The 60948-nt window shown below is 43.5% G+C and overlaps 1 protein-coding gene across 5 annotated transcripts; it reads right to left on the bottom strand.

Annotated features, from left to right (window-relative positions):
- Positions 1–650: 650 nt before the first annotated feature.
- LOC131259591 (acetylcholine receptor subunit alpha-like 2) lies at positions 651–42613 on the bottom strand. 5 transcript variants are annotated; one of them, XM_058261121.1, is made up of 9 exons: positions 42389–42613; positions 39214–39258; positions 36703–36812; positions 28263–28443; positions 7144–7303; positions 6160–6563; positions 4661–4842; positions 2570–2771; positions 651–888 (listed from the first exon to the last, which is right to left on the bottom strand). In XM_058261121.1, exons 1-9 carry the CDS (start codon positions 42611–42613, stop codon positions 688–690), a joined length of 1710 nt encoding a protein of 569 aa, XP_058117104.1. In that variant the 3' UTR covers positions 651–687. The 5 variants fall into 5 exon arrangements, with proteins under 5 accessions (XP_058117104.1, XP_058117106.1, XP_058117108.1 ...); XM_058261123.1 differs by having other exon boundaries at positions 4661–4801; positions 6128–6563; positions 42389–42568; XM_058261125.1 differs by having other exon boundaries at positions 4661–4781; positions 6141–6563; positions 42389–42568.
- Between the last annotated feature and the right edge of the window lie 18335 nt (positions 42614–60948).

The raw sequence follows: 60948 nt of genomic DNA, 5'->3' as shown, positions 1-60948 counted from the left end.
AACCTCTGATGTCTTTTCGTAAGACTCTGCTCGGCTTTCGCTTGAATTACACTTGATAGTTGTTTTTCTTTTTTCGAACAAAAGCCAACCATTTGGCATGCGGTTTTGAAAGGGTCTGTTTCTTGTCTTCAAGAACTACCCCGGCGCTTTGTGAATGTGTTGGTGCGTGTGCATCCTAGCCTACGTAAACCCTTAATGTGTAATCCGTGCGTGACGCGTACCGGGCCATGTTTCGGCCGACTGTCCGCGCACTAAAATGCAACTACCGTTAAATTATACCACCAAAACCACTGAAATGAGCTTCCCTTCCCCGTTGACTCCGCCGTGTCTGTGGTCGCCACCGGTCCGTGCGAGGAAAAAGCGACCCATTTTCCTCGGCCCACCTCGCGGCCAATTGCACTTTTCGGGCCGAGAGTTTTGTGACGCTCTCCTCCCCCCCCCCCCCTCTCCTTGGCTGGTTTGGGGTCGATTTTATGGCGGTAACTAAGCATTAAGGGAGCGAAAGAAGAATAAACACAGATAATGAAGAGATCCGCGAACCGGTGTCATTCGGTGGCCGGTACGGTACCATAACCCAACCACCGTCGTCATGGGGGGGCCTGGGATGGTTTCTATCGCCGTGGCACACTGGGTGTTTTGTTGGGTGGAAAAATTAAAACCAATCGTCCGCTAACCAAACGTCGGCCTTTAGGAGCGCGTATCCTTGACGGTAAGATTGAACAGCTTCTGGGCGATAATGGAGTACTCGATGTCAATCGGTTTGGTGTCGTCGTAGAGCGATGGGGCCTCGCACAGGATCGCAAATGTGCCGAATAACGATGCCAGCGTGAATAACCATAAAAACAAACGATCCAAAACCATCGCCACGAAGCCCCAGTCTTGATCTTCCTGCAGTTTTCCGGTTTTTTGGTATGCGGTTATGGGGCCCGGTTTTGATGTTTGTCGGAAGGGGGCCCAGTTTTTCCCAGTGCCATCGTCGTCGGGAAGTAGTTGGGAAAGGTTTTGTATTTTTTTTTCGTTCCATTCGTTAATGCGTTGGTTTTGCATTGTGTTGAGGGAAGATTGTTGGTTTTCGAACAGTGTTGTTTGTTGTCGTTTTTTTTTTTGGTTTAGTTTCGTTCGTTACAATACCGTCGTTCGAGACGGTGCGTGTGGGTGGTGTTGTGGTTAATGTCGGAGACGACAGTTTATGTTATTCACCACCCCACGACAACCCGCGTGACGGTGAGTTCCGGGTGCGGTTGGGTTTTATTTTATTTTCGGTGGTTTGTCGTTAGTTTTTTTTTTTGTTCGAGACCAACCGGCGCCGACCAACCGATTTCGGCGGCGGGACGATTTTCAATTCAAAAATTCCACATTTCCCGCACCGATCGAACGACAAGTTGGCGTGGGAGTTGCGTGCAAGGGAATAAATTTAATGGCCAAGAAAGCCGATAAGAATAGGCAGCGCGCGTGGACACAGAAGAAGGCATGGAAAGAAAAGAAAAACAATCATCATTAGCATCGGCTGGTGGCGTTCGTGCGCGGACATGAATCGGGTTGTTTGGGGTTCTGGTGCGGAAAACCAGGAAAATTTCTTTCATTGAGGGAGAGTGTGTGTGTGTGTGTGCGTGCGGGAACGCAACGCTGGAGTACCACCAAGGGATCGGAAACGGGCAGTGGAAAATTCAATGACAGTAACGATGGAGGCAGTAAATGAATGGGTGGATATAAATTTCCACGATAATGGACCTTTCCGAGGCCGTATCCGAAGGACGCTGTCCGGCCATACTACGTAGTGTTATTGGTCGCTTTTCGGATGAAAACAAACAGAGAAAAAAAATGAAGAAAACATCCAAGGGCTAAACCAGTTCGGAGGAGGGACGGCCAGGGAAAGGTGGGAGCTAAGGAGGGGAAAAACCGAATATCGAAATTGCGCAGACCATCGATAGGATCGGAAAGCTCGGATTAGCCGACTTAAACCGTGCACGGACATCAGTTCGAGGAGCCAGAAAACAAAAAAAGAAGGAAGGAAAAACGAATCGGTGAACCCCCCAAAACGAGTAAGGATTACTTTGCCCGAGAGTCCCGGTCTCGATGGATACGCTAACGGACAGCGGATGTGGAAGGGCTTTAGTCTTGCGGATGGTTTCCAGTGGGTTCGGGGCGACACTGCGGATTTGTCCGCATTCGTTCGGTATTTGGTGGTTTTTTTGTGTTCTCAATCACTCCGATGCTTGCCGGATACTGATTTTTTCGCAATTTATAACCACAATATGCTACTGTAATACTGGTGAATGATTTTCATTTCAACGTATCTTTACGGGTTTGAAGTATCGGACGGTTATTTAACTAGGGAGAAAAGGTTTAATAAAAGGATGGAACAGATAGCGGGTGTTGTTTTGATTTTAATTTTCTGAAACGATATTTTTCAACGAAACAGAATTTTAAAATTGACAATTGTGTGTTAAACGTGTTAAGCATTGTAGAAATTTGATAAACATTGAATGTCTAAATAATGATTGAAGTAAAAGTAACCAAATTCATGTGATATGGGTTAGATGGGGTTTAGGAAAACATGGGTACGTACCGCGTTGAATTCATCCTGCCGCTGCATGTGATGCTGTATGAACATCACATTGTGGATGGCTTTCTCCAGCTCGAACGGGTACTTCTTGCGCGTCCCCACGTCGCTGAGCGACTCGTCTAGGCCCGACATGACCGACGGCAGCCCATTGTAGCCGCCGAGCCCACTTAAGCCTCCGCCTAGGGCGCCCACCAGCCCGCTGAACCTGCAGCAGCGAAATAGAACGTGTTCCGCAGCGAACGCACGGAAGATTGAGATTGACTAATTAAAGGAAGCGAACTCGTGACGGTAGCGATTGAGCGACATGCGCCTTCGTTCCACGCTCGGTCGATCATAATCTCTTCATTTTCGCACGAGCAAGAAGAAAAGCCCCGACCCGATCCGGCAACCGTGGGACGGGGATCTTAAGCATCCGGCTCACGTGACCGGTTGTCTCGCGGGATAAAAAGAGTAATTGCATCCTACGTAGCGTGCTCGGTTCGACTAAGTCTTCGCCCCCCCCGCCGTGCAGTAACGGTTCGCATCCGTTCCCGCGCCAGGGATCACACATGTGCAGGCAATATCTCAATTTGATGCCTCGCCTCGCACGCCTCGCTCGGAATGGGAATGGGAAAATGATGGCAAGGATTAATTATCCCGTTCGGGGCAACCGTGCCGATACGTCGGTTGGTTTCGGAGTGTTCGTTGTCGTTGCGCTCTTTCGCCAGATGAACCGGAAAAAAGGCACTGAGTGTTTCTTGCATCGATCGAAGGCAGTGAAAAGGGCATCATATGTTTGCCCTGTCTGCCCTCACAATGGGCAGACGACAAACTGTCGTCCGCTATAGCACAAAACCAGTACAGAAGATAATCGATTGAAGTAAATTTTATGTTAAACTTCCATCAGTTTAGTACTTAGTAAAAATATTCCAATGGCCAGTCGGTAGTTAGCTTACACATAATATGCTGTTTGGCATGGTTTTCAGTTGTTGTGTGGCTTTCAAGTTCACCTGCTGATCCGTTTGGGATTAAAAAATTTTGTAGGAAGATGTAACTACTAGGAATAGATAATTGAGAGACAATCGGGGGTTATCAGGGTTCTGTTTACTGATGATATTTAATCGGTTCATCACCTCCAACGATCTTTGGGCATGATACTGTGGTCAGTATCAGTTCCGGAAGGCATTTCGTCGCTATCCATACGTCGGAAGACTAGAAATAAAGAACAGTAACATTGGAATTCCTTTCCCGCTGATTTCAAGTCACAATGTTACCTTCTAGGGGAAGTTAGGGTACCAAAAGGATTTATACATGTTGTTGCATTCTTCAAAAGGTGCATGGAGTAATAGTGTTTTGTCCCAGTCGTTGCCATTAAGCTTCAAATAAGTTACAACATACATGATGGTGATTCGAAAAGATGTTTTACCTTCCTCGATAAGCGACAGAATACTAATATATCCTTGCTAGCACAGTTTAGTGGACATGAAGTGTTTTACATCAAACATATTCACTCAACAATATGGAAGAGCGAACAAACCATAAGGTAAACCGTAGGTTTACTGTTTTGGCCATAAGGGGGCTTAAATGATAACGGTGTCAAACTTGTTCTGAACACAAAATAAATGCTACTCTTGATGATGTTTTCATACGAAAGTTGCTAGCGTTTTTCGTTTTTACATGAAAAATCGTTAAAACTTGCAATCTTTTTTAAATGCATACGTAATGTGCCCGTAAAAGCAATGTTTGTCTTACAAGTGGAATGTTTGTTTTAAAAGTGATAATAGAGGCAAAATTAGTTCATTCATGAATAAGATCAAACATACTTAAACGACTCTGAAATATGAACAGAACAATTCCACTTAGTCTTTTATAACGTAGCTGTAGAAGGAGAGAAAACTGCATTCTGCCAGCATTTGTATGAAGTGGCCTTTTTTCCATCTCTGCAAAGCTTCAGAGTTAAAATAACCGTAAGCAAGGCTAGCGCATCTAAAGCAATAATCCTATAGAAAAAAAGAAAAACAAACTGTTTCCAGCTGGCGCATTAGGCGGCACTGCAATCCTCTTTGCATTTACTCAACCGACGGTTGTACGGCAAAAGCCGTAAGGTATACGTACCGATTAGTGGCCGTCGTCGAGTGCAACCCGTTGCATCCGCCCGGGCGTCCCTGCATGTGCCGAATGGAGTCCGGGCTGGAGCCGCCCGAGTTCGGTTGCATCTGCGAGTGGGCGGCCAGGGCTGCACCGAACTTACTCTTGCTGATTTTTATCCCGTAGTTAATCTTGTTCGCTGCCAGCTCCTGGAGGGGTTGCAGAAAGAAGAACATCGTGAGGGTGGAATTACGTTGTGCGAGCATAAGATTAGCGGGCGCATATTAAATTTAAATATGCAACAAACATAGTGGAACAGGGAACATGTTTTCAATGGGGAACCACAGAACTGTGTACAAAGAGTGCTTCCCATTACTGTGGAACTATTTGTGTCGGAATATTAAGAAAAAAAAAACTTAGGTATTATGCCAAAGAAAACTCAGAAGAGAAATGAAATAGCATAAAGATAGTCATTATAAATCCCTATAATTATTCTTGAACTTTTTAACATCACATGGTAGTGTAAGATGATAATCCTATGAAAAACTACTATTGTGAACCCTTACATTTAGAGATAATGGAGAATCTTCTATTATTGGAAAACTAAATGTATCGCACATTGTGTATTTTCAGTATACCCTTCTTGTTCGGGAAGGAATATGTCATACAAAAAAATACAAACTTTCCATTTTCTTCTCTTTCTACAATGTCTGAAATCTTGTTTGTCACGGAAAATTATAGAACAAGTAATTGTGGAAACTATCAACCATTTACAACGCTTCACTCGTTACGCTTTAAGTACAAATTGAACTAGAATTATCAATAAAACATAACTAATATTTGGGGTTTTGTGATTGGTTGACTTCCGTGATTCAATAAATCTTTTAGGCTTTTGTAAGAGTTGAAAATTGATGAATAAATTTAAGATAAGCATGGAACGGAATCAAAATACGTAAGATTAAATACAAAACGTTATCCAAGCGAATGTATAACTGTTTTTCTCATCTACACCATTGCGTCAATAACCCAAAATTGTTCTCTAAGTTGATAAATAAGGTTAACAAAACTAAAGATTTGAACTACAATAACTCAAGAAAAATACCTGTGAAAAAAATCAAACAAAACTGAAAATATCACAAAATGTTCATCGTTGAAACTAAAATTAAATTTTTAATCGGAATTTTTAGGAATATTTTTTCACTGATTGTTTTTGTTCTGTATGATGAAAAATATACATACTCAAATGGTTGTTAAATATGGATGAAAAGAAACTATTTGTCGCTTCTAGAAGAAATTTTATACGAATTACAATAACGAACGAGACACGTTTTGTATGCTACCGACAAAATGATTGAATTCAACGTCGACATCAGAATATTTTAAAGGTGAAACATAAAGGAGAACTTGATGGAAAACGTGAATTATCATTAGCGACCATTCACGATCGCCATGCGCCAGGACATTGGTGGGCGGGGTGTGTCGGAAAGTAATTACGAGTGTAAGCGACCGGCTCGTCCCGGACCTACCTTCAGCAGGTCGTTCGGGACCCGCATCAGTAGCAGCTTGGGCAGGCGCAGTATGAAGAACTTCCGCACCCACGGCGCCATCTTGTGAGTGCTCGGCTTCCGGTAGTGTATGTTGAGGATGATGATGGTGATCACGACGCTCAGCCCGACCAGTATCATCGTGAAGAGCAGATACTTGCCGAGCAGGGGCAGCGCCAGCGAGGTCGACGGGATGATTTCCGATATCAGCAGGAAGAACATGGTCTGCGACAGCAGAATGCTGATGCATAATGCAATCTTCTCGCCCGAGTCGGCCGGCAGATAGAACACCAGCACCGACAGGTACGAGATGCCGACGCACGGAATGATCAGGTTCACTGTGTAGAACAGCGTCTTGCGCCGTAGGGTGATGTTGAAGAAAATATCTATAAAAAGGGTAAAAGAAGAAAAAGAGCTTGAGGAAAATGCGGACGGAAAATGAAGTGCCAAATGGATAGCAAAGGAATGGGGACCAGCCGATGGACAACGTTTATGTTGAAAGCGAACGACGGGGACACTGCTGCACAGCAGTTTCCCAGCAGGAACGGGACGGGGTTGAATGGAACGCTGGGGTGTTACTGGGCGGGGGTTGGGGATTTCACAATCGATGGTTATTGGATGCTACAGCGGAAGCACCGGCAGACAAAAGGAAAGAAAAAATGCAATGTGCAGCTGAATGCATTCGGTCGAGCGCAACAACGCTTTGGTGAAGAAAAGTGCACTCGAAAGGAAGCCCGGGCATATCCCAACAAAGGCGAAAAGGCTAATGGACAGCGGGGCAGGGGTTAAGAACAGACTGGCAGGTGCCAATGGACGTGGAACGAAGCCAAGAATGAACTGGCCACGGTCCGCTGGGAAGTACACTCATCCACGACTAACGCTCGCCCGGGTGTGTCCGCTAGCAGGTTGTTTCCTCGACGCCGTTTTCCTTCCTTTTGCCTTAAGGTCTGGCTCCATTCCACTCACCTGGATACGGTTCCGCGCAGCAGGGATAGTACTTCTCGTGGCGCTCTGCCGGCACCCCGAGGATGTCCCACTCCACGCTGGGATAGTACTCGCGCAAATCGATTCCAATCTTCACCATGTTGTCGGTGTTGTTCAGTTGATTTTTGTGCTTCAGGTCAATCTGGGGGCGGGCAGGTAAGAAAAAACAAGCAAAAAACCCGGGATAAAAGGGGAGCCGAATGATCACACGACTGATTTATGTTTGCAATTGCAAGTATGTCGCAAACCACCATCGTTCGCTCGTACGGTGGGAGGTGCTGAAAAATGCAATGACAGTTTCGATTCTTTTCCAATCACCTGAACGTCCGGCCAGAACAACCGGACGGTGCGAATCTGTCGAGGGTAGCTTATAATTTGCGGTAATGTACGATGGTCAAGCAACAAAAAAGCCACGTTAGCTGCAATAGTTCTTTGGTCAACACTTTTGAACTCGCTGGAAAAAGTTGAATATCTACGTCAGTGTTGACTCATTTGTTTACGACTCTATCATGAAAGCATTACGGTCAATTTCATCTATGATACATGAATACCCCATGTGTAAAAATAAACTATCAACTGGAACTTTTATATTTATATCGGATAATAACAATTCCAGCATCCAGATTATGAATGAATTGATTTTTTATCTACGAGGCTTTACATTTACCCATAAAGCAAATCATACAATCTGAAATGATATTTTACACTTTTGATGTTAAAGTACATTTCAAAATCATTAACTTGTTTGCTAAATTTATCTTCTGATGGTGTGGGATCGAAATCTCGAGTCCGGTATCTTCAGTATTATGAACGGCTGACCACCCTCATACGAGGGTACCGTAACTAACCGTCTTTCGTTTATAGTAATTCTCTTCGGAGGGAAGCCTAGTCTGAATTGGGGATGTTGGGCAAATTAAAAAAGAAATGTAAACGCTATTTGACAAGATAGAATTTTCTAACAAGCTTTGTTGTATAGTAGCTCTTTTAAACTCCTATTACAATGTGAAACAATGCAACATTTCACGTAGCCGAAATAATTTGAGTTTACAAACGCTTAACTAAATCGGATTCAAGGGCTATTACCATCAATCTTAACCAATTTTTTTTATTTCTAGCTTTACAGTGCGTGCCGTATTGTAGACCAATATATTTTCCTAATCCAATGTCTATTGTAAGTGATTTACAAATATTTGTCAACTTCAAAACTATGCTGTGGTTATAGAAAGGATGATAACATATTTACACAGAATATAATATTTTTTACACCGTGTAAAAAAGTGTGCCCGCATTCTATTCAAAACAAAAAACAGTAAAAATTAGTTTTTTAATCGTTTGCTATTTTCTGTAATCTTACCCGCTTATTGAATGCATTGAAATTCTTCTTTTTACAACAATGATTTTCGTACCAATTTCAAACCTAAACAAAATACTACCACAAATTTAAACGCTTCCAATACATTTTTAAATTTCTTGAGATACAAATATTGTCAACAATTAAATTAACTCTAATCTTTTTATGGCGTCTAAGAAACATATACCTCATATAAAGTGAACTTGAACGGTATAAACAGGTTCGAAGGTATCAAAGTTCGAAGAATTTCGAAGACGAGTAACGTGAGTTGATTGACGCATCATAAGATTGATTTATGATGAAACCAATCCAGCAAGTTGTCAATTAGAAAGAAATATATAGTGTCATTTTTCAGCAATCGATTTGGAAATTGAAAAATATCCCAAAACAGCATAAAACTCATGAAGTATTTATTATTCACTTCTCGTTGCATCAGCTAGCACGATGTAATTCCAATGACGTTGACAGAACTGCTCACGACGATGATGTGCAACGAAGACAAATAGCTGATGGATGGAAAGTAAATAAGCTGCCTCAAACACGGCGGTGCAGTTTACTGCAGTCGCCGCTGATTGGCCATCAGTTCCCCTGCCCCCCTCCCCACATCGGCGAAAGCTTCCCACGGGTCTCCTTCGCTGGCACTATTGACGTGCCACCGGATAACGGCAGAAGATAAACATTCGATGGCAAACGATTGCACTCAATCAGCTGCCGATGCTGCGGAACGTTAGCGCAGGTTAGTGAGCGGTATTAACCTTCATCCACCTCTCCGCCCGGGCACCGGCGCGTGGGATCAATAATGCCGACGTGGCGTGGATTCCGGACGAGTGAAATGGAGTGAAAGCAATCACTACAACCCGCCGATCCCGAAAGGTGATTGATCGATGAAAAACTAACCGTGGGAAGTGGGACGGTGGCCTCCTTGTACCAAGAGCTTTTGGTCGGAGATTTTGCTACTTTCGTGCCCCCTGCCCTCGGTAACATTTGGTCCGGAGGTGATTGTGTTTTCGAATTTCTTCCAGTCAAGTCGTCCACTTGGCTCCTTCGACGGGGACGACCAGTTTTCCTGGGGCCGCACGAAACCCGAAACGTTGTGTTCTTTAGAAAGGATCATCCAAAGGGATATCTTGAGCTGCAATTTATTTTACCCTCTTCCCGTCCAGCCTTCCTCGGCCGGCGCCTTTCGGAGCCTTCTCGGAGGCCATTTGCCACCTTCAGATCGTGTACAGTTAGCTTCGAATTTATATTCAATTTACCGAGTGTCGTAAATTTTTATGTTCCATTTCATCTTCACTTTTATTTGTTTTACATGGTCCAATCTGTGAAGCTTGGCGCAGGCGACTCGGAATATTTTTCTCTCACTCTCTTTCGCCCTCGTCGCTTTTCATCCCAGTCCTTCCGGACCGAATGTGGGCCGAAAAGTGGGCAAAGGCTGGGTTCAATCTCTTCCTCCGGGAGTGAACCCGGGAGGGTAAGTTGTCTCTAGCAGTCCCCTGGTTGCGTAGTGACCGACGGGAGGGGCACAAAAGAGCAAAAGGAAGTCCTGGGGCCACATTGGAAGACAGTAACCCACGAATAAACGCAACATAAAGAAAGTGAAACGACGAACCGGGACGAAGGGATGGGATCAGTGGGCCGTATCTTTCACCATAAGTTCCCCGTCCCAGAATGGCGTCCGTCGTTCCTTAACTGACTGCCAAACGGAGACTCTTGGCTGTTTCTAGGAGCCGGGTGTCGGCAAGCAGGACACTTTTGCTGGAAACAAGGCTAGCGGGCTCGAGTAAAGGAAAAGGAGAAAACAAATGGAATAAAAAAGCAGTTAAAAAAAAACCCCACCCTGAAGGATTTCTGTCCATTTTAAAGTGAAATAAAATGATGCATGAAGGAGAAGCTCTCGAAATCGGTGAAGAAGCTTTCGAAAGGTCTCCCTTTTTTAACCTCGCTCCCTCCCGGGTCCTTTAAACACATTATACCCACTCGGACCATTCGGCTCCGGACAAAGGGTCCACTCCAATTCACACTAAACAGTTTTACACTGTTGCAGTGTTTCAGCTCCTGGCAACTCCTTAACGGCCAGCCGGGATAGTGTGTTATCCTTTCGGTTGGCTTCTTTTCTTTTTACCCTGTAACAGGGCATCATTTTTCTTCCCGCCTTCCATTATTCTCGGACAACCTCCCCGAGGGGTTGAGCAAAAAATAAAGGATCAAAGGGGATAACTTGAAATCTTTAGAAAATAGGTTAAAAATGGAGCAGATTTTCGCCGAAGTCGAAACGAAAAACGACTTACACGCATGTTCCCTAAGGGATTGCCCTAAAATTATGCGTTTCGAGACCTCTTCCGGCTATGGTTCGTTACGATTTAGGGACAGTATCGGTGCGTTTGCACATGTATCCGTGTTTGTGTACGTGTGGGGCTGTCCAGTGTGAGGAGTTGGCTGACTTTTTTGGTATTTTTTTGCTTATCTCGCCAAGCAGCACGACAAGGGTCATCTTTACCGTGCGGGTTGTCTATGTTGTCGCACCCTAGCGTGATGTTTGTGTTTGCAAAGAAAAATCTATCGCCTTTTTTTTGCCACCCGTCCCGGGCGTTTCACAGCGTTGCCGTTATCATTTTCCAATCCGGAAGCATGTTTTCGGCGCACTTTTTCCCGTCACTTGATGGATGGCCGAGAGATATTTTATCGTTTTTAAGCCGTCCAGATTAGGGGGCTTTCGATGTCGCAAATCTCCTCCACTGCTCGTCCCATCAACTCTAGCCCCGCTGTCTTGTCCGGTACTATATTTTTTTCTTCCCGGTTTTTACTGTTGTTGTTTAGCCAGAGGCCATGCGTGCGATGTGGGTGGATTGTGTTAAAAAAATAAACTTTTCCAATTTCAATTTTCTAGACCAGGCTATGGTTATGTCAATACCATTTGTGTTACCTTTTTGGTAATTTTTATCTATCTCCAGCTGCCAGAACGATTGATAGGAATGATGTTGACATGATTTTTCCCAGCACGCCTACCACTCGTTCTGGCTGGTTCGAAGCAAAGAAAGAGTTACTCGTATTCATTTTTCCATTTTTGAATAATATTTTGCTGCGTTGTAGTAAGGAAATCCATACCGATTTCCCAAGCATGAGCATGTTTTTAGTTTCGTTTACTTAGGATAGAGATTCTCAACCAGAGTACTGGGAGATAGTCAATCTTTGTCATTAAAATTTACTAATTAATTCTTTCTCACTTGAATTTACTTGTCATACATGCGAGCTAAAGTTAATCGAGTAAAAGAATTTTACTGGAAAAAAGCGCAAAACTTTGCACTTGTTGAAACAGTTCAATAGTTTCCGAACATGAATGTAAATACAATATTATTGAATATAAATTAGATTTATATGGTTAAATGAGATTAGCCTACAATAAACAGATGGAGCTTAATGAGTGAAGTTCGTTTTTTCTAAAAATATTATGTAGTTTCTATCAGAACGTCATCGAAACTCAAATATGAAAGAATTCCTTTAATTTGATTCAAAAAACTTTTTTAATGATCTAACCAATGGATTATTGCATGGTTATGACATTGAAAATTTAAGTGATGGGTATTCCAGAATAAATTAATATGAAATTGTCGAATGTTGCATATTTAAGAACTTGCATTGTGAAAAAGTGATTTTTTTTGTTGTTGTTTGTGGTTGCGAATCTCTGATTTAGAATTGCGAGTGGCTCGATCGATTGAGAGCATCCACACGTATCGGATAATCCCCTTCGAATCCGGTTCCGTTTTGGTGTTTTATTCGAGATCCGGTGCGCGTGCTGACAAATGATTTCGGCCGAAATATCGGTATCGGTTTCGCCGGTGCTTCCGCATGAATGGCACAAAAGAATGGCCTCCAAGCCTCCTTCTTCTCTATGCTTTCCACTTCCTCCGCTCTAGAATGGTGGATCTAGAGCTATCGGGCACACAGGCTCGGTGCTTGCCAGCGTTTAAGATGCTCTCACCTTTCAGGCACGGCAGGATGTGTTTGCGCCGAGGGCTCATAAATGTATACTATGCTTCCGAAAACCGTATGCTTCACATCCCGCCGCCGTCTCCACACCGCCAGCGCAGCAACAGCGCCCCCGTCTAACTGACCTTTGGCATTCCGCACGTCCTGCCAAACTCTGGACTTTTCGCACCGAATGGGAACCAATTTCCATGCATACAAATATGAAATTATGAAAATCGTCTCCCCTACCGTCTCCGTGGGTTGTCGATGTCGGCGTTGGAAGAAGGCGGTCGGCGGGGTGGCGTGTACCGCTTCCTTCGTGCTGCCGGTGGAATGTGGGCATCCGAAATGAGGTCGAATTCCGCAGCAGCAGAAACGAGCGCGGCATTACAGAAGTTTTGGCAGAGGGTGCGCCCTTGACGCGGGTTCGGGGTCCGGAAATCATAAAGTTTCATGAATATGAAACGGCGCCTTTATCTTAGCCGGGCGCTGCCGATTCCAAGAGCACCCTGCCAACGTCTCTTTTTTTCTCCCGCCCTGTCGAGCTGTTCGACAATAGAACAAATCTCTCTCCTGGCGAAAGTGAACGCAACCGATACGGCGGGACCGTTGAAGTTATGTTGTTTCCCGAGCGTCACCCGTGCGCCTCCGATAACGGCTGCATGTGTCGACAGCACCGAGCGGTGGCACGAAAGTTCTCGCGAAGGGCCGTGGAAGGGGCAGCGGCGTGCGACGAAACGTACACATGGCGATAACATTCCGCCAGCGACGCCGAAATGCCACAGCAAGCGCCGTGCTGCGTTTGGCCTCGTCGGCGCTTCGATTCGCTCGCATTCTACAAATCATGACAAATCGAGGGTGTTCGACCGTGCTCCCAGGAGAATGCCGCCTGCTCGAGCCGGCGGTACTCAGTTGGCAAATTGGATTTGAAATGATTTCCAATAATCCATGCGACCGGCGTCACTTCCACGCAGGCGACCATGCAGGGCACGCCCGGCCGGTGGGAGGTATCTTGTGTGGATTCTTCCTGAATTATTAACACGCGAACACCCGGCTGCTAGCTAGGAGGTATCCTTCCGTTCTCGTAGGCCGGCCGTAACGGTCGGAGCGTTCTATTGGACGAGGTAGCGAGAGTTTTTCTCACGGATATAGGAATCAGAATCTATAATGGTACGGATTCGGTTGGATACACGTAAGCGTGGCAAAAGGAAGGAGAGTTCAATATTGGAGTCAATTCAGAAATTTATCTAAATATCGAATAGATAACCAAGCACAGGTTTTAGAAACAATGTTGATAAAAGTTTATTGTTTAGTCGCTAACTAAGTCTCATTTTTAATGCTTTGAGGAATTTATATTTCATATATTTGAATGATATTGTAAAATAACACATTACCATTACAAACTAAAGTTTTAATTTGAGATCTTTTACAATTATAGTCAGGGGCGGATCATAGGGTACTCAAACTAAGTAGCTGCTTAGGGCCTCGAGCTGTCGAGGTACTTGTCGATTGTGTTTCTCAAAGAATGATGAAACTAAACTATCTGAATTTAGTTTTGATGAACGAAAGATCGATTCTCTGTTTGAGGATAATGAACATACATGGATTAGCAGAATCCCAGCAGCATGGGTCCGAATCCCAACCGAGACCGGGCCCTATCCTGTACGAGAGGACTGACTGTATACGTACAACAGGGAAACAAGTCTCGTAAGCCCTTAACGGGGCAGGCATGACCAAGAGGTCGTTACGCCAAGAAGAGGATTAGCAGAATTAGTATCTTGCTGATTTCAAAACATAGTTTTCCAACGTTTCACAATAAATATTTCTTGCAGTTTTAAAACGACTGGAAAGTTATTTAATTGAAAAGTGAAAAATGAGTTACTCACAAATTTTCTTCACAGAAAATTATCTTACGGATTGTCTTGAAAAGTTATTGATGATTGAAGTTTTGTAAATATCCAAATGAAAAATGTATAGCCTGCTACAGTAGTGTATGGCCCCTAAAAGGCCTAATTCACCGCTGGTTATAGGAGACAAACTTCAAAATCTATTTTTTTATCTTTTGTTGTATTGATTTTCATGTTTGTTATATTGATTTGATTTATATTGAAGTTGTGTTTCCCTTTGTGTGGATTGATAAAAAAAGTTGAAAACACGAATAAACATGACGGAAAATACTGTCCGTTCATGAGTTCTTTTCTAGACTAGTTTCAATTCCCTATTTCCGACCATCTTTAACCAGCACGAGTAGTGAATTGATTATGTTGTAAAGTTAAAAATAAAGAATTGCATGTTTACCATATTTCAGAAAATTATACCCTCAAATATTATTCTGTAATTTGTTCATGATAAACTCTTCTATCACGTTTGAAGTTAATCAAATCATTGTCAAATACGAATAAATAAGTACGCTGCCCGGTGTTAACTAGGAGCAATGGTTTGAAAACCAATACAGAAAACTACCGAAATATGTTTATCACGAAACAATCATGGATATAAACTGGCCATTCAGGACAATCCTTTTAATTTCATTTTACAGCATCCAACGAAATGGGCAGATGGACAGATCGATGGATGGATGGCTGTCGCTTGTCACTTTATTTCCGCCCGTTCTACTGCCGCGCTATCTGATTGCACCATAAATTGTGCACACATTCGAACGGGCGGCTTAACGAGTGCAATAGCTACTTATCTTCGACCGGCTTCCGAAAACACCACACAACAACCACCTCATCCTTGTTCCCCCCCACCGAGTGGTTAGCAAAAGTAGTAAAATATTCTATAATAAAACTGCCAGAATGTAGCGGAAGTTCTTCCGGCCGGGCAAGCGGGAGCACGATGAATTCAATAATAATAATAGTAAAGCAGGGAGAACAACTGGGAAGGGAAACGGAAATGCTACGCCCCGAATCGTACGGTTGCAAACAATCTTGTCCACATCACGATAACCTCGAATTGTGTTCCGTTCGTCGGCGGCCATGTCATTGGCACCGATTCGGACGGGTTCGCGTTTTGGTTTCGCTGCGGCCTTCCTCCCGTCCCTGACGGAAAAAAACAGAAAAAGAGCGATAAAACTTGCACAGATGGCGACCAGGAAGGCTCGTAAAAAAAACTTATACCCTTTCGAGCCACAAAACACGAGCACGAAAGTCAACCCCACCGGACCGCTGGTGCCGTCGGTGACGTTGCAGACGGCTAGATAGTTTTCCTTCGACGATGGGTGGCCGATAAAAGGGCACGAAATGGTTTGCGAAGGCATGCATCTTCACTGTCGAGTTGGGGGCCCGGTATGTGAGGGTCGGCCGAGGGACGCCGAAAACTAAACAAGGTAAATAAAACATGATTGCATTCGTCCGGGAGTGCGTTCTCGGTGGCTATCGACCCTGAAAGGGGAGGCTGTGCGCGACCGGCGACTAATTTATTACGTTCAATTTGCCTTCAGCCATTTTGGGTTTGGGTGCAATTCGGAACCGGGGAACCGATTCGGATTCGCGAGTGCCGTACCGGTTTTGGTGGTGCTGTATGTCAGTTTTAACTATCAGTTCGTTCCGACGGAGGTTCGGAGGGCAGCTGTTCTCGTGCTACGGGATGGTTGAAGCGAGAGAAGGCTGTTTTACGAGATGCCATTTAGCTGATCGTTTTATCGCAAACTGTTCGAGACAACTGAACAAGACGTAGTGGAATGATGATATGGGATAGAAACCGTTCGAGAGCGGGAAAGAAATTCGCGAGAATGTGTTGAAAGTTGAGAGTATAATAAAATAATGTAGTACATACAGTATGTCCCATAAAAAAATGTGAAAATCGATATCTTAGATTAAAATATTTTTTTCATAGAAAATGATAAAAAAATGATATAATTTTAATTAGGAAATCGTTTTTAAAGTCTTTAGTGATTTCCTTCTCAATGTATGAGTCAGTTTTCGAGATCCGTGGCAATATAAGCTGTCAGGCATCCACCAATGGGGCTAGAACGTCAACAGACCTGAACATACGCTCATATTGTTTAATCCAAAGGATTCAAGTCCTGGTTGGTGAGAGGTCAAGTGAAATTTCCCAAAATTCTACGTTTTTCTTCAGGCACGCTTGAGTCGTTGTTGAGGTGTGTCACGGTGCTTCGTCTTATAGCAAAATGACGTATTTGTGTGGTCCAAAGTTTGCTTTCATCCCTGGCAGAACGTGATCTTCAAAATGTTCTTGTTAACCCCGGTATTAAATTTTAATCCATCTTTGATAAATGTTGGAGATATTTTCAAGCTATTAGGAGCAACTGTCCCAAAATCGATTACTCCGGTCTAATGTTTGGTCGTGAACTTGATTTTCAGGTTCTCTGAAATATTCTCAATCTTCTTCGGCGATCCAGCCTTAGTTGTATGATTCGGCCTGTTACAAGATGACACTTTACTCTGACTCTGGATGAACATTTCAAGTCATGCTTGATTAACCGATGCAAGGTAGATTTTGAAATATCGGCGTCCTGAGATAATTTTTGGATCGATCTGATACAATTTGTGCCTCACTCAACCTCTCATTGATCTGAAGACCTTTTGCGTGTGAGTGGACCGTGGATGGCCACTTCCTGGCTTTTGGGGACATGGACCATCAAGGCATGATCATTGGATACGGTAAAAATAATGTTCAAAGCTACTCAAAAAAAAAAGCAGTAAAAACTTTCGCATTTTTTTATGGGTCACACTGTATTTACGAACGCCAAATTAAAGTAGAAATTCAAAGAAGAAAACAATTGAGAAAAATAATTCACATCGGCTGAATTGAGTATATGAAAATGATTTCGTTGTGAGCTGATAATCGTGAGATGAAAACTTTCGTTTCCCCGAACGCCAGCTGCGTTCACAGTCTACGAAGAAGAGCTAATCTCCTTGCCCTCGTTTCGGCAAGAAGCGGTTCAAGTTTATGTTTTCGCCCACGCAAACACGATTCTGTCGTCTGTCGGAAATTAGCGTAACGATAAGGCTGGCGAGACCCAGACGGCCAGTCGGTCGCTGGCGAACAGCAAAACTCAGTCAGCCGCACCAGTTGCTTCTCGGAAGTGGTCTCGAAACGAAGCATTCTTATCATGTTGGACAAAAAGTGCCTTGCGCTGAGTGGCGTCGGTTTGGGTCTCCTAGTGTTGGGGCTGTTTGGCGGGCGCTGCGAGGGCATCGTTGGAGGCATCCGCTCGGCCGTTCCGCCTATCGACGATCCGGTGGTGTTCGTCCGTGCCGGTGGTCGCGCGGCCCGCGTCGAAGGTAAGCGCAGCCGGTCCACGGGCCTGTACTCGTTCCGAGGGATCTACTACGCCGAGTCGCCGACCGGAGCGAACCGGTTCGCGCGGCCCCAGTACCGGAACCTGCAGGGTGACATCAACGCGACACAGAATGGGCCACCATGCCCGCAGCCGGAGCCGAACAACCCGTACCGGGTGGTGGGCAACGAGGACTGCCTGCTGCTGAACATCTTCACGCCGAAGATGCCGGACGAGACGACGGGCCTGCCGGTGGTGGTGTTCATACACGGCGGCGGCTACCGGTACGGGTCGGCCGCGCAGTACGGCGCGGAACCACTCACCTCGAACGGAGTCATCTTCGTGCCGATCCAGTACCGGCTCGGTTCGTTCGGGATGGTGGGCGACGGCTCGCGAGATCTCGCGGGCAATATGGCGCTGCTGGACATGGCGACGGCCATCCGCTGGGTGAAGGATTACATCGCGTGGTTCGGCGGCGATCCGGGCCAGATCAAGCTGGTTGGCCACGGCTCGGGAGCGTCGGCGGCGATGGTGCTCGCTTCCGCCACGATGGCACGCAGCTCTATCACCGGAGTGGTGGCCATGTCCGGGTCGTCCCTGCAACCGAACGCGTACGAGCGGGACGCGGTCGCCACCTACCGGGAGACGAGCATGCAGCACCGGTGCGCGGCCGGCAGCGAGACGGAGGTAATCAAGTGCCTGCGGGGCAAGACAACCGAGGAGATCGTGCTGATGGACGGCGAGCTGCAGACGGAGCGATTCAGTGGTGAGAAGATCGTGAACGGCATGAGCCCGCAGGCCGGCGTGAACCCGGTGGTGGAGGAGAAGGACGACGGGCGGGGGCTGCCGGGTGCGCTGACGGACAAACCGGAAACGATGCTGGAGATGGGTGACTTCCCGCAGATTCCGCTGCTGATCGGTGTCACCAAGGACGAGACGGCCAACGCCTTTGACGGTAGGATAGTGATCTAGTGATGAGAAAAGCGGCTCAAAAACCAGAGCCTTCAAACAACTTCGGAGTCGTCTTTTAACCAACGGCACCAAACTAACGGCTCCGGAGTCGAATTTGAGCAAACGGATCCGTTGCCAGTCCAGAATTAACCCGGAGCCGGTTTCGAACTAACAGCTCCGGGGCCGGTTCCGTACTAATGAAGCAATTTATGAATCAATCGTAGACGGTAACTAAACTTGTTTTGAATCGAAACTTCAATTTTTTATCATTTTTAGTCTTAAAACAATGTCTACGTTTTTTTACAAAATCAAAATTTAGTTTGGAGCCGGCTCCGGAGCTGCAAGTTTTGCGCCGTTGGTTGGTCGACTCAGGAACCGCTAGTTAAGAAACAGCTCCGAGCTAATGCTCCTGTGCCGTTAGTGCGCTCCGGAACGCACATCACTAGCGTTGTGCCTTATGAATCTTTTGACGAGATTCATTCGTATGAATTCATGAATCTTTTGGGATTCGAGTCTTCAAACGTAAATGAATCTTTAGAAACCTGAATGATTTTTTATGTTATCCATTGGCGTGGATCATGCGCCAAAAAAAGGGGTCTCTTTAGCCATGTTTTGCTCATCGGTTTTCATCAGTTGAAGAATCATTGAGATTCATGAATCTTCCATTAAAAGAATTATGAATCTTTGAAACGCAAACAGTCACTCAGATTCACGAACCTGAGTCTGAATCACATAACTCCATAACACATCACTAGTTGGTTGATGCCAACAGTTTTGAACTTATTTGTTCCCCTCTCATTTCACAGTGAAGGAAATCCAAAACACCTTTAATGGAGCTACCGGGTTTCTGCAGAAGATGAGCTCGACGATTGGTCTGGAGAGTTTCTTGAACGTGGAGAAGCAGGTCCAAGGTCTGCAAGCCGTGAGCGGGCTGATCCCGCTCGACAAGTACCTGCAGATCCCGAGCAACTGGGACGTGACGAAGATCGTCGGCAAGCTGGTCGAGGCGACGACCGATGCCATCTTCAACCTGCCCGCCGTCGTTACCGCCCAGGCCTGGAGCAAGGGCTCGAAGGCGTTCATGTACAGCTTCGAGCACCGCTCGGACAATACCAAGGGTAGCGACTTCCTGGCAGGCCTACCGATCGTGGCCAAGAGTGGCTCTGGGGACGCACCGGCCGGAGCGGTGGCTCACGGTGACGAGCTGGGCATCCTGTTCGACACGCACGACCTCTTCGGCAACCCGGTGTCATCGGCTGCGGTAAGCTCCCCGAAGGATATGAACGCACGCAAGTCGTTGTCATCGTTTATCGCTAAGTTCGCCTACCTCAACATGACAAACATGCACCAGGACAACGTGTTCAAGAGCTTCTCCAGTAAGGGCACACCATTTGTCCAGATCGGGGAAAAGATTTCGATCGAGAATGACTTCCGGTAAGGCAGTTGGGCACGGGACAAGTCGAGACCTGCTTTTGACCAACCAACCATCCTCTCTCCTCGTAGGTTTTGCCAGCTCTCGCTCTGGGGCGCTCAGCTGGAAGCGCTGAAGTCGATTTCGTGCTCGTTCCTGGGCGAGGGACTCGGCACGATCAACAAAGCGGTCGGTGGCGTGGTACCCGTCGACAAAGTGTCCGGATTCCTGTTCGGTCGCAAGTGAGACAAGGATCCAGCCTAGACGCGAAAAGCGGCACGTTCCTGGCGCACGGTTTATGATGTCTTATTTCCTTTAAGAACAACACGGCTCCTCCTGCTGGTATTTTTTTGCCGACGGTCGAGTTCCCACCCGGGTTCTTCTGTGCCCTCGCCCCTTCATATCTCCCAGCACAAGTTAGTCTAATAAAGTGTACTTGTGTGGTACATAAAACTGCAGTTGCGCGCGAATGTGCTAATAAAATTTAACAATAATTTATTAAGGCTGATAAATGAAGCGATTGTGGTAAACTCGACTCGTCTTCGGAAGCCTTCAACGTGGCCGGTCAGAGGGGAAGCAAACGGTACGCCGGCGGCACCGAGGTGGATTTTAGTGTTGTTTTATGTTTTTCCACCCTACCTCGCTCTCCCTCAACCCGGCCCCGGGGAGGGGAGGAAAGTAAGAGAAAGTTTTGTGTTAGTTTTATGCCGCGACCGCATACGGTCGGGAAGGTTGAAGGACTGCGACGTTCATTTGATTAAGAGTGCTCCAGGAGGCGGCCGAAATTAGCTCCAGCTAAGGGAAAGGGGGAATATCTCCGGGCCCATCTTGTGGATATTAAAACATTCCCAAACCGGAGGAGTGGATTGTGTTGGGAATAGTTGACTGGCGGGAGTTTTTGCACGGAATGTGCTTTTATCAAGGTTCCATGGCGCGATGGAAAGTAGAGGAAAAGCCCCCTCTGTGCCGCGCCATATGAACCGGTTTGCATCACTTTTATTGCATTAATATTAGAAGACTCTCCGTTGCAGCGGGGGTCAAATTCAATTGAAGTGGGTATTTGAATACATTCTTCCTGATTCTTCTTTTGGCATCCGGAAATCCCTTGATAGCGCCCCAATAATGCTGCCTTGTTTTGTTCAATGAATGTTCAATATAGTAAATGTGTTACAATTTGCATATTGCATGCGCTCGGGGAAGGTTGCCCTTCCGAGGGGATGCTTGTCCAGTATTACGATTGTATTAGCCCTCCGTGACTTCAGGAGCAATGCTGTGCATGCTGCAGAAAGTAACAGAGAGGATGGCAGACAAAGACGTCAACAGTTCAGAGGATAGCCCTCGCCCGGACCAAGAACCTTTTACCAAAGGACCGACCTGGCCTGTACTTCTTCCGAAGAGTGCCCTTCTCGTAGGGTGCTCGCCTTTCAAGGGTAGCTTCGCTCCAGCGGTGAATTGAATTACACGAAGAGATGCAATTTAATGATAACACGAAAGCATAAATAATGCTCCCGATGCTGCAGGCCCTTCTTGTTCGTTTGCATGGTATTTGGAAGTTTGGAAGATGGCGCAGAAATGAAGCGAACCGGGAAAATAGCAAGCGGCAAACTAAAGTTTTCCTCCTCGGGCATCGTAGCATTCTTTAGCGGTGGTTGGTGGAAAAGATGCAAAACCCCGAACGAAGTATTCCGGCCACCAAAAGGCATCTCCGTGGAGCAGCAGTACCATCGTGCCGTCTAGAGGATTGTTCGGGGAGCTGCTTCTGTTTCGTTAGTAGATCCGAGCACTTTTCTCCAACGCACAACATAGCGAAGCCAGAGCTTGTGGGCTGTGCTGTTTGCAGTGAAGCGTTTGCTCAGCTCCAAAACTCCTGCAAAAGTTTGGGGGACCTGCGCTGGAGGTACCGATTCGTTGGTTTACTTCGCCTAACTTTCCACCGGAGGAAAAATTTGTGCGAGTTGAAAGCATATCTTGTCGCCGGGGAGGGTAATGGGCTGGTAGTGCCTTGCGTTAAAGGATGGGGCAAGTGACGTTTTTCGTCGTGTACGTCCGTTCCGGAACTGGCAGTAAATCCCGCCAGATCCAAGTCTCGCCTCCAAGACCTTTGGACAGCACTTAAACAACGTCCTGTGGAACCTACCACAGTCAATGGAGAGCCCATGAGAAGACGTTAAAATGAAATTATATATGTTTGTCTAAGAGATAAGGCGCGATAACTTTAAGCAGTGTAGGTTTCATGTTCGTGACGGTTCGCGAGTTTAAAAAAAAAGTCCAAGGGACGCGTTCGTGAACTTTTTATTCTACGCTCTCGTAAAGGCCAAAGGACGTCCGGATTCTAACAATTGTGGGACCTCGAGAACCATCCCTTCTTTACAAGCATGTCCGCTTGGTGCAAATTACACACCATCATCGACTTGTGGCAGCTCGAGGACCCCTTGAAGCTGGACGCTGAAGAAAGGAAAGAAGGAGGTTGCGTCGGCAGGCGGACGTTACATAAACGGTGGGTTCGCTTTTTTAAACAACCGGAACAAAAGCGAACCAACAGCGGCGGAAACTAATGCGCCAGCCGAAACTTATTAAATTATGACAATGGCGCTTTTCCGATAAGCGAAAGTTGGGCGGCGGAGGCCGGACTGGATGGCACCGGGCAAGATAAAAGCACTCCGGGGCTGTGGGATTGTTCCGCCGTTCCGGTTGGTGCTAATTTGAAACATAGGGCAGGGAGCCATATCGGTGAGGTCAATTTTTTGTTTTGCTCGTATCGTTGTTCCTCTACCATTCACCCTCCAACCTTGGCTCCATCCACGGTTTGTTGATGTTTTTTTTGTCTCTTTTCGTTCTCATTTTGCGTTTCTGCGTGATAGGCAATAATACAAATTTACTGAACCGATGTGCCGGACCGGGCGGTAGTTTACGACTGAAACGGTCCCTTAATGGAGTCGCCCTACAAGATAAACAAATAATTAACTCATGAGTGGTGCGCTTAGGAGTGGGAAATGGCTCAGATCTCGGATGGTTTGATCTTAATTTTCGCAATGGCTTTTGGCTCGCATTTTCTCGGTGCATGCCCATGCGCTCGTATTCTCCAATGGAGAAGAGTGTCTCATGTACCTACGCCACAGTCAAGATCGGCCCGAAGATATCGAATTGTTTATAGCTCTTTTCTCCAATTGCTGGAGTATATTCCATGTGGAACTTATTTCATTTGAATAGCTTACTTGCGGCTTGTAAAGAAATTTATATAAATAATTTTTTTTTAATTTCTAGAACTCTAGTAACTTGATTTATATCTTGATAGTCATATGTACTTCCTAATAGTTCTGTAAATAAAGAAAAAGCCCTTTTAATTTAGGTTACTTCTCTACAAATAAGCACTGTTGAAGTTGCTCTATTCTAGTTTATTCGGTATGATACCTTTGATCAAGTGTTTGAAGTGAATATTTGTTTGATTTTATTTTTAAGTTTTAAGTAAGAATTTTTGATTACACCAGCTTTGTGTCTCAATTATCCAAATTAAAATTACTCTCGCTAATATATTTTACAACTGTGCAACTACTGATGGATATCCGTCTTAAAATATGATTTGTGAAAGTATCCTCCAACAGATGGGCAAATTTCTTTGTTTCATCCAAGCCAGCCAATTCAGATAATTGAGTTCCCTGGATTGAGCACTGCCTTGAAAGTGAGAACGGAGCATTTCACTGCTTTTACGACCGGCAACTTAGTTTTACGATCGGTGGTAAAAGATTGAAAACAACTAGGCTAAGACATAAGTCACTCAGTGCGACATAAAGATGCGAGTGAAATTGATTTCGCCCTTAATATGGTAAGTTTAAGTGAAAATTCGTTACCCAGCAAAAGTGCACCTTAGCCGAGGGGATCAGGCTGAGTGTTTCAACGCAACCGAAAGCGAGGAGTAGTATAGTCCTGAAACAAAAAAAAAAAACTTTTCCCGCCATCATGCAAACGCAGGGAAATGTCTCGATAAAAATCACATTAACACGGGCGAAAGCGTTTTACAAGCTCGTTTTGCAACTTTTGAGCCTCGAACTGCAGCATGCGAACTAAAACGTGAATTGATTTACATTTCGTCGGGAATTATGCTTTATATCTTCCCCTGTTCCATCCTTCCGGACGAGGATTGATTCAAATCTTCCAAAAAAGAAGAGCCCATCCATTAGGAAAAACTCCCGCGATGGCATCCCGGCTATGCAAATGGTTCGGTTTTGGAACGTTCATTCGTGGAAAATCGTCAACCACCGCCCGCAGGCGATCAAGGCGAAACTCTCGTGCTGGGCGCGTGTGTTGGTGCGCGAGAAATTCTGTGGAATTTTCGAAGATTGTACACTTTTTGTTTCCATTGCAGTCGTGGATACATTTTCACTCCGTTCGGCTGCTTTTTATTGCCATCCCGGTGCTCGCGTAGGCCGGGAGGAGAATATAATGGAAATGCTATAAAGCAGCATCTCAAAACAGGGCGCTTTACAAAGGAGGTGGTAAAGGGGCGGGGAGGGAAGAGGGAAACACTAGTGAGAACGCCCTTCTTGAACGCAGTGGAGTGCAAAAAAGCAGAATAAAATCGCTCCGATTGAAACAACGGAAGGTAAAAGGAAAAATAAAGTGCTGTGCACCGAGTGGAGCGTCGAGAACTTTTCCCATCAATAGACCCAAGGCGCGGCCCGTCACTGTTGGCGTCGTCAGGCCGTCCGGATGGTGAGTTTTTATCGTATAACATCGTTTTATGATTTCTTGCTTCGTATTTCTTTTTTTATTATGAGCATCTATTTGCCCGCCACAACAACAACGGCTTGCGCGGAAACCGGGCGCAAACGGAAGGCACGATAAACGGAAGAAGTATAAAAATCATATTTTCGTCAATTTGTCTCATTCGCCACCGTGTAACCGTCGCCGGTGGCCAAGGTCCTTGCTGCGTCATTATCATTTCGGTAATGTTTTTTGTTCATCTTCCATTTTTCACCGCGCACTTATCCGGTGGAAAGTTGATGATCCTTTTTTCGTGTGACGAAGTGACTTATCGATCTACTCGAGAAGTATTCGATACAGTAGAGATACTGCTAATCACTATCATAGAATAGCCAAGTCGTATTTCTGGACCTTCCATGTACCTTTACGATGATGTTGAATACATAAAATAATCAATCAATCATGCGGTACGACAATTGTTTAACTTTGTTCCCCGTAAAGTTATGTGAGAAAGATGTTACAGACGCAGTTATTCATTTCCTTTTTTCTTAATAATTGGTCATGGAATCCAAATGCGGTTAAACACTTTGATCAAGTTCCTGTCAAACAATTTGTTTGAAGGTTTTATTGACGAGCGAGTGAAAATCACGCGTGCTTTGACACTGACGACAAACGCAGCCAATTCCAAAATCAAGAGGGTTTGCACGAAAAAGTGTATGGTTTTGGAATTGAAAGGAGTTCACAATACCACGACAACGGATGGAACGAGGCTGGGGTGGGAAAAGTGGAACAGCGATGGTGATACAATGGGAAATGGTAAATATTTTCCCATCCGGTGCCACGAATCGAGCCGCCACTTGTCGTTCGTCGTCATTTATTTGTCAATAAAAAAAAACTACGAATGTAAAGAACTGTCAACCCAGACCAGGCAAATCCAAACAATTCAGCCAACCCAGCATTTTCCCAGACACTGAAACGCTGCTCCGCACGGTGGTTAATGTTGACGTTATTAACAGAGTCGTTTGCGCTGTGTCGTACAAATCGATCGCTCGTTCAACGCAATCATTTCGCCAATCAATTCAACCATTCATCGGCCACCCTGTCCATACTGCTATACAACACCCCTCCCGCTCGCCCTCACCCACTCCAACTCCTAAGCTTTTCAAGTGGCGAAGAAAATTAACTACCAACAAACAGCAACCCGAGACTGCGCCCCGAGATCAACTTTTCCGTTCCACTTCGCTACAGCGCGATGATTGTTTGACAAAATAAGAAGTTTATTTTTGCTTTTACCGCCGTTATTAATTTTCCACTTGCGTGTCTCGAGTGTTGCCTTCGCTTGCGTCTCCGCGCGGCTGGTGAGGAGCGCAAATTTCCAACCGAAAAGAAAAACACAAACTCGCAACGGTTGAGTGACCCCGAAGGGAGAGAAGAAAAACGGGAAACATGCCAATTCCCCGGCCCCCCTCCCGTCCACCCGACGACGGGTACGAAGAAGTGGTAAGAAATTCATGCCTACGAAGGGTTTAACGTGGTTTCCTACGGGTTTTTTTTTTTTTTTGTTGTGTTTGTGAACGGGGAGCGGCTTGCTTATGGGGTTGGTGTTAACTTTCATCCATCCATCAAGCTCCAGCTAGGAGAAACAACAATTTTGCCTGACAAAACTCATTGGCTCGTTGACAGCGACCCAGTTCATCATCGTCATTTTCCGGATGTTGTTTTGGTTCGTGTTTTTTCTCCTCGTTTTTCGTAGCTTAACTTATCTTTCTATCACGTTTATTCTGCCAACATTACCCTACCACCCCAGGCACCTGCGTCTCACCGCCGGCGGGTTATTTTCATCGTCGCGTAGCAAAAGTTAAGCAGAGAAAAACCGGGCAAATGGGCAGCTGGGTGGAATGAATGGTGCGTCCGTGGATTAATGATGCAAGTTTTGTCACCTTTTTTCATCTAGTTGCCTCTTGTCTTGTTTCTCCCCAGGATGGATCCATGGGAGTCTAGCTTGTCCAATTGTAATTTCAATCGGAAGTTTAGCTTTTGTGAACAGTTTGTAAAGTTTCGTGAACATAAATTGGGTTTGTTGACTTTGACATTTTTTTTAAATATCACTCACTAAGCGGTTTAAACAGGCGTGTGATAGTAACAACAACAAATTCTTATGTTTTATTTGTTGTGGAGAATTCATGATCGAGAGCTTTTCTTTGCATGGCGGAATGTGAATGGTGTATTGGAAGATTCAAAGTTAATATTAAATGTTAAATATCTTGTTCAATGAAAAGGTTCAATTTATATTACTCAAGATGCGTCAAAAAATAAATCGAAATTAAAAGTGTTGATGCTGCTAGGATCTAAACGCGTGGAATGGGGGGTAAGTTACTTCGAAAGGTCCAAGCTGTTCCCAATAGGGATAGCTAGTTGTATTTGTAGGGACGCGCAGATGAAAACTACATAATTAATGTTCAGTTTAAGCTTTTGCCTGGATAACGTTAATGAAATACGCAAGCAAGGGCATCAGGAGTCGAGCATAAATCATGTCACCTTCTTTCTTCTTGCTTGGTGCTTAAGTTGTTCTTCTGACTTTCTTCTCATTTCGATGAAAGAAATAGGGAAAAAGAAAGTTAAAGAAATTTATGTTGATGGAAAAGGTAAAGAGAGGAGGTTCAAGAGAATGAGAAGCAAATAATTTACGGTCCTTGAAAATGAAGAGGTTTTGTTTGACTTTTCTTACGGTAGAGCTGTAGTAGTGGCAGGCAGAAAATTCATCCCCCAGCCATGAACCTTCAAGAGACAGGAGAATATTGTGGCTTCACGCTCTCGACTTGCCTGCTACTAACCAAGGTTGACAAGGCTAGTTGCTTGGGGTTAAATTAAGATTCCTCTCGTAGTTTAGGACGGTGGCGGATATCCGTTTACGAATGCTGATTGCTATTGTGCGTAACGTTAAAAAAAATAATGTTTGAACAAGTATTGTATCTAACTACAGTTGTCAAAAAATTTCAAAACTTTTGATGAGATTTTGTATTTTACACCTTCCGGAAATCGTGAAGATGGGTTTGATTATCTTGTTTCAATTAATTACAAACAAAACAAAATTCACAAGCATTATGATTTGCCCCTCGTAAAACATTAAGTTTCACTTTAGTATTTGGCAAAGTTAATAGTAAATATTTCGAACACCTTTCAAAATGATGCCGAGAAAATTTTAACTAACTTCTGACGTAGTAATTTGGCCCTGAAAAAAAGTAGCACACGGCAGTTTAAACAGTAGGTTCATGTATAAAATTACTATGCTTCTGAAAATACAGTTTTTCGGTAAATACACCGTTTTCGGGCCCAGGTAAGCATCGTTCATCGTGTATAAGTGTGGCTGTCTTTTAAAAAATACGATAGATGAAATTTTCAGACGCCAAATCCGAATAACCGGGATTTTGCTCCATAAAATACGGAGTGCGTTTTTTCGTTCTGTTTTGACTCACCTGATTGCCGTCGTACGTCCACGAGCCAAATTTCATGAAGCACGTCTGTTGATCGAATGGAAAATACCGAACATCGATTTCACATGAGGACTTGAAAATTGCAGGCGGTGTCCAGATGACTTTTCCAGTATAATGGAGAATGGCTTTCGTGAGCGTTGTTACCACATACTCTCCATCGGCGCTGAAAGTAAAAAGGAAGCAAGAAAAACAAAACTAGAAATAAGCTCACAAACCATGCACAGTTAAAAGAAAAAAAAAACCACCTCCCAACTGTCAAGTGGGGCACATAGGTTCACCGCGCTGCTTGACAGAAACAGGAAAAAGGCGTGGGTAAATATCCTCCAGATTCATAGCTACCGTCAACGAGCTACGCACCGTAGTAAAAAAAATAAATAAACGCAACATGCAGCCCAATGAATCGAATGCGGAACAATGATAAGTAGGGAAAAACATGGCGCCTATGTAGCAAAACATGGCTGAGAATGTCCCGACAATCAATAATCCATTTGCCGAAATAAATATCTCCACGCTGGCATGTGCATTCGGCCCGTGGAGCAAGCCGACACGTACGCACACACCGTTCCGGACAAAAACTGTCGTAACGAGGTCGTCGGCCGTAGATAAATCGCTCCATGTGTTCTGGGATGCAGATGCTCTAGGGGGAAGATTATCGGTCGGAAGTGAAATCAGGCGATACCATTCCGATGAAAATCTGGATCTGAAAATGCTTGACAGCGGGGATTCACGGATAATCGGAAGTGTCTGTTTTTTTTTGCTGTTCCTTTGTATAAAAGTACACAATTCAACTGAAATAGGACGTAAAAACGATATGAATCCATGGTAGCCGAGGCATTTCTAGGAATCTAGTTACTTTACTGTTTTGCAGATATGTATAGTTGCATAATACTTAGAATTAAACTTGGTAATATTTTATCAGTGATGTTGTACAAATGCTGGTTGCAATAGTTTTATAAATTTTGTTAAAAGCTTAATAATTAACAATATTCATTTTGCTGTAAAATTTGTTCTTTCTTTTCTTATGTCCAGTCAAAGACCATGCGCCTCCATCGTACCAATGAGTTACAAAAGACTAGGCGTCTCCATTCCAGTTTATCATTCACAGCAACTGAAATCGGAAATCGTGGAATATACTACACTAATGATATTATCGAAAGCGTAATAAAAATGTTTATCAATAAATTGAATTCTATTGAATCTATTCACGATCGGTTAGTGGTTAAAAATTGTGGTGGACATGGTATAGTATGTTTCAAATGGCATTCAATCGAACTGTGTGACGCAGGTTAGCTAAAATATCCAATTGGAAATATTTCTCCTCGGCAAAATGGCATTATGCATCCGTTGGTATCCGTTTCACTGGAAGCACATTCGTGGACTTGCGTAAAAATGCGAGTGCATGGGTAAATATTCATCGAGCCATTACGTGTTTGTTAGTGTGTGCGATAATCTAAAACAAAACAAGCATAGTTCGATGCTGAAATAAGGTGAAAAGGATTGGGCGAGGAGGGTTGAAGGAAGAAGGGGATCCCGCACATCGAGTTAGCTAATTCGGAAGTAAATATGCTCAGTCATGAGCGTATACGTGCACTTCGCTACGCAGCGACGGCTTAGGATGGCTGATAATCAGCATCGTAGGATTTTCGTTGAGCGTTGGGAAAGTTATGGTAACCAGGTTAAGTATCTGCAAATGTTTGCCTACAAAAAAATGCTCAGGAGCTGTTTCGATATCCGGTGACCGTTGCTGTTACTTCATCATTGACATTCAACATAAATATAGTTACAACTTTGTACATAATTTAAAAAAATATGATTATTTGTGCATGATACGCGATGAATTCAGTTCGCATGCTGATTAAATTAGATTTTTAGCCCTTTAAACTGAAACAGTTTCGATATTGTCCGAATGGCAGAAATCATGTGTCAATTGCACGTCGTTGTTATCGATCCATAGGATTTCTGTACCTAATCGTTGGATAATCATTATTGCCAAAAGGCACCGTTTAATGTTCGCTATTCGGAGGAGCGTAGCTAAGCATCAATTGGATGTGATTAGTTTGCGGATTTTTAAATGTGATTAATGAGCCGTAGGAATGGCGCTGGCTGGCCTCCACCATATGTTGCCTCGCTGCGTGGTGCTGCGTAAGTATTTGGTAGCGGTAATTAGCATTTCTCACGTAAATTAGTTTGGTGATAAAATATACAAATTTATAATTTATGTCAACTCATTATGATGCTTTCCGATTGATTTTTGAATAGTGCAAAAATTCAACAAATGGAAAATGATTCCTATTGATACGCTGCTCACATACGTAGCCCAGAGAAAACGGATTCACGCAACGAATGCTTTGAAATCGAACAGAGAAATCAAACAAATTACAAAATCCTTTCACTGCCCGTACCCGAAGCTATTTGATCAGAAAAAGTTGGTACATTTTAATGTGGCTTCCGCAAACTGCCAGTTTTGTACCATTAGTTTCGGCTCAGCAGTAAGGAGAGCCATAGTTCAGTGCGTCGGTAGTGCAAACTTTCGTGTTTGTGTTTGTTCGTCCTGTTTGCAGAAAACTGACGCGTTTGATCCTTACACCGGAAAACAGTGGCCCATATGGTGTTCTCATTCATGTCATTCGCAACCGGGCACGGTGGGGCAGGGAGAGATGCGCTCCACGAGGCCACAGTATGGCTTTACTGTACGGAAGCGTACATCGAAGCATAATCGATAGCTATAAATTATATGCTTTTTCCGTGTGGTCTGGTTTGTGAATAGGGATGCGTAACCGCTAGCCCTACCGAACGTTCGCATGGATGGACGCTTGAAGGCAAACAGCCGGATACTTTGGAGATTTTGCATGCCAGTAAAGCATGTTTTCTTTTGCCAGTTTGTAAACTCTTTTTCCAAGTCGAACCAGTGAAACCAGTGTGGCGATTTGTTTGATGTGATTTTCCACTTTTGGTAGTGGTATATGGTCGTTGTTGAAAAAGTCATGCATTGTAAGCAAATGCTGTTTGATAATTATTTCTCGTATTGGCAGCAACTGGGGCGGGATGAACGATTGCTCATTTATGTGATTGAAAGTACTCGTATAAAGACTTCCATGAATGAGATTATCTTTAAAACAAATGGTCAGTAATCCTATTAGATTCGGAAAAGTCATGTATGTTTATTATACAAAACTTCGTGTATGTTAAGTATTATGTACAAATAACTACGGGAAAAATATTACAGGGTCATTATTATTATAATATAAGCATTTAAGCTGAAAAATTATTTTTGAATGAACATAGTCCTATATATTTTTATAAAACATCTTTTGAAATCTAAGAATTTCACTTACTTCTTGTATAACTAATAGGTTATCAATCATAAAAAGTGTAGCATTTTACTTCACAAAAGATTATTTCCGTTTCCTCATCCCCGAAGAAAGTTGAAAAACCAACGTATGAGAAAACACCTGCACCATTTCACACGCAGATACGCAACTGAATGTCGTCATCAGATACCATTTTTTCAGAATGCCCGACAATAGCATCACCAGTGATGAACCAAGTTATTCAAAAATATTGAAGATCTAAAACCACTAAACTATCCGAAGCAAACGTATAACAAGACTGACGAGGGGTTTTTGGAATTTAATCTATAAAACTTTGGAAAGGTATTTTCAATAGAACGTTATAGTCAAACTAATCTCAAAGTTGTGTGCATACAAATCAAAGTTTTGCTTGTGAAATTGTCATTTTGTTTTTTGTCCCATTTAGTTCATACATTCCATTCATTCATTCATAGATTCTATTCAGTTTTACTTTGTCCCGCTGACGGACGATTGAGGGAAAGCAAAATAAAAAGCTTTTGGGTTTAAATTAAAGTCAGCTCGGGCTATATATTGTTGTTTGTTCATTTTAATTTAATTTCGTTGAAATAACTTCTGCCAAACGAAAACACAGAAATGTTCCGAACATAGATTTTCGATAATGCATGGAACCCAACCAACACGTTTAAAAAGTCCATGCTTTGTTTTTTTTGGAACACTTTGTCTAAGTAGGGTAGAATGAAATACGGAATTGTCGTAAATAAACGAACTAATTAGCAACACCCTAATTAACGGTGCTGTCAAACGGAACGGACCAGGAATGTGGCGGCCATTTGCCTTCGGAAGCGATCTGCAAATGGACTCGGAAAAGCTGATGAAAACCGAAGGACGTGTCCATCGAAACGTAAAACTCGACGTTGATTTTGTAAAGGGCATCGGGAGCAGCTTTGTGTAACACTCTCTCGCACTGCCCCCCGCCTCTTCGTATTCCTCACTTTATAGTCATCTGCGTCACAAATATATACCCATTACCATACATTAGCAAATAAATTAAATTTCATCCGGCCTCCGGCTGCGATTCGCATTCGGTCACGTGGAATGTCGAATAAATAGGCTACTGACGAGTGTAACGCCGCGTTTGACGCCTGACATAATGCATCCGACGGGCAACGGTTTGTGGTTGCTGGCTACGGAAGAAACTTTGCCCCCGAACCCGGACGAAATCTTTCCGAATCACGAACACGTCCTTCGAACGGCGGGCGTTTGAAGTGAATTAAATTACCGCCATTTAATTGAAGGTTCTCGGCCAACACGGTTCGGTTTACAACTGCCAAACGTCTTTCACACTCTCGGCGCGGAAGCCCGGTGAGAAGCCCCATATGTAGCCGCCCCAATTGGGGTCGGAAGAGAGTTGGCGCCTCCAAATGGCTGCTGCCCTGGGAGGAAAGCCGGGAAAAGAGTTTCGCATTCGCAAGACCGCTGAAGCGTACGGCGTCGGGTGAACAGTTTTCGAAACTAATTTAAACTTTTTCCCGCAATTAACTTAATGCTTGCTGGGGCGCCCGGGTTGCCAGGCTACAAAAGAGCTGTCAGAGTGTGCTCCCGCCAGACGGGGGACAGGATTGTGTTCTGGGCCCTGCCGGATAAGGGCTCCAGGCCCATGGACTCTGGATTCTTGGGTTGTGTGAACGTACGTCTCCCGGCCATCGGAGCGAAGCGGAGGGAGGTTGGACGGTCCAAGCAACTGTTCGACCAACATGCAACCTAACAAGCCAACGACAAACCTCAGACCGAACGAGCGACCCGGTTCGGGTTCGGGCAACTAGTTAAACTTGTCGTGCTTCGCAACACTTTTGCTGGTAGTTTTGTGATAGATTCGGACGGTTATATTTGTTCGAGCCAATCAGTTGTGAATTTTCCCACTGCGATCGTGGCTCGGGGTAAAGGAGAGCACACGAGTGGCGTTGGATGATGGAAAAAGGAGCGCTTGGAAGCAAAATGCCACACTTCATCGTGTTCAGCGTTGTTATTTTCCTCTACCTTCCATCCAACTGCCTGTGAATCGACCTTAGTAAGGTGACGGTGTTATAGGCGCAGTCACAGTTTATTTATTTCTTATCTTGGACTTTATTGGAATGTTTTTACATTTTGTTTACACCACAACTCTATGCATATAATACTATTGATGCAATTGCGATTAAGATTTGTGTCTTTGTTTTCGTCGCAAACTAACGGCTGAGTGTGTGTGTAAAATGATAAGTAACTCCAAATTACTAATGTGCTATTCTCCTATGACCGATGTTTCTTGAGAACTGTCCGTAAATTTTACATAATGCTGCACTATTTAAGATTTCGTTTTGAAGCTTAACTTTATTCCAACATTGCAACCGAACGATAAGCTCTGTTGAATACAATGTCCCACAATGAATTATTATTATTTGCTCAGTGAAATTCTTCACTGGAAATTTGATGCCTTGGCATTTTTCACCTGAGACATGTTTTATTTTCATTTTTTCTATAAAAATCATAATCATGGAATGTCAGAACCATGCAATTTCGAGTGAATAATAAAGCCTCTTATTAAATTACATTTTCCTGTGCTTTGCCACTCTTGTATTCCACTGCGTCAGCTCTGACAATACGTTTTGCATGCTTCAGCGAAAGAATCGCAGTAAAAACGCAAACCGTAATGAGCCCGTCACTGCATTCTAGTGACGCGCCCGGCCACTCGGCAAGGGTTTGGGTCAAACGTAAAAGTGTTAATTATAATTTACCGAGGGTTAAGGTGCGATCTAGATTAGGCAGAGGCACGGCACTCCGGTTCGTGGGTGACTCTATCCGCGGCGGAAACAGAGGGATAAATAAAAGGCAGATCCGGTGCACACCGGACGGATGGACGGCGCGAGCGCGAGTGCCCGACGGAGAGTTGTGTATTTTAATTAACTTACCTCGCACGAGGACCATCACCGCGCGAAGTCATATTAGCACATCATAACTTCGGTATGAAGATTGTTCATTTGAATTTTTATGAATGTGTCCCAGCCGGCGAAGGCGAAACACCGAATGCTTACGTGGCTTATCGCTAACTGGTTGCGTTGCGGTCGGAACAGTTTGCTATCTGGTTTGGCCGTTTGTTAAAAATGTTTCCCTTTGTTTGCGGTGAAAGTTGCTTATTTGTACAAAGTATTTTTCTTCGCCATTAAGATACGATGTAAGACATGTTACAAAGGGATGTAAAAAAGGCGGGTGGAAGTTTTATTTAATGTTGTGCTGTTTTCTTGTTTTTCCCTAACCAAATACTACCATTAAAAGCAAGTAATTTGATATTGTTACAATTGTTTTAAAAAGAAGAGCAGCAAAGGAGAAGAAAGAGAGGCCAAAGTTTTATTGGTAGTTGAGAATAATATGAAAGTGTTTTTTGTGCTCAAAACACAAGCATAACCCCATTGTCTGCAGGCTTCTGAGGATGACATACAAAGAAAAGCCTCTACCCTCCCCTGAGTCCTTAGCCAATAAAACGGCGTGAAACAAAACGCGAAGCTCAGGCAATTTTTTCGTTTTATTCGAGCCCTGCTTTCGTTTACTTTTACGTTCCGTTGATTTATTGTGCAAAAAAGTTGACTGTTTTATTTAGTTTTGAGCTTGGCTTGCCAAATTTACTTCACTCTCGCCTAACGAATCGTTTATTCGAGAAGTTGTATACGTGTGTGTTTGTGTGTGTGTGAGTGTGTGTATTTTTTTTGAACTCAACCATTGTTCGGTCATGGCTATTCCCGTGGCGACGAGACTGGGAACATAATTTGATTTTGGTCCGTTCATTTACATAAGTTTCGCAAATCGGTCCCTGCCACGACGAATCAGTCCAACCGGGTGAACGAGTCGAGATGAGCGAGATGAGTGGTAAGAGTTTGGTGTAAATAAGATACACACACGTACATAGATGTAGGTGGCCACTAGGGGTTGAGGTTTTCGAAACCCACCAGGGTGAGTGTGTGTCCGTACGGATCGGATGGAATTGAAATAAATTGTTCGAATGAAAAACATTTGGATAACTTTTGATTTGTATCCCACTCAACGATGTGCAGTTTTTTGCGCTTTTCGACAAGGATGGGTTCATCAGGAGTAAATATTCACCTGGCAGTTGCAAAAACACACCGGGGTTGAGTTGTGGCCTTTTTTGTAAAGTTTATGGAACCGGAACGAGAGTCAACAAATGCCTACTGATGGCAACCGTTTGAGGTTTGAAACATTGTAACTCCTTGTTTTTTTTTTGGTTCATAAGTGTTGGACATTTTAACTAGATCAAATTGAAGGGAAGTTAAACTGACTTTGCATTAACTCATCGCGATGAGCGAAACAGACATCGTTAAGATTTTTCGTTTTTTTTTGCAGAGTAATGACTAGCTAATTTGGGTAAACAGGTTCGACAGATGGGCATCATTAACTTGACTGCATGGGACGATTCGAATGAACATCCTTCACCGAGTCCTCCGTATCATTATCATGCCACTGATGAATGTTTATCGCAAATGATACTTGTCATGCTACCGTGGGAGTACGGATTTCGGTGCTATCATACGCAACATGTTTGGTTCAGGATGACATTGCGTTATTAGCATACGCCCTAGTCGTTTCATGCTGGAATTTCTTCCTCTCCACTTTGACGGTAAGCGAGGCGAGTGGAACGAGGAACAATCCCATTGACGGACGTTTGATGATGACAAGCGAAGTAATGAAAGCAAACAAGTGAGTTGATCTGTTTTCATTGTTGGCCTGTTCGTTTTTGTAGACCTTCAATAATTGGGAATCGAAAAAGGTTTTATGAATGACTAGATGAATAATTTTTGTTTCATCATATTTTCACAACTTTATGTAACGAATTGAATTTACAGCACCATAGCACCGAGCATTTTTGCGGATAATCTGGCATCAAATAATAAAATATATGTTAAAATATCCTCCAGATATCATTCCATGTTATCGTGTACTAAATGCTTCAGCTAATGAATCATAGGAACGAAAAACGACTGGCTTAAAATGTAAAGCCCCGGGACAAAACGGGGGCAACGGAAAACGAGCAGCGAAATTAGATTATCTCATCGGATGATACTCACTTGTTGTAAAGCACAATATCCGGCAGCCAGATGTGTTCGGAAGGCACGTACAGCTCGGTGACACCGCCGTACTCGGCGGGATCCCATTTGAATTTATGGTCCTGCCATTCCTGATGAGGCCGAGCGGGGAAGAGAAAAGAAGAGAATGTAAAAATCACATACAGAACGAGTGGTTCGAAACGAGTGTTGCGAATGGAATGGAAACAAAAATGAAATGATGAAAGGAACCTGAAACGCACAATGGCTGATAGAGTGACGGCAAAGGAGTCTTTTGGAATTTGTTGAGTGTGTTGTGATAAAAGTATAATTTTTTTTCATTTATTTCTACCACATGACGTTCGAACGGAACGGTGTTACTGAAATTCTACGAACACAGTAAATTGAAAGGCATACATGCTTAAGTCAACGTTTGGGTGTTCAAGTATAAATATTTATTTGAACATGTGTTTGATGTGTTGATTTTACAAAATTATAAAGGTCATAAATCTTCAAACAATCGAAAAATGAGTTGTAGCCAATATTTTCGGAATCATACTTTACTGCCGACAATTCGACACATATCAGAACCCATTTGAAAAACTTTCAGAATGGACATCACTTGGTCCAAGTGGCCACTGCGTACAGTTTTCAGTGGCTCAGATTTGCTATCCTTTTTTTGTGGACCCTTTGTCGTGGTACACCTAGACCGGCCGTACGGGAAGCCATCAGCTGATGATTTGGTTTTTTGCTAACGCCTACGCAGCATCCAACACGTTGGAACTGGACCATGGAAGCGAATGAAGGATGTGTTTTCACCTACTTTGGACACATCAAATGAACCCCTTTGAATCTCCGGTGATGCTGACTTGGTCTGCGGATCAACCAGAGGATGTACTGGATGGTTTAGTCGCTTCCTTAATGGGTGCCAGGATCACTCTGAGAGGGCACTTAAGCATCCGAGGCTAAAAATGCTTTTCCATACTTCGCACCAACCATGAAGCGAGAGTTGATGGTTGAGGAGAAATTAGTTATTCCTTTTTTGTTTACCTTCAACGCGTGTTTAGAGTGTTTCGAAAATCTGCTCGTAGAGTATCTGGATCTACCCACACGACGACCGTCTGTGCCACCGGTAACACGCATGTTCTGGCACAAATGTAATCCCCATCGTTACAGCGCAGCCACTGGTGGATTTGCGTTCCGTTGACGTCGCCGTGTGTTTAACGCGAGTGTGGAGTTTTTGTATGTCGTTAGTTTTTTCTTCTCTCACAGCATTGCTCTTATGTCAGGCAGCAAAATTGGCTGGTCAGCTCTGCGGTTACTGCGTAACAAATTTCTCGTGACGAGTATCCCGGAAAAGCGCTTCTGGCGCACGAAAGAAAGCGAAACGCTCGGACGGATCCCTTGTCGAAGGCTTCCCAGGGCACTCTCGGGAGGATGTTGTTTGGACAGGGCCCTTTTTAATTTGTTTAATGAACGTGATTACCGGTGGAAAATGTCCGCCCCGCCCGGGAATGGAAAGTGTAGCGGCAGCAATAGGTGCTCTCGCTGACCCTGGGAAACTTTTCACATATCGAAATGTGACACATGGTCGGGACGTCCAGCCTTAATGGACGCGCCTGGGTTGGGTGCTTCCGATTCGGTAGAATGATGGGTGTGTTGGTTTAGTGCTTGCGACAAGGGAAATGCTTCGCCCGTCGGTTTAGGCTCTGGCTGACGTAGCGTAAGTTAATTACAACAGTAGAGTTTATAAAATGTGCTCATGCGATGTGCATAAACTATTCTACATTATTTTAAATGAGACTCCGAGCGGCCTTGCGTGATTTTAAAGTTTAAGGGTAAGTATCAGTCGTCTGCATCGAGTTAACCGGGTTATGTTCCGGAACTATTTGAAAATATGTTTCATGTTGAGAAACGCTGTTTTTACTTTCCCAATTTGAACCATAGAAATGTTTTATAGATATATTTTATTATAATAAAAATTAATATTAGGGTAAGTTACGTTGCCTTTCTGAAACGCTTGTCGATCTAAAATTTATTTACTTAATGTTTGTCGATAAAATGATTATTTTACCAATCCATTATTGTGTTTGTGCTTTTCCGGATTTAATTAAACTAACATGGAAATATGCTATAAATTTTATGTAAATTTATTTAAAATACGAGGAGGGATACTAGCATAAATGCAAATATATGGAAACTTTTTTCTGACCAACACAAATAACTTTAATTTGTTTTTTTGTTTAGTTAGTTTGGTAATTAGTTGTTTAGTTTGTCTTCTTGTATTTAACTTGTTGTTGTAAGCTGTTAGTCCACTTCTCGCATCTATTTAAATCATTCTGACACTCATTGTGACTTCATATGACTCTATCAATTTAATATGATTTTTTTAGATGCTTAAGTTTTGTTTTCTTGTTTCATTACGCAAAATAATAGAATAAGATAAATGAAAGGTCTTTGGACATGAAGTTGACGTACAAAGATAAAAAAGAAAAGTAAATGAATATGCAGTTCTGCGTATATTTCGTTACTTACATGCTCGAGCCAGATGTTAGTGGTAAGAATCTGATCTTTAAGATTCTGAAAAGGAAAGAAAAAAGATACAGTAAAGAGAGTTAGTTGATGCCACAAATCTCGTTAGTTTGAGCTCGTTGGTGATGTTGCATTGATCATGTTTAGCGTGCTGCGGAATAAACTCCAACGCGCCAGCAATTGATCCATTTCACTCCCGCTTCGCGACTGCATCAGCTCGTCCCCAAGGACGAAGCATTTGAGCAGTTTACCTTTTATTTTGGTTTCCGGGACCGCTATCGCTTCCGGTTGCACTCCTTCGTTCATGGCCATCACGAATTTCCCGACAGTTTCCCGCCGAGCCTCTGACGGCATGCGATGGAAAGCAAATGCAACCGCAATCACACTCGAGTACATTGCGCTGGCCATCCAGCGGGCGAAGATGGTCGGAATTATATTTCCTCAATTTGATTGTAAAAGATAGCGGCTTCGGATGGTGACGGGATGTGCAGCAATGTCGTACGGTCGTTCGTTTAGATTACTGTTTCTATCCGCTTCGTTTCCTCCCCCCTACCGGGGAACTAGGGATTGAATTTCATTTCCCGACCCGTCCACCGGTCGGCCACCGGTTTTGGGCGAGTCTCGGGCGTGCATATCGCTTTATCCCATCCCTCCTCCCGGCCATCCCAAGCAAGCTCTGTTGGCGCTAGGAACCGGGCCCTGTCGCCGGGGTAGCTGTAGTTATTTTTCTCTGCTCGTTATTTCGAGCCGTGCCCATCATCGTTCCCACACTCGCCCCGGTGGGAATGTGTATGCATGCATAATGGGACAGTGATTTCCAACGGGCGTGCTATCGGACGCTAATGTTCGCCGCAGGAAGAAGCGATGGCGCTAGCGACGTATGGGTATGCCCTTGCGCCAGAGCGCACGGATGGTGGTGCGGGTGAGAATTTACTTATGCATCAGCGGTCCCGGAGTGATCCGCAAACCTAAACCTATACCCCGTGCCGGGCGTGGGAAAAAGATTGCACCGGATGGATGGATAGATAGCTAGAAAAGTAGATGGAAGCGAAGAACTGGGCTTCGTGTCCCGATCCAGACACAGGCAGTGAGCACTTTGTATCCGTACCTATGCGAAAACCCCGCTGCAGGCGGAGTGGCGATATTATCTTTAGTTTAAAACCCGTGCTCGAGACAGACACCGATGGATAAACGACGCCGGAGGGTGGTTGATTTAAATTAAATTTGAGATTTTCTCGCTCAATGGAGTTCCAACGACCGTGGTTGGAGCTTCGTGTGCTGGCTTATCGTCTGTTTGCTGGCTCCTCCGATGATGGGAATCGTATCCTTTCGTGCGTGTGTAAAAGAAACCGGAGACTGCGCCGGCAAATACACCATCAGATCATGCTAATCGGAGAATCGGTTTCATTTCCGAATGTTCGTAGTGCATTCAATTGGCCAACCGAATCAAACGAGTCAGCAACCGGACGGTGGGTTGCATCGGACAGATTTCTGTACGATCTTTGTCTCACACGTCATCATGTATGCAGTTTTCATGTGCAGTTTATCAGCGCGAAACTAAAATGGTTGCATGTTCAAGTATGGAATTTGATGTTTTAAAATAACATGGTCCATTAACAGTATAACCACGCATGAACAAGTTGAGTTTTAGCACCTTGACATAGGCTAATGTTTATGATAACATTTATTAAGTTAAATATATGACTATTCAGTACAATACTTTACTGAAATTATAGAATGTAGAATGTTAAAGCTAGTGATAAAATTACAATAGACTTGGCGTTTCAATAGGAATCGGGTAGAATGAGATCATACATTCGGCATCAAGAAGGGAGTTGAAATAGGGTGAGGGTCAAACAAAAATCAAGAAGGCGTTACAAATATCAATATAAGCACAGTCAAAAATAAAAGACTTTTAATTATGAAAAAATAAAATTAATGAAGTTCGAACAGGCATAATTTATTATAAATTTATTTTATAGTTTAGCAACACAATTCAGTATATTGCTTCGCGAAATGAGTAAAAGCATATGAAGTGAATATTATTGTCGCTTGTTTGGATTGGAAAAAATTGAACTGTCTCCTTAAAATATATTTTCTAAAGCATATTGAAGCACTGTTGGAGAACTCCTTCTTACAACAATTTTTCAATTTCTCTAAAGCTTAGAAACGGACTTTCTGATTATTTTTCTACTGTTTTTAATTATTAGTACCAGATCGAGGTTGTATCTTCTATTTTTAATGCAAATATACTTATTTTGGAGGTGGTTTTAGTTCTCATTAGACCTTTAAATTTTTATTTTGGCCTTTAGAAATTGTTATCTTCTCAGTTTTGTGTTCCAGTAACAATATGAAATAAGTGTTAATGTTTTTATTGGATTGTTGATACTTAATAACATGGTTATGGTTCCGTATATTCTAGGGGTTTATATTGCCTGTAAGCGTACTGTTTTCGTCAGTCGTATATTTACAGCCTCACCACGGAATTTAATAAAATCAATCCTATCGAATCCATAACGGCGCCCATGGCGCAGCGGTAGCGCGAGGAAATACCACGCCACAGGTGCTGGATCGAATCTCGAGTCTGGCATCCTCCGGTATTACGAACGGTTGACCACCGATCTATAATATACCGTCTTTCGGTCACAGAAACACACTCTTCGGAGAGTTTACATCAGATCGGATAAATTCTATCGAAGTCCGTGCTGCAGCTGTAAGTCTTTTCTTAGCACTTATCTGCGCAATGTTATGTTACTGCTCATGCGCAACTAAACTTCAGTGGAGTCTTTTGTTGCAGAGACATTGTTTTCAGTCTCTTTTGTGTTACTCAGAGGAATACTTTTGATATTAGTTTCATGTCAAAGAGATTGTTAAAACAATATTATCATTTTTTTTACAATTTGGTACTTAATACTTTTTTTCAAACTGTTTCAAACCGTTAAAAGTTTATTTGTTGCAAGAGATTTGTTTCCAATAGAGATATGTTCCATCGGGAATTAAGTTTAAGGTCGCTATTGTAGCATACGTCTCTGTCAGTTCTAAGAATTAATGTTTTTTTCTTCCCCTCAGACTTTAACTGTGAAAAGTAATGAGGTTTCTCCAAAGAATTCTCAAGCAATTATATAACTTCATATGGTATTTAGATCAGCGGTGTTTAGATGAGGTGTAAATCACTTACCAGATCTATCAGCTGTGACAACCGTAGGCCCAGCTTCACCAGCACCGTGTCGGTGTTATTGCTGACGGGTCGTATTAATCGGTTGTAGTTGCTGAGCAGATCGTCGTACAATCGCTTGGCGTCCGGGTTGGCCCAAACACTTCCGATGACCATGCACAGCAGCACGATGCTGATCGTCATCCACTGGTCGGCGATGGTCCGCCTGAAGTTCGGCAGTCTCCCCATCGCTAAAACACTTGTCCTCCGAGCACCGAGTAAGCACACTAGCACAACCAACTTCCACTCCTGAGCCGATACCGTCGCACACTGACGGCCAGGTGTATCCAGTGCAGCTCGTACACCCACACTTCTGCTTCAATGTTTGCTTCGGTTTGCTGTTTTTGGTTCACTGCATCCAAGCGGCTCCAACAGTGGCGGAACCACCACCATCACCTGCAGCATCCGATGCTGCCCGCATATTATTGATGACACACGATTTGCCGGACACGCACGAGCTTACCACACACAAGCGAACACCGGCATGGCACATAGTGACGACGAGTATTTCTCTAGTAGACCCACAACACTGCCACGGTAGCCAGCTGCCCGTTTCCGATGGGATGCGCCTCCGGTTCTCCACGGCGGTACCTTCGATTCATCTGTCACTTGCTTGGACGCGTCGATTACGTTCGGAAAAAGTGCGTGCGCTCACCGTTTGACATTTGGATGTAAAACAAACACTGCCTGCTGCGATGCTGGGGATGCTGGGACGCGGCTGCCTTCACACACTCGTTGAGGTTGGTGTTGCGAAAATTTCTCCAGTCTCCAGTGCTACACGGTGTACGGATCACTTGTCACGGAATCGTACATCAAATTCTAGAAATGCCCGGACCGAACATTGCGAGGTATACACGTCCGCAAACGTTTTCTGCGCTCGGCAATTGACGTTTCGCTCGATTGTTGCCCGCTAGAGGCGCACCAGTCGTCGGGCGTCGCTTGTGCTGTCGAAAGTGCTTCTTTTTCCCACCAACCCCCCGCCCGTCCACCTGTGCCTTCCGCTGTCCCCGTTGACGCTCGGGGATGGAGCGAGTTCAGAACGCGGGATCGGAGGAGATCTCTTTCTCTCGCGCTCACGACAGGATACTGTTGCTGCTGCTGCTGCCGCCGCCATTCGCATCCTTGCAGGGATGCTGGGCATATTCGGCGAAGGATCTGGCCGTCCGTTCTCTCTGCAACAATGTTCAGCGTGCGCATGTGTCGAATGTTGCCGAAGGATTCGGCGAACCTTCGGCTGCTCCGTAACGTGTAGGGCGTTGGGCTGTGAGAAATTGTGGGCGCCTTGCTTTTCACCGTGAGCCCACTCTCATCTCACTTCGAGCTCACATCGCTCTCGCAGTGCCATCGTTCTCCAGATTGTGGTATCAAGCACAGGTGGAGATTGGCCCAGGATGCCTGGATTAGCCCGCGAGGGCAATGTTTTCCTGCTGACGTTGGTTTGCCCGAGTCAACTTTTCCATCCCGTTTCGGGGAATCCGCGAGCAGAAATCGGAGCCATACACATATATACACACCACCACACACTCTTGCCTATCATACGTACCATAACGTAGTCGTGGCGTTGTACTATAACGGTTCTCGGAAGGACCCACCTAAAGGGAGAAGGGAAAAAAGGAACCTGAACGATGTGCACGCGTCACCGTCAGTTAATTTATTGTCGGTCGGTTGGCCGTTCCGTGCAGCTGGGAAAAGGCGGGAAAAACGGACGCCGTGGGGAGTGGGATGGACGGTGGACAAAAAATGAAACGAAGCAAAACAAACCAAAGAAAAAAAAACAACGGGCCTCCGAGCGTAAGGACGGACGGGCGGAAATGGTTGGCAACGGTTCGCTGGTTTCGCGTTTGTTCGCTGGTCGAAATGAATTGAGCCAAACCGAGCCGCCGGAACAGCTGCCGGGAATGTAGAAGTCAACGCGAACGACATTCCTGCATGGCGGAAATGAATGCAGCCACCATGCGAGTGTTACATAATGCCGGGAAATGACTTCCGGCAGCCGACGTGGGGGCCAATACAGCGTGCTGGGAAACCGGAAACCGCTCGCTGGTTTCTTGCGGTTTTCGTTGTTGTCGTGTGTTGCTTTCTTTCTGTCGTTTCTTTTCCTCCTTCGCCAACCTAATGCACGATTACCTTCGTGTGTTTTGTGGCGACGGTGACGTTTGACTCTTGCCCTGGCCCACCGTGCACACGGTCACCGGAAGCTGACTTCGATTGCTTCCGGGAGTGGGCTCCCTCAGCCGAGCAGCCGATCTGCTTCTGAAGAGCGCTCGCGCATCATTAGGTAAGGCCGCAGTATGTTTTTCCAGAGGTCAATCTTGCTCGTCCATCCCATCTCGCACTGCCTTTTTCGGAGCATACTGTGGAGTGGCGTCCACAAAACTTTTACCACCACCAGGTCGAACGATCGTTTCGACATGCTGGTGAAAATTTTCCTACCGACAGAGATGAAATAGATTAAAAACTGTCAACAGCTGACGCTCTTTGCTCCCACCCCCTCAACGTACCCTGATGGCTGATGGATGGAAGTGTGATCATCGAAATTTGCCGAAAATCGAAAGGAAATAAATGCGGGGTAGGAAAAGCCCCGGCGGAAAAACAACCGAGACAGACACCAACCGAACAGCTAACTTTTGTAAATAAAGTGTAGTGAAAATTAATGGCCACCATCTGGCTTGCGTGTAATGAGTATTTAATTGAGTCGCAGCCTGGTTTGGTGTGGAAAGCGTGGAAAATGAATTTGAATTTGAGCCCAAGGGGTGGGATGGAAAAATTAGCCCACGGTGAAAATAGGCGCCCCCCTGTACGGATGGAAGTTTTTAAATATGTAACGCTTTTGTTTCGATGCTTTTCGTTGTTGTTGTTGCTGCTGTTACGGGAATAATGAAAGCCATTTATGAACGTAATGCGAACGTTTTCAATTTGCAAATCAATCAATTCTCATGAATATTTGACGCCCCTCGTTGCGCTGGGGTAATGTACCGTGCTGGTTAGTGAATAAATAAATGTAATTTTCGAGAACTGCCTTTGAGGGTGCACATTTTTGCAGACGCTTTTCACGCAAATTGAGTGAATTCGCAATTTATATGTAAACGTGTTCTATTATACACTTACCTCAAGTATGTATGTAATTTTTCCTGGAATATGATTGAGGTGCAACATATGCAAACCTTGGAGGACATCAGTTTACCCATAGATACGGTAAATGAAATGGGTAATGGGTTACCTTAGAAAAAAAAATAAATGGTCCTCCATACTCAAACTATTCGTTTTCAAAATAAAAACTTAACGAATTAAGAAAGGCGTTGAAATGCCTTTGACGGTGTGTACAATCGTGAATTAGAGGATAAAGGCGGGTATTTTCGTTACGCTAGTACTGCATCCCCACAAATAACATACAACCTTTGCAGGAATGAACGAATTTAACTTATTAATCAATGAAGGAAAGCGATGAAACTAAAAAATTTCTTGTAATTTTGCTCAAATCACGAACCAATTTTTTTTTTAATTAACGAAGTCGATTTAATGCTTACGCGATTCGATGTTGATTTATGTATATACAAATCAATTGATTTAGATCAATGTTCTTATGGTCCTTTTGTAAAAATTGGTAACATTTAAAAACAACAACACAAAAAAAAGGATAATTTCTATCTGACGATATCTTCAATAACAACCAAGTCTTTAAGAAAACCAACATGTTTCTGAATTTTGTTTGCATTTATTCCTTACTTTTTTCAAATGTGACAAACTTCAGGAGGACGTGAGTGTGCTACCAGAACTGAAGTTTATCAACTCATTCAAAACTATTGCTTTCATTATTACAACCTGTTGTACTATTGAAGTAATAATAACTTTCGATGGTTTAAAACTGTGGAATAGGGGCTTCCGCTTTAAATCATGGTGATACCTAAAAACATTAGTTTTAGTCTAAATTACAAACACTGACAAAAAACCCCCCACATGCCCTACTACAGGAGGATAAATGTTGTGTCAAGAGATGTAATTCTGCTGAGCCTAGCGTTGGGGAAAATTCTTAACCCAGAAGCCCCGCCGTTATGAAAGCATCCACATGAAGCTCCTTCCTTCCGGACGGACGATATTGAAAACCAATAGCTCCGCAAGTGTACGCATCCGGAATGTACGATCGCTCCAGGGTCCTCCATTTGCTCCGGCTTCGCCGATTGATGAATCGTAAAATGACACACATGTACTACCGTGCCGGATCGGAGTCGCATACCAATGAAATGCGGCGACGGATGAAGCCGATACATTCAGTACGGCAGTGGGGATTTTGACGAAGGAACGTTGCGTTTGGTATTCATCCCATGGCCATGGCGTCCCGGGGATGGCTTGAAATGACGGAACGGAACACGGATGGATTTGTGGTTGTTAATGGGCTTTCATTATTATTTGTCCCCGGCTTGCACCGGCAAGCACCGTACGGCGGGTGAACTCAATCAAGTATGGCCATATTGGCAGGCTGGCCGCAACCGGACTGAGTGGGATGAAAATATGTAACATGAGATGCCTTAAGCTGTTCCGCCCATCATTCGGAAGTCCTGTGACCGCCGCACGCGGGGATGTGGGCTGGGGCAGTTGAGGTCGGCACGTAATGAAATCACTTGTAAACCGTGTCCATAAACAGCATATTAGCCGCGTCGGTACAAATCAGTGGTCATGCTGGGCATAAAGCGATCGAATTATGAACTACTAAAAACCGCACCGCAATCACAGTCCAGTATCCGGTTCGTTCGAAATGGCGTCGTTTGATTCCGTTATGCAAATCGCACCACATAAACCTCGACCCCAGCTGGGTCCTTAGAGTTTGGGTATTCTTTTTTTATGTGTATCGGTCCGGGTTTGGTGGATTAAAATTGATTTTTCATATAAACACATTCCTGCCATTTGTTTACGGTGGATGATGATGAACAGAGGGCGGGAGACGTACGCTTATATAATGCGAGCCGTTGTGGCGCACTCCCAGACAGATGTAGCGCCATTTGTCATTCAGTCACGCTCTGCAAACAGTGCAAGCATAAAAGTAAGGAAATATTCAACCAAACCACACCCGATTCGAAGTGGAAGCGTTTTCCGCCAGGATGACAATCGATTTGTTGTTTCTGTCGAGGACTGCGGAAATGTTGGCTTATGGTTGGTCCGCTTTTCCGAACGGTGGGCTTGGATAATTTGTTTACTGTTCAAATGCTTTTATCAAGAGGTCTTTCGGTTCATTGGTTAGAACGGAGTTGGTCCAACAAATCGGAAGGTCATTCCAACACTGAGCAGAATACGAAAGGAATTGCAGCCGGTTCCGTGCTTGAAGGTGGTAAGTGAGAACCTTTCGAAAGATATTTGCATCTCCAAACCGACAGCCGCTTCCCGCACCGGAAAGTGCCGGTTTTCCCAACGATCCTGAATCCAACGCCGAAGCAATCGGTCTCGCTCGGTCGCCAACCATCACGGTACCGCAAGGGCCCGGTCGTCGTGAGATGTGCCTCGCTGTGGGGTTGCGAATTTAATTAAAATAAATCCCCAGAACGGATGTCTTCTTTACTTTGCCCGGGAGTCGGGCGGGTTCTGTCGTTTGACGCGGTAAAAAGCGTTAGCGAGGATTTTTTTATTTCTATTCTAATATCTCGCTAGATTTACGCGCCTCCAGCGGATGGAATGCGCCATAAATGGTTTGTTTGAGTGGCACTTGGAGGACCGTGGAGCCGGAGCGCCCTACCGGAAGATGATGAGACTGGAAATGAGTGTGCGCTATTAATTATAATCTGTCGCCGGTATATTTCCAGCGGCGTTTGCATAAAAATGCAGCGATATTAAGTGAGGCAACGAGCTACGTGAGTAGCTATTTAATGCAATATGGTAAAGCAGATTTTCGAAATCTTCCTTTAATTTAGATATAAAGATAATTTATCAATGGTGTAGATTGTTCCTACGTCAGATGAAGAAAGAGAAAGTAAACGAAATTCTTTGCATGAATTTTAGAAAGTTTTTAAAACAAGTCCCAAATGTTAAATTTCCATATCAAACAAGTCCAAATGAAGTGGGGTGTAAAAAAATATTTAAAATACTATCAGATTTACAAATGTTTGGTTATTCTTACTTGTTACTTTGTCTGAAAAATAATGTTTGGTAATTAATGTTTGGTATAGAATATGGTCAAATAAATATTGTGAAAGGAAACAAATAAAAATAATCAACTTTAGAACAACATTTGTTGAACGAAAGGCCAACAGCGTACCATTAGTGATGAGCAATTTACGTTGTTATGTTCTTAGGCTTTCTTCAGTAGCAAGCAAGAAACGCATCCGACGCACGTAGCCCATATAACCAGCACATTTCCAAGCCTGAGTGGAACGTTTGGTTTAAGGCAACTATATAAATACAGGGTCCGCAGCCATACAATGGCAGGCCCCAACCGGTACAGGGATTCATGAACGTGCTAGGGGGATTGCCTGTACCGGTAGAGGGATATCCGCGGGCATATAATTGCAAACCGCGGTGGCTGAGGGGAATCAAGCTGGCGTATTGTTGCGATTGTCAACCGGTCGCAAAATAGTAGGTATCTGGCAACAGTGCATGAGCGGTGCTGTGCACCGCACACTCAAATGTATCGCATGAGTAACCGTTAGATTTCAAGTAAAAACGACGAAAAACTACGTTCAAATGAAATTTCGTATTTAGTATTTACGGAAAAAATATTATATCAAAAACTAAATTTGATATTTCCTTTCAACGTGTTCGATTAGTTGTTTAGCACGCCATCTAACGGTCATTTGTGCGACACATTTGAATCATGCACGGTTGCCAGATACCTACTATTTTGCGACCGGTTGACAATCGCAACAATACGCCAGCTTGATTCCCCTCAGCCACCGCGGTTTGCAATTATATGCCCGCGGATATCCCTCTACCGGTACAGGCAATCCCCCTAGCACGTTCATGAATCCCTGTACCGGTTGGGGCCTGCCATTGTATGACTGCGGACCCTGTAATGTGTTGTTGCTCCTCGTTTTTCGCATCGACCTTTTTCACGTATGCCGTTCCGAGCGAACATCAAACGACAGCGAACAACGCAAATATGGGTGAAAGAAAGTATAAATAAAGAAGTAAGAAATAAAATCAAATATAAACCCATTCCATTTAGTATGAAAGGCTAGTGTCGGCATGAGATGTACCCTTGAGTGGGATAAAAAATAAAAACACAATCGAACATTCACATTTAAGATCCGTATCGAGCAGGTCGAACAAAGTGATCGAACGGGGAGAAGTTTTCCCGCTTCTCAAATCGAAGTTTCGTTTTCCTCTTACCCGTGAACTTTCCAGCAATCGCTATCTGCAGCACTTTGGACCTGGGAAATGAATGGCGCTCGAAAAATGGTTCGAGCCATCCGCAGATAATGATGAAAACGTGCCAACAGCTTTCACGTGAACGCTCACGATTTGCACGGATTCGACATGTGCAAGATCCTTTTTTTCGCTCTCTGTCTATCTCGGACGCATCGTTTAAGGTATTCAAGGATAATGAGAGTTAAAAGGGTCCGAAAATGATTTGCAAGAATTGATGTGATGGGTGAAAGGTATATTTTGGAAAATTTGTCAAATTATCATTAAGCTTGACAACCTTATAATAGATGTGTAATTTGGTTCCTTGTTGTATAAAATACAATAGAAAACATTTTAACTCAAGACCATTACATAAGGAAGGTAATATAAACATTGTTCAACGAATGATAAGAAAAAAATGAATTATAGTTATAATGCCAAAATAGAACATAATTTGATTCTGTTTGCCACAAGGACACTTTCGACACTTTATTGCCATGTGCACGTCATTTTTCGGTAAAAACTATTTTACACCGGCCAATAATGCGGCTTTCACGAAATCCAGATGACGAAAATGTGCTCCAGCCTTTCTTTCTAAAGTTTGCTTTCATACCGATATAAGAGGCCCGTTGAATCTCAGCAAAATTGTCGTTATGCACGATTCTGAGTCCATTAGGTGATAAGTTTCTCCATGATTAGGTTATCTTTTCGCTTAAAATGCTCCGCTTGCCCGCACCGGACAACTCGTAGTGTTGCGGAAAAAGTTTAGAAGCAAAACATGTACATGCATAACTCCCCAGTAACAACCTCTTCTCATCAAGTTCTCCAGTATTCCATAGTATTTATTTGTGAGTATTTGTTGCCTTGTATAAAATTTGCAAAGCGAACATAAACCTACGCCTGTATGGTTGTTGTGGAAAGGGCGGCTTGCTGGCGAAAAATCCGGTTTCAGTCCTACCGTGCTGAATAAAAGCCATCTGAGCGAAAGAAAATACACACATTTGTACATCCTTTTTCAGGAGCAAATAAAAAATGAAACTGAAAATAAAATAGAAACAGCTCATGCGAAACTAATGGCAATCGGTTTGAAGTTGAAAAGAATTGCCAAAATAGTCACGACCAGCTTTTTCGATCCTTCTTGTTGGTGCCACACACATTTTCGTTCCCTTCCAGCAAATTTCACTTCTCCCACAACGACAATTGGGCGGCAATCAGGAGGTAAATTTATGTTTGAACATTTGACAGTTTTGTTAGAAAATGTGCCTGTTCTAGGCATTCGCAGTGCGTAAATAAAACCTTTCCCGTGTACAGGATGGTTGTGTAGAATACATGCTACATCAAGCTTAAATATCACAAACAATGGAAGCCGAATGGAAACTGCACAGCATATCGTAGCTTTGTGGATAAATTTTATTGTAAGGTCGTTGAGCTAGAAATCAAGCATTCGTGTTCGGCTTTTGTTCTTCCATTTGCAATGGTAGGAAATGGAGTTTTGTACAACGCGGTCTACAAAACAACAAGTTTTGCTCGGCTTCCATCTGTAACGTTTTAAATTGTAGCTTATGACCTTTGGACCATAAAGATTTATGGAAATGCAGCAAATAAATTTGACATGGTTAGATATTCAAAAAATCTTAATATATATAACATCGTGAACCTTGATGATACCAAGAAAACAATTTTGAGTACGAATAGAAACATTCAACTGTTAATAATATATAGTCTGGTAATTAGAATTTTTTCTATTATTCTCCACAACGATATGGCTCGTTAAAGCCAAAATGAACGGTTTCCCTAAGGGCAAAAACTAATTTTCTCGCCAGTGTTTTCCGCCCCGTGCTCAACTCCTTTAGACGCTCCGTAGAGGTCACATTCAACGCTTGTCCTGCTCAAACCTGCTTGTTGATTTGCGGCACGAAGCTGTTTGTTAAATTTACCTCCAAAATTAACTTTCATCGGGCGCACTGCTTCGGAAGTTGCCTCGATCGATGGTGGAGACAGCCGCTTTTTTGTGGCAACATTTATTCTCTCCCCCATGCCACTCCCTCACCCCTTTCTTCAGCATTGCCAATGTGTCGCTTTGGGAAGGGAAAAAGAAAAGGTTTTATTAGGCCAGCGCCAAACAAACACCAGAGCGCTTCCATTTCCCCTGGATACACAGTGTCAACAGCCGGTGGCGGAATCGAATTGTGCCCAGGACTCAGTGCCCGGCCGACCCAGCAGCAGCCGTCTGTCTCCGGGTGGCCAAGTGACTTGCGATAGTTTCTGACACCTTGCGTTCGCATCCGACGCGTGTTGGTGTAGCGCAATACCGGGTTATAAGGCTCCCGAGTCGAGGAATTCTAGTCACGCAGTAGCCAGCAGTACATTTTGCATACCGAATTACCCGGTCCAGGACACGTAGGAGAGCGCAGAAACGCATTTACTTCGGCCGACGTATCCGCAGAGCTGCCGGTGAGAACCACTCAGCGCCACTCACTCGCGCTGGTTTAGTCAGAATGCCAGCCATTTTCGGGAAGGGTCGGGAAAAGGCTTGGTGAGCCGGATGAAACCGCGGTTTGGTGGGCGTCGAGGATCGGAGCAAACGCGATCCGACTTCCGACTCCGGGGCCTAGAACTGATTTAATGGGTTTTGGAAAATTGATCGCATTTCCTTGCCTTTTTTCCGTTACTCAGAGATACGTATGGATTTTTCTGTCTGTTACTAATTAGCTCTTACATCGAAAATTGGACGGTTTTATATATCTTTTGATTGAAAGTGACCGGAACATTTACAATACATGAAAAAATGCATTTTTATCACTGTTTATATATACTAGCTTATTTGCCCGTTTACACGGGCACTATTAATATATTTCATGTGAAGGCTATCTTTTAGGAGGTGGAATATGAAATTTTAGTCAAAACATATCATTCAACGTTGTATTCCAAGTCCAGTTATCACTTGTTCACTTGTCGTCCAAGTCACTTGTTAAACCATTTAAATCGGTATTGTACGACTTCATATTAATCTTAGGAAGCTTTGAAATATTTATTGCTAAGAAATGTGGATCAATTAGATCCTTCAGTTTCCTCGTGTTTGTCCATCGGAGTGAGCTTTGGATTTCATTCTGGTTGATTTGTAAATCATGGCGATATTTTTGTTTTGTGTGTGACTGTATTTTATATGAATTTGTGTTTTGTATGTGTTTCGAAGCACTTGAAGAATCGTGTATTGGAGAAAACAGTTCTAAGGTAATTCGCCATCACTTCTGTTGGTGATGGACCATTGCTAGTTACCCGGTGTCGAGTATGTTTTTTTGCTTGACTCTATTGAACGTATTTCATATGGCCCGGGCCCGGTTCCGCGCGAAAATTTTAAATTGCTTCAAAACACAATTTCAACATAAAAAGTTTTTTGTTAATCCAAGTATCTTTACTCTTTCTCTAATCAAGCTGGTTGCTGTAACAATCAATGCTATGTAATTGTCGGTACTTTTCGTCAAAAGTAAATACGCTTCGATATGTTTGTTCATGCTTCATATTTGTGGACAAACTGAAAATACTAAACATTCGTGGCAAGTTAGTGACTTCAAACCGAGAACCAAGCGCATCGGGACCGATCATAAAGACGCTAATTCAGTGATTCTGTTATGCTTAGTTTACACGAGGCGCAAAACTCCGAAAACAAAGGCAAAAATATCATTTTTTCTGTCACTTTGTTTCGCTTCGTGTAGACGTTGCTATTCGTGCGCCGATGCAGATGTAAGCGCGTTCAGTGTTGTTTTGATTGTTTAACTGTAAAAAAAAAACAGCACAGAGGTATTGTGTACACTGTAATCTTTTCAAGAACCACTGTAGATTATCAAAAACAACTATTTTCGATCCACCGGCACTCTATACCAGGTGCGCAAATTTTTGCAAATCTGTTTTTCACTCGCCGACCGAAAAACAGATTTTCGCTTACTTTGACAGTTGACTGCCCATCTGACAGCATTTTACAGCTAACTCACAGCATGCATTATGCTATGCATTATGCTTAGTCTACCCGCATGCGGCCCGCGGGCCGTAGTTTGGAGACTCCTGATATAAACTATTCAAATTCCAATTCCTTCTCGGAAATCGGATGCGTTTTATTAGTCAAAATGAATTTTTACAAGCTCCAAAATTTTAAAAAAATTTAGGAAGTTGGTCAAACATCCAACATTTTACTTTGTTTTCCCGATTGGTTTGTAACAAAAACGGGCCGTTTTTCCGCTTTCCCCACCATTTTGTATAATTTCCTTCTCCTTAATCAAGATCCATTTTCCTTTGGCTGGACTCACGGGCCCGGACATTAATGTTATCGTATCGGATCATGAATGATCGGTTTGATGATTTCAGCTCCGGCTACAAAAGTAAAATTAATGCATTATCAAGTGAAACATATTTATTTCTATGGATATATTGAGGAAAAATGTATGCATATATCACATATTTGGTGTCTATCAGAATCCTAATCCGTGCATATTTCACGTATATCGCCTTGCATGAAAGATTTTCGAAAAATTCAAATACAATTGTACAAAGTTGCGAGTGCTTGCTTGAACATTCAGGTATAGCAAAATCCTGATCCCGGTTCTTTCTCATGTGAATGGGTTTGGAATTCTTCCCGAAATCCATGACAAGAGTTTCTGCCAGGTTCGCGCTGGGAAAGTCTCACGTTGCATCAAAAGGAAATGACTTTCCCAGGGCGGGAGCCTCCCGTGGCTGGGGCCTGATTTACGATTCCACAGATTAAAAGCTAATCCAATTGTAGAAGTTTTGTACCGCGTCCGGGTATGGTGGCCGGTGTAGCCTTTCGGTTACCACAATTCGCCTCGAGAGAAGGCTGGATGTTCAGTTGGTCGGGCTCCTTGCCACCCCGGGCTGGCAGGGTCGTGTTCTGTTTTCTTTGATACGTTTCCGTAAATAATGCAGAGATAAAACTTAAAACTTTCCGATACCGGAAAGAAAAGGGGCGGTGTACAACGGAGGGCATGTACCACATAAGCCTAATAAAAAGTTATGCACGGTTTTGCGAGTTGTGCACTTCGATGCATAGTGCCTCCACGCTGCAGCTTATCGTGTTATTTTCTGCTCTAGGAAAGTATTAACACAAACGTAGTTACGACATTGTCCTAGTACTAGGTGAAGTGTAGGTTTTGTAATTTACATACGTTGCTATGCACGAAACAAGAACGGGTGATAAAATGCAGTAATAAAACTAATTGTTTATTGTTTATTTTATTGCATCATAACAGTTGTATATGCGTTTATGGGATCATAATTAAATTGCATATTGCATATTTTTTGGCTGAGCTCATTACTTTTATTCTCTTTGAATAACATAATTTAAATCAATTTGCATTTTTTTACTTCTAATGATATATAGTGTTATTTTTGAATTCACACAAACAATAATAATTTTTATTGTAGTTTAAAAACTGTGCTATTAATTAAAAACAATATAGAACATGAATCATTCGTGTGATACTTTACCTTATAATGAAATAACAATGCTCATAATATTTTTACAATATACTGCAATAATTGAAGCCACAATAAATCGGTCCAACAAAATGGAAACCCCTTAATGCTGTGAAAGTATGTGAAAGTTATTTTAAAATTGTTTTGCTCAATTTGAACCGGCACTACATCACTTCGCGGGAAGAAAAACTCTCCCCTCGATTTTGCTTGGCTTACTACCCCTTCTGAGAAGCATTCTCTGTGCAGAATCGAATTCGTAGGAGTAAGCTTCCATGTTTTTTCTTGTGTCCTTTCCATTGAAGCGCACAGCAGACGATGTTTCATCGGTGTCGAAGGCACTTTCAAAAGGGCTCGCCTTCGAAACTAGTATACAATTTGTTAATGGAACGGCAGTTCAAAGTTTCCCTTTGCAAAGTTGGTCGATGACGGCGCACTCTGAAATATGCACTCAAACACACGCTAACCTCTTACACACGTGCGTGGCTTTGAGTGTGTGTGTGGGTACACGTTCCGCATTGCCGACGGGGAAATATTCTTCTGTAATGAAATGGGGTTTTTCTCGTAAGGCCTCGTTTTTATGTGTCCCCTGGTGAACGTCAACCAGCGCCGGTACAGGCTGGGTTTATTTAAGTTCTTTATTTTTCAGTCGCTCAAAGCCTCCATTCCGTGCTGATGAAGAGTGTGTACAAGCCCCGGGGGCGGGGCGGCTGGGATCGACTCGCCGGCGTTGGGTAGCGGGTAATGGGTAAAGTGATTTTTACGGAAGAATTTTCCAACTTACTTCGAATTGGCCGTTCGTTCTCGTGATCCATTCTCCCAGGAATTCGTCCCGCCAGGCACGCGCTGACCAGGTTTTTCCTTCTCAGACAGGCCGGTCTCTGGCGTCAGCCGAGGCATCTGCAGTGCGAAACGGAAAAGTCTTATCAGTATCGCTCGGGGATCAGATGAGGTTATGGCGCGCCGGGTTTGGATTGTCCGCAAAGAAAGGATGTGAACTTTTTCCAACTCCGTTCTATTGGTTACTGCTGCGACGACGTTTATTGTTTCCCGGTGGAAAGTTAGTTTGGCTATTCATCTTTCGGCTCAACCGCAATCCGGAAGAAATGCTGCGAAGAATAAGTTCTTATAATTCATTCGTTAAAACAGAACTCATGAAGTATGCAAATGGAAGTGCGATAAAACTATGGGCACAATTGGAGTCTTTTGTTTAACACCTTTTAAGGCCCCGCATTTTGTACAATCGCTCTTCAGGGGTCGGTTTTGTTGCCAGAAGTATTTCTTTTGATTGTACTAGAAAAAATGTTCAACAGCTTGACAATGGAATAAATATTTGCAAATTAGACCGACGTAGTATGATGGAATGCCTTTAATGTTACCTAGAATGTCTTTTGTTAGATTTTCATTCAAATTTGCATCCTTTCTTAGCTGTTATGGAATGTTTAAAAACTTTGTCTCGACGCAACATTCAATTGTTATTTTAAATTTTTATTGAAAGGATCCTTTCGTTAGGGTACCTGATGAATTAAAACTTAAGCCAAAATAAATTTTATTGTTTTGAAAGAGTCTATCCACTGTTAGAGCGTTTATTTTTGTGATTTTAGTTGAGGTTACCACTTATAGTACGTTCTTGCATTGTTTTACCAAAATTTGGTTATACGTTGTAGCGCTTACTTATAGACTTTGAAAAATCTTGGTTTTTTTAGCAAAGGTTTTTTACTCAAGGTATTACGTGGTTCTTCTATAGTTTGTATTATCTCCAATTTATAATTAAAAGTAATTTGACGACATATTAAAAGAAAACTACTATACACACATATCAATACCAAAGTGAGTATGGAAAATTAAATAGTCTAGGTCTCCGCATGTTGTATAGGAAAATCCCAAAGGAGACAGGTATTGGTAGAGGACTCTCGTTAATCCGTGGTTAGCAGGTGACGTTGTGACACACCGGTATCGGTATGACGACGTTTTTTCAACCACAATCAGCAGGCGCCAAAACCTTTCGCCATACCGAAGGGTTATGGGAACGGGACCAATCTTGCTTAGTTTGACTAAATTGTGTGACGTTAGCGTGGTTTGGTTAGCAGGTTCCGAAGCGGTTTTAATATCCTTGCGTTATGAAAATCCCTTCGGGACGGATCCAGCCGGTCGATGTCGATGAGTTTACCGTTCGAGTCGTTCGAGTTGGTCCGGTTCGGAGGTGATGAAACCTGTTTGGATGGGGTCATCTAGCAGGGGAAGCATACAATCTTCTTCTTACTATCGCTAGATGGAGAGGGATGAATTTATCCGGTATCCGGTACGCTCGGATTTCACTGAAAGGGTCTGTAAGTCGACAGGGAAATGGAGAAATCGGCATGATGTGTTGATTTGTCTTACAAGAACCGATCCGGAATTCGACCCAACAGTGGTATCCGGGGAATGTGACGAATAATTCCCGGTGAATCCAACTGCTTCGAAGAGATTGTAAATATTGACTCTCGAACGGATGATGACTGCATTCAACTTCTAGAAATGCACGCATGTATACGCAAAGGGCTTAGGGGGAAAGCAGTGCCGCAAATATTGGCACATGCTGGAATTTGCGTTCAGAGAAGAACAGAGGTATCGATTTGTCGCATTTTGCTCGTATTTATCATTTAGTAATTACTATTTGGTTACTTTGTACTTCTAAGGTTGGTTGATACTAAACTAGGTTGTTCAGTTCTCCGGCTATTAATTCGCGTACGAAAACCTACGTTCCGAAAACTATTTTTTATACCTCAGCACATCTACGTACCATTGAGATTAGAATTTTGTTCATTTAGACAGCAAGTTTGAGTAGTATTTAGATGGAAAATTGCGCTAAACTGTTCTAAAATGTCAGCAAAAACTGAACATTGCTTCTTACTTATTTTGAGTAGACCTTGTGTCTTATCATTTGTTCAAATTGATCATTTGTGAATAAACTCCCTTACAAATGAATTTTTAATAATTTTTTGAGGGAATGGAGTTTATTGTGGGAATGTCAGTTTATTGAGTTTGTTTAAAATTCTCAATGATGTGAAAAAACGTAAATAAACTTCTTAAGCCTTCTTAGCCTTTCCGGTTACTCTCAACTTTTTTGATCTTCGATGATCTATAACTAGGCTAAGATAGCAAAAAGCAAATGCCGAAAGTGGCAGTTTGGACGAGCGACTTTCGATGCAATGACCCCTTCCATCGTGCGACATTTCGTTCATTTTCTAGCGACCGACGTTTCCGGAGCGACCCGATAAAAACGAACAAGGAGTTTAGTTCCTCAACATACTTCAGTGCTTTCATTTTAGTCACCTTTTTCCTATGCACCCGACCCGATCGTTTCCTTGCCGCCTTTTCGCAGTGCGTTCTTCGACTTTAAAAACATTTCGGTACACAAGGTCCGTTGGTGTTTGGTTCCATTTTTTGGGGTAGGACATTTTCCCACGGACGCATTCGGTCTTCAGTGTCGCTATCTCCGCATCTCGCCTGTTCCAGGAAAATACCACTTGGCTCATGCCAGGCTCTACCTCCTTCTTCAGGGGCCCATGTTTCGCCCCCAAACCTGATAGTCCGTTTCCACGCTCGTCCTTCTTTCGTTAAGCTGGGGGAAACATTCCGTGAATATTTCATAACTGCTAACAGGGCCAACGGGTTGCCTGCGTCCCGGGTATGCTTTTGCGATCGCTGTGAAACATCACCATGGCCCGGGGGGCAACATCGGTATGCTGGTTACCAGAAGATGCGGCTAAAGCATTGGCGGGGACGAAAAGATGGAATCCCTATGCAGGTTGTGAAAGGACAGGACATGAATTACAGGAATTGCTTGGGGGAAACAAGCGTGCCTGGCTTTGGAAGTGCTCTTTTGTGTGTGTGTGCGTGTATGTGTATGGTTTGTGTCAGTGGGCGTGTTAGTCACCGGACTGGAGATGTGTGGTGCTTTAGGGATATTTGTACTAAAACAAACTGCCACCGTCCTACGACGAAGGTTTCGTGTCGCTGCCGAAGCAGTTTGGATTGAGTGGTACGAACCCTCGACCAGCCGCCGCGCGAATGGCTAGGGAAACGTTTTTCCTTAAAGCCTGACAGCGGGAACGCTACTTTTCCCGCGAGCAGCATTATGTATTTGCTAAGCTTTGCTTAAGCATTTTTCTCCGGTTCCGACACAAGGAGAAACATATGAAATACGAGTTGGCTGGCGGTAATGTATTAAGGTTGCGTCGTTGGCGTTTCCCCGATTCCTGGTACTGGCTAATATTTCCAGCTAAGAAAAAGCTTGTTTGATCTGTACATGAACTAGCCTATCTGTGATCTTAATTTAATCCATTATGGGAATATTCTTGGGCATTTTAGTAAAAGCGATATGAAACAAAAGCTTACGAAATATTGTTGAAGAATGCGATGTGCGATAGAATGGTATGATTGTTTCGTTATCAATAATGAATAGCTGAATGAATTGAAATGTTCTAATACATAATCAGCTAGAGCTCTACTTATATGTAATGTTTTGATGATTTTATTTAGAACCAGTATGACATGAAACAGTGAACCATGAAAGAAAGAAGAAAACAACAGAATGATCACTAGTAAATGAGACAGTTTTTCTTCATATCAAATAGGGTATCTGATTTAATTGCAAATTTTAATATCAATACCATTGAACTAATCCAACAAACTGAGAGCAAGGCACCCTGATTATGCCAGTGGAGAAGATTATATTTCGAGGTGAGGTTCATAACGTGGCAAAACGACTTTCCACTGCAGATCTACTTTGATCAGTTGTTATTTTGTTCAGTTCTAAAAATCAATAGTTTGAAAATTATCTACTCTACTAATAATCATGATGATTTGGATTTTATTAGTAAATGAGATCTTTGCTAAGCAAAACACACTGTTAAGTTACTGTATGTTTTATTATTGCAGTTGAGACAAAGCAAATTTTCTACATATCACTTAGCTTACATTGACATTGAATAAATATGAAGTTTTTACCCAACAGAACAAAAAATTCACAAAACTCAAGAGATTCTACCATCTTGCAGGATTTTGTAAGGTCAAAGAATTTGAAATAATGATTCCATATGGAGAGACTGCTCCAAAATGGATAGTTGTGACAAGCAAGCATTCATAGCTCTAATGAAAAGCGAAGCCATTGACCTCCTGTAAAATGGTCGTTCAATTGTTAATCTCGTTTGGGTGATTTATTTTGCATCCAATGTTTTTCGACAACACGATGATTTATTGGCTGTCCACCTGCGGCGTCAGGCAACAAATAAAAACTACAACCCGCACTATCGACAGCTTCGGGTTCGAGCCACTGCTAGGACCGGTCGTGGCCTCCCGGTGCAAATCTATTAATCATGCTTCTACTGTTGCTTCTAGGTTCTCGGAATCGCAATCTTTGGCTGACGAGAAAAGCGACCGTTGGTGGGTTTTTTTTAAATGCTTTCCCATTTTTCTTAGGACGGAGGAAGAAGTTCGCTGGAAAAGCAATGCTGCCGTTGCCATTTTCACTCCATTATTATAATGGGTTTGTGTGGAGGTTTTATATCGTTGTATATTTTGCTCCCCATCTTGACATTTGGACATTGTAGCAAAACTCCAAACCTGCTGCTGAGTAGCATCACCTTCCTGGCGGAAAACGGTTTCGCTGGGCTGGACGAATGTAAGATGCTGATTCACGCTTATTGCCGACGTCATCTGCTGTCCAT

The sequence above is a fragment of the Anopheles coustani genome, chromosome 3, assembly GCF_943734705.1.
Source record: "Anopheles coustani chromosome 3, idAnoCousDA_361_x.2, whole genome shotgun sequence".
Taxonomy (NCBI): domain Eukaryota; kingdom Metazoa; phylum Arthropoda; class Insecta; order Diptera; family Culicidae; genus Anopheles; species Anopheles coustani.
The sequence above is the reverse complement of the archived record's forward strand: the minus strand, read 5'-3'. Positions and strand labels throughout refer to the sequence as shown.

What these genes read in the sequence shown, in the direction of transcription:
- LOC131259591 (XM_058261121.1), bottom strand. Translation starts at nt 42,613, where the DNA reads ATGGGGAGACTGCCGAACTTCAGGCGGACCATCGCCGACCAGTGGATG. An exon ending in CTAACATCTGGCTCGAGCAT is followed by an intron (nt 36,813 to 39,213) that starts GTAAGTAACGAA and finishes CGGCCTCATCAG; the next exon opens with GAATGGCAGGACCATAAATT. An exon ending in CTGCGCGGAACCGTATCCAG is followed by an intron (nt 6,564 to 7,143) that starts GTGAGTGGAATG and finishes CCCTTTTTATAG; the next exon opens with ATATTTTCTTCAACATCACC.